The sequence below is a fragment of the Miniopterus schreibersii genome (assembly GCF_964146895.1).
Source record: "Miniopterus schreibersii genome assembly, chromosome: 1".
Lineage (NCBI taxonomy): Eukaryota > Metazoa > Chordata > Mammalia > Chiroptera > Miniopteridae > Miniopterus > Miniopterus schreibersii.
In genome coordinates this window covers 90297819-90369907 of record NC_138101.1, presented here as the reverse complement: position 1 = coordinate 90369907, position 72089 = coordinate 90297819, and the positions used below count along the sequence as shown (strand labels likewise).

The window sequence follows — 72089 nt, the reverse complement described above, 5'->3', positions numbered from 1 at the left end:
CACACAGCTCCTGTCCACTCTGCCTTCCTTCTGCTAGAGCCCAAGGTGAGTGGCTCCACATGAGACTTTGTGAGTTGGCCCTTGAAGAGGGTGCCTGCATTTCCGGACATCTCTCCCTGGCAGGCAGAAACCCTGCTGCTTTTCACAGTCACATGTCATGTGGGCACCTTTCTCAGTTCTGGTGCTTTGAGCTGGGGAGCCCAGCTTGGGGTTTAGACCCCAGAATTCTCAGTGGGAACCCCCCCAGCTGAGATATTTCTCTGGACCTTCAGCTGCTGCCTGTGGGAGCCCAGCCGGCCCTCTTGTGCCTCCGCACTTCCTACCAGTCTCTGTGCGGTCTCCACTTTTCCTCCTTGGTTATGAGGGTGCTCTCCATCTAGTCTTCAGTTGCAGTTGATTTTTCAGGAAGGTTTTTATATACATTAGTTGTAATTCCAGTTTGGTCCTGGGAGAGTGTCAGTGTAGCTTCCACTCAATCTGCTGCCATCTTTGAAATCCCTCCCCGAAATCTTTTACCTGGGCTGGAAATCAAGGCTGCTTCCCTGTGTCAAAGTGACCTACAGCCTCCCATCATCTAGGCAAGAATGAGTGTTCCATTCTTATTGATACTCAAACAGCTAAGTTTTCAACAGCAAATGATTTTAGAGAACAAGTTTTCTTAGCCTTGGTGTCAGTTACCAAAAGCAGTTTTTACAAATCCGCATTAGCATGACAAGATATGAAAGTAAAGTTTTGACTGAGGCACTAAAGACAATATATGTGAAATTCTAAGATAATTGCCAGAGCAGGAAACAAATCTCAAAGGTAATAATATCTTAGCCCTTTGGTGACTCTTCAAAATCTCCCATTCAATAACAGATTTAGGGTTGCCAGGGGGGAGGGGGTTGGAGGACTGGGTGAAAAAGGTAAAGGGCTTGAGAAGTACAGATTGGTAGTTACAAAATAGTCATGGGGATGTAGAGGACAGCGTAGGTAATATAGTCAATAATATTGTAATAACTATGTATGGTGCCAGTTGGGTACTGGAAATATTAGGGGGAAAACTTTATGAAGTATATGATTGTGTAACCACTATGCTGTACACCTGAAACTAATACAAAATAATAGTGAATGCAAGTTGTAATTGAAAAAACAAACAAAAACACACCATTCAGCTCTGGCTGGGTAGTACAGATGGTTAGAGAGTCGTCCTGATACGCCAAGGTTGCAGGTTCAATCCCCATTCAGGGCATATACAAGAATCAACTAATGAATACAAAAATAAGTGGAACAACAAATATTGATGTTTCTCCCTGTCTCTCCCAAATCAATAAATAAAAAAAATTTTTAAAACCCTCACTCAAAATAGGGTCATGAAGGGCCAGCAGAAGTGGAATTTAGTAAAGGATCTGTGAAGAATGTTCTTAAGGAAAGCAATACTGAGTCCCACTTAACCACTCATCCAAGATCTTCTGTAATCTCACTAAAGAGGGCATGTCAAGAGGACCATGAGGGCAACTTGGTTGGTGTTCTCTGGTATTTGGAGTGTCTGACTTTCACCTGAAATATTCAAAATTGAGAGGCTGAAGGTATTGGCTTGAAGCAGCAGTTCAGAGAGAGAGAGTAGAGGAGATGGAGAAAGAATACTCAAGACTTACATGCTCTGGGACCCCCAGCTGCACTTCCACTACTCATTGGACTAAAGTATGCACCAGTGTTTCCTAAGGACCAGATGAGAGCCATTTGTGTGAGAAAGCTGTATTGGAGATGTTTAACTCCTGCTCAAGAGGAGCACCTGGAGAGGCCAAGGGACTACTCTCCCCTTCCCTCCAACAGGAGAATCTGTATAAAGTGACCTTCAGGGAACAAGAAACCAAGGGTGGAAGTGGCAGTCAGACCAAATTTCATTGCCCAGGTGAGATGTTGCACTTTCAGGCTTCTGAGAGTGTCAGAAAGCACCCAAGGGGGGAGTGTAAATTTTAGTTATTGGCCAGGCCCAGAGAAAACCCTCTTGAGATATTACCAGTTGTGCATAACTTGCTATCCTCAGACTTTCTCCATATCCTTTTAACATGAATTGGAGGGGGATCCATGGGGATAGAATGAAGATTCCTTTCCCCCTTTCTGGGAGAACAAAGCCTGCTTGCATCAGACCCTAACTGGAGAAGTGGGGGGGAGGCCTATCTTTGAATGAAGCTTGAAGTGTTGATCATTGACATTCACATTACAATTTCTGAATTAAAATTGTATTTTGTAGTTTCAACCAATCAAAGGATTTTTATTATGTAAGAGCCATCAGGAAATTTATGGGACCACTCAAATTTTCATCCAGGCCCAGGGGCAGATCTCCCAGTGAACACATATGGAAGGTGCAGTGGCCAGCAAAGGTTGGCCTCCTGCTTCCCCATCCCATGTCTGGCTTGTTTCTACATGCTGGTCTGATGGGAGCCACGAGCACTGTTTCTGGCATCCACCAACTTGGCACATGCTTTTGCCCTTTGAATAAACATACTCCAAGGGTTGCCCTTAGGGACATAGGGAATTAGTAGAAGACCTACATGGGAATGGCAACTTGAAACTGGAAAATACAGGGGTACTTGGCATTTGGAAGCCAACTGAAGTAGATTTCAAAACAGCTGGAAATCAACATTGAAGCCTTTTGCCTTGGCCTCTGGGCCTCCATTTTAGTGTGAAAAGACAGGCAGACTTTTGCTGAATACAAAATAGAGCCTCATTGACTGACTATTGAAAATGCAGGAGGTTAAAGGGTCTGCTTTAAGAAGAAAAAAAAGTTAAAAAATATGAATAGTAAAATGACAACATACACATACCTATCAACAATTGAATCTAAAAAACAAAATAAATGAACCAGCAGATCAGAAACAAACTCATAGATAGAACATTTTGACAGTTGCCAGATGGGAGGGAGGTTGGGGAGATGAGTGAAAAAGGTGAAGGGATTCAGAAGAACAAATTGGTAGTTACAGAATAGTCACTGGGATGTAAAGTACAGCATAGGGAATACAGTCAATAATATTGTAATAACTGTGTGTGGTGTCAGATGAGTACGAGATTCATTGGGATGATCACTTAGTAAGTTATATAATTTCTAATCACTGGGTTGTACACCTGAAACTAATATAATATTGTATGTCAACTGGAATTGAAAAATTAAAATTATTTAAAGTAAAAAAATTAATAAATAAAATTAACTACCCTTAAAAAACAAATAAGCAAAAAATAAAACAAAACAAAAACAAAAACAAAACACAAAAAACGAGGGGGACATTTTGATCTGATAATCTGCCCAGTGCCTATTCCCTGGGAAATCTCTGCCTATTAGCAGCAATGGGCCTCTGAAGCCATGTTGATGGCTCCCCTCCCAATGCCTCCCAGATCATAAGTGATGGGGTGGAGGGAAGGGGAGACCAGGCTGGGCCAATAATATTTTCTCTAAATAGAATTTGGGATTCAGTCAATGGGGTTGATTCAATCTGTGTGTGTGGAGAGAGGTAGCGCTATTCTGGCTCATGGATTTAGGAGCCAGGAAAACTGTTTTCCAGAGAAAAATAGAGCGGAAGTGTAGATAGAGGCAGATTTGAAGATAGAGAAAACTTCAGCTGAGACCCTCATGGCTTTTGCAATCCTGGCTCCTGCCTTCCTGAGGACTGACTTATTTTTGCCCTTGGATTCTGTAAGACACCACTCTATCTTTATAATTAACATGTGAACTCTATAATTGGGGTGAAGAGGTTACTTTCCAGTTTCTTCAAAGCACTGTGCCATATATTTTAAAGATTACATTTTTAACTTACTTAAAAAAATGTATTTAGTTGCTGTTTCTTTTGATTCACCTGCCACTATCAAGCTGGATGCACTGGGATACTCTGACATTTCCTAGCATTCCCTCTGATTGGCCCTCTGTAGTGGGACTGGATCTCTTCCCTTATAAATCTGCTAAAGGTGTAAGTTCAACTTCTCACCTCTTATTTTCTTTTTTTATTTATTGATTTTAGGGAGGAAGGGGGGGGAGAGAAAGAGAGAGAGATCAATTTGTTGTTCCATTTATTTTTGTATTCATTGGTTAATTCTTGTATGTGCCCTGACTGAACCCGAATTCAGTTTGGGGATCGAACCTGAAACCTTAGCATATGGGGCAATGCTCTAACCAACTGAGCTAGCCAGCCAGGTCCTTATTTTTCTTATCTATTTAAACATAATTAGATCTCAACACTAAGTTACTTGCTCAGAGTACTCCAGAACACATTTTCAGACTATTGTTTAGGAGTCCATGTATTACAAGTGTTCCCTAAAATATCTGGTAGGTAATGAGGTCACTGTCCTTTAAAGAGCTTTACCTTATTCTCAGGGAAAAAGAGGGAGAAGAGGATTTGTCCTAATCTTTGTATCAGGCTTCTTGTCCTTACCTCTTTACAAGTTCATGTTTACCTAAACATTACTTTCCTTTCTTAGGTTTGGTTTTTGCCAAACTCCATTTTATTTTATTTTATTTTATTTTATTTTATTTTATTTTATTTTATTTTATATTTTACTCCTATTAAATTTATAGGGCTGTTGGGGGAAGTGCTTCATTTCAAATAGCATATTTCAGAACCTCATGGGAATGACAAGAACAAATAGAATAGTAAGACAGCCAGAGAGAGTGAAGTGAGTGGGGTCCCCAGGTAAAATATGTTGACTTGGGGCTTGGCTGATGTGGTCTGGAGCTCAGATTACTTAACTGTGGGTCATTGATAATCATCTCAACTCCCTACTCCCTCCTGCTTTCAATTTTAAGTCTGAGTCACATGTTGAAGCTCTGTCACATTCCTTTCTTATAATTCCCTGCATTAGCTTAATTTTCCAATTTATATCTTCTGAATTTCTACTTTTTTTGATTAAAGCTTTATTTATTTTGTATTTTGTATTCTAAATTCTTCCCATCAGAAAGGATCTGTTTACAGTGAAGTGCATTCTACCCTATGTGTTGGATAAATGGTGGTTACTCAGGAAAGAGTATGGGGGCACCTCAGTCATAAAGTTCTTGAAGAGAGCTGAAGGGGGCTGATACCAATACATAGTTTTTGATGGCACTCAGCTGTTGCATATATTACTGTATGTTCTTCTATTGTGGAGGAATTAGTTCCATGGATATCCTCAAAAGTTTGCCTGTGGGGAGCCGTTGTGGCCCCAGGCACGAAGGAGCTGCCTGGGTGAGCTGCAGATGTGCTCCCCTGCTCCCAGGGAGATGTGGGTGAGCTGCTGTGGCCCCAGGCACAGAGGACCTGCCTGGGTGAGCTGCAGAAGTGCTCTCCTGCTCCCTGACCCAGACCTTGAGGCACCAAGGTGATACTAATTTAGTTTGCGGCCTTAAATTCTAGAAAGGCTTATTAGGAAGCTGGCCCTGGCCTGAAGGGTTAAGGGACAGTCAAGCTACATACTGAGCCAAGGACTCAATCCTTCCCAACAAGTTCCCATTAGAAGCCGAGACAAAGATAGTTACCAAGGTCTGAGCTCCTGCAGGAGGCAGGATGTTTACCTGAAGGTGTGTTTGTGCAGCCTGGAGAGAACTACTTTGTATCAGGCAAGGGGAAGGAATGCGGGGAGGGGTGCTATTCAGCAAAAACAACAGCGCTGGTATAAATTGAGCTTGGAAATAAACTCAGGGGTGCAGCCGTCACGAGCTGCAGTCCTCCCGATCCCATCTTTTTTGTGTCTGTCTTTTCTCCATCCTCACCCCTACTCTCGGGACCGTTCGACTCTGCCGGCGAGCTCCGGCATTTGCCTTTACCATTCTCTGCACCTTACTCATTTTCTGTTGTTTTTTTAAAAAATTATAAATAATACATGGTTCATGTGGAACACAGAAAGGTAACAAAGCCACACATAGTCTTACCAGGCCAAACTAGAAATGAGGGAACCAAGGCAATAAAGTCACTCATAATTTACACAGAAAGGTAATAAAGTCACACATAATCTTACTTTTTAAAAAATATGCTTTTATTGATTTCAGAAAGAGCAAGGGAGAGGGAGAGAGAGAAACAGCAATGATGAGTCATTGATTAGCTGCCTCCTGCACACCCCTACTGGGGATGAAGCCGGAAACCGGGGCATATGCCCTGACCAGGAATCAACCCACGATCTCCTGGCGGATGCTCAACTGCTGAGCCACACCTGCCGGGCATACTCTTACATTTTATGCCTGGGTCTTTTTGCATATGACAGTTTCCTTCTGTATCTTATGCAGCATTTAAAAAATGTCCACAAGGCTTCTCAAAATCCAAGTGATGTTAAAGATGAGATGTTATTCCCCAAGATCAAATGCAAGTCAAAGAATCACTGTAGGGTAAGGAAGCTCACATCTGACAAAGGAACCTGGGTGTTGAGGGTTCTGTGCAGGTAGGCTGCTGGTCCCTTTAACCACAGCCTTTCTGCAGCCACCTAGGAATCAACCGAGTGGAGGCGGCGCTTTCAGTGATTGAAAGTAGGGGATGGAGCTACAGAGCTGTCACCAATCAGGGCTCCGCTTTGTTTTCTCTTACTGATCTATGGGACAGCTGGTCGGGCTAGGCCGCCTTCGATTTGGAGGCGCCTACCCTTAAAGCAATCTACGCTCAGCGGGAGGTGAAGCCTCGCCTGACCCGCCCCCTCCGCCGTGGCCCCGCCCCCCGCCGAGGGCGTGGTTGAGTCCGTTACTCCAGGAGCTGGAGGTGGGGGCGCCTCCTGCGGGGGTCGTGCGTTTAGCGCCCGCGGCTCTGTTTGTTCTCCGCAGCGGCCGCTGTTGCTGTCTCCCTCCTCCCTCCGAGCCCGGGGTGCACGGGCCAGAGCGAGCGAGCCTCCCGCTGCCACCGCGGCGCAGAGCAGGTAACGGGGCGCGGGGGCTGCAGTGCCGCTTGGAGACCGGCGCGGTGCGGGCGCGGGGATCTGCTCCCGGTGCCGCTGCTTCAGCCCGCGGCGGCTGGCGAGTCACCCGGAGCCACCCGCCCGCCTCGAGGCGCCTCGGCCCGAAGCCCGCGGGGGCGGGGGCACCTTGGGCAGAGGTGGGGGCGGTGGTACCGTGGGCAGAGGTGGGGGGGCGGGGGTGGGGGCGGGCGCGGGGGCACCTTGGGCAGAGGTGGGGCGGGCGGAGGATGGGGCGGGTGGGAGCGGGGCCTGGGCAGCTGCGGGGGGACCCCTTGGGGACCTCGCTGGACTCGGGGCGAGGCGGCGGGGACCCTCGGAGGGGCGCAGGACGTGCTGGTGGAGGGAAAACTGCGGAGCTAAGTCAGAGTCAGGCACCCCAGGGAAAAGCACCCACTGATAGTAGCATTAAGCTACTCAATTTTTAAAAAGGTGGGTTTTTTTAGTTTTTTTTTTTTTTTTAATTGAGAAAGGTGTTTCTACTTGGGTAGTATTAATTACACATTTTTTGGAGACAAGCGCTTTGCAACGAGATTTACACATTAACGTTGCTTACTTATTAGCTTTTAATCTAATAACGTGAACTTTTTTCTCAAGTGACAAGTAGACAGAAGCAGGGTGACACCTTTGCGCTGAAGTGGGGCGCGGGGCTGTCGCCAGCAGGGGGAGGAATGTGATGAGGAATGCCTGCGCAGGTTTGAAAGGATGGTGGGAGTGGGACCTTGTTTCTGTCACTCTCATGGGTGAGAGTGGAATTACTCTTTTTTTGTTTTTCTAATTTTTAAACAGCTTTCAAATTTGTTTTAAAAAGGGCCTCTTGAAAGACAGTCTCTGGATTTTTGGGATGCGCCTACTACTCATGCAGTAACGCTTTGCAGACAAGTCCAAGGCAAGTAACTATATGATTTAATTTTCTCATAAAGAAGCACTTTGAATCGCTGTTACCTTTTTTGACATGTTTAATATAACCTTTTTTATTAACCATTTGTTCACAAAAGAAATGGTGAAGGTCACCAAGTTTTAGCAGTAATGACACAGTGAGGACTCTGGGAGCAGTGTTCCCCCCTTCCAGGTGCATTCTCTTCTGCAAACTAGTATTTCCATTTATGTAGGTATTGATTGATTGATTGATTTCACCAGGGGGAAGGGAGAGGGAGAGAGAGAAACATTAATGATTAGAGTCATTGGTTGGCTGCGGCCTGCACAGGGCCTACTGGGAATCAAACCTGCAGCAACCCCAGCATGTGCTCTGACTGGGAATCCATCTGTGATCTGGTTCATGGGTGGAGGCTCAGCCACTGAGCAACACTGGCCGGGCTCGGTTTAGGTGTTTTAATTGAGAAGCTCAAAGCTTGTCAATTTTAGTGTCCTGCTATCCTCTAGGAGGTGGGTGATATTTATCGTGCTCATTTTACAGCTACATAAACTCCACACCCTAGAGATGAAAGGCATTCAGCCCCAGGTTATTTGTCTCTTACTCGATTTTGTACCTGTAATGGATTTAATCCAGGACCCAGCAAGGTCCCTACCAGTAAGCAAGCTTCTGCATACCCATTTGATCACAAGTACATGAGTCAGAGATGGAGATGGTTATTTCCCAATAAAGAAATATTGTCTGTTAGGTGGTTTTTGTTTTTTTTTCCCTTCGAGGTTGCTAAGATAGTCTGAATCACACCAAAAAGGTGTTTTTCCACAGGGGCAAAACGAAACAGTGTCGCTGAAAAATCTCTATTTTAAATTTTGGGAGGTGTTCCAAATTAGAGAACCTTATTTATGTTTGCATCAGTGGACTTCAGTGTTTTCTAATTTGTGGACAGAAAGAGGCAAGATGCCCACCTGACTAGCTCAGGGAAGGCTTGCATGGTGGTGGCCTTGAAATCTTAGAGACTTAAAGTAACCACAAAGGATGGCCTGAAATTAAAACTTCTTTTTAACTAAAAGCAGTTTATTGTGGGTAGTCATGTCCTAAGGCAGTATTTTTCCCTAACAAAGGTTAATCTTCACCTTAACTATGTCTGTCTGTCTTTTGGCATCTAAGATCACATACCTGATTTACATGCCTTTGCAAAAACAAAGTAATTATCCTCTTTCCAGACCCCTCAAAGCACTGGCACCACTCTGGGGAGACCACAGATCCCCTCATTATCATTGTTACCATGTTAATTGCTGGCTGTTAACTAGTCTGCAAGCACCTAAGTAAAAGTAGTGTGCGTCTATCATTTTACTTTTTATCCAATCTCCTCCCCACTGGGCTTTCTCCTGCCTCCCTAATCTATCACTAATAGATTTCATGTAACCCACTATGTCTCCTCTTTTAATTGTAATGTGCAATTTAATTGTAAGGTGCAAAAAACTGCCATTCTTGGGAGCATTATCTCAATTTGTTGAGATTCTGCTTCCCGGCACTTGTCCACAGTTTGGCTCAAACTCACAAAAATTCTTCACAGGTTTGAATGTTTCTTACGTTGACAAATTTGAATGGAGATAATATTCATAAGGCAAATAAAAATGAAGTGTAATGTATTTTGGTCACAGCTTATGACTTTGTTTTGGAAAAATTTTACTATAAAATTGGGAGAAAGGTTGAAAATGTAAAAATCATTTCTCCCTTAATGAGAATAAGTCAAGGAAGGGAGTGTAGGTGTTAATGGAGACCAGGGTTAGGTGGTTATTTGGGAGGAACCTTTTGAATGATGTCAAGGCTTGGGGAACTAAAGAGAATTATTACGTTATGTTAAATTTATTAGCCTTCAAGAACATGGAAATATCTAATGACTTAACTGAATGAAATTGTTCTAATTGTGAAATAATTACCTTGTTTCATGGTAAATGCATCTGCTGCATGTAACATGTATGCTTTGACATAACTTATGAGGCATCCCAGCCCTGTCATCCAGCTCTGATTCTGTTGATTTGTTTTTGCATTAATGCCTTTACTTAATTTTTCCTGTCCTGTCAAATTAAAATTTCTAGCACCCAAGGAAAAAATTCCATATAGAAACCTTTATCCTCTGTTAATTTGTATGGAAAATGAGTTCTGTCTTCTGATAGTCACAGCTCTCTTGAAGTGTAGGAAACTGGAAGGAGATTTAGGCTGTTTATAAAATAATTGCTTGTGTTCAAAATGTAGGATCTCTGCCCGTTTTTGACTTCCACTAGATGGTGTATTGGGTGCTGCTTTTTGGCGATTTCAGTCACACTTTTTTCATTATGCATTTCACTAACAAAGGTACAAAGGTACTACAACTGTTTCTGTTGTAATTGGGATACAGAGAGAATTGCAATCAAAGATATAGTAAACTTTATTAAATGAGATTATTTGGATGGAAGGAAACAACATCTTAAAGTGAAGGAAATTGTCGGTAATTTTAGGAATAATTTCTGCTAAAAAGCTCTCTGGTTCTTGTGGTCAGGAACCCAGACCAGAATGTAGATTTATGGGTTCTTAACATGCATGTAAATTTTTTTTCTTTTTCTTAAATGCTCATTTATATCTTTCTAATCTTTTAGGAGAGCATAATTATTACCCTGCTTCACTTATGAACCCTGCTGATGGTAGGAGCTGTTTCTCAAGCTTGTTTATTCCAATGTTAGGTTGATGAGGTTGTTAGAAAAGGGAGATGAGCAAACATAGCTGTTGCTTTGATAAAAAGCATTACCCATTTTAGGTATAGAAATGTCAGTGTTAGTGGAGAGTAAGGACTAGGATGTTTGCATTTTGCCAGATGTTTTGCACAAACCACTGGACTATTTATTTATTTATTTATTTATTTTTATTGATTTCAGAGAGAGGAAGGGAGAAGGAGAGATAGAAATATCAATGATGCGAGAGTCATTGATTAGCTTCCTGCTACACTCCCCCTACTGGGGGTCGAACCCCTAACCCGGGGAATGTGTCCTGACTGGGAATTGAACCGGAATCTCCAGGTTCATGGTTTGATGCTCATCCAGTGAGCCACACTGATGGCTATTTTATTTTTAATTTATCTTTATTGTTGAAAGTATTACAGATGTCCCCTTTTCCTCCCCCTTAACCCTCCACTCCTCTCCCACCCCCTCCTCAGGCCTTCACCATACAATTGTCTGTGTCCATGGGTTATGCGTATATGCTTATAAGTTCTTTGGGTAATCTCTTCCAAACCGCCCCCCCCTTGCCTCTGAAATACGTCAGTCTGTTGCATGCTTCAGTGTCTCTAGGTCTGTATTTGTTTTGTTTTGTTTTGTTTTTTTAAATCTATCTTTATTGATTTCAGAGAGAGGAGAGGAGAGGGAGAGAGAGATAGAAACATCAATGATGAGAGAGTCATTGATCGGCTGCAGCCCACAACCCGGGCATGTGCCCTGACCAGGAATCAAACCCCGATTGCCTGGATCCTAGGTTGATGCTCAACCGCTGAGCCACGCCCCCCGGTCGGGCTCTAGGTCTGTTTTGTTCGTCAGTATATTTTGTTCATTAGATTCCACATATAAGAGTGATCATGTGGTACTTGTCTTTCTCTGGCTTATTTCACTTAGAATAAGAGTCTCCAGGTGCGTCCATGCTGCCTCAAAGGGTAAGAGATGCTTCTTTTTTATAGCTGCGTAGTACTCCATTGTGTAAATATACCACAGTTTTTTTGTTTTTTTGTTTTTTAAATATGTTTTTATTGCTTTCAGAGAGAGGAAGTGAGAGGGAGAGAGAGATAGAAATATTAATGATGAGAGAGTCATTGGTCGACTGCCTCCTGCATGCCCTTTACTGGGGATTGAGCCTGAAGCCTGGGCATGTGCCCTGACCGGGAATTGAACCAGGGACCTCTTGGTTCACGGGTTGATGCGTGGGTTTCTCTTTTTATGAATTGGCATTTGCATGTTCTTTGCCTCTTGTTTTAGATTTTCTTATCCCCCTCTCTGTTCTTCTGCCCTGATTTACAGGAGTTGTTGTGGGGGTTTTGGGGTATATTTTACATGTTAACCTCATTGAGTTTTAAATGGTGCAAATATCTTCTCTTCATTTTTTGCCTGTTTGTCAAGTTTTCTCTTTGAAATCCTTTAAGGAACAGAATCTTTAATTTAAAAAAAAAAAAAGACCTTTATTGTTGAAAGTATTTCAGATGTCCCCTTTTCCCCTCCCATTGATCTCCTCCACCCCACATCCACCCCACCCCTGGGCCTTCCCTGTACTAATGTCTATGTCCATAGGTTATACATATCAGCATGTAAGTCCTTTGATTAATCTCTCCCCTCCCACTCCTCCCCCCACCTTCCCTCTGAGATCCCTCAGTCTGTTCTGTGTTTCTATGTCTCTGGATCTATTTTGTTCATTAATTTATTTTGTTCATCATATTCCACATATGAGTGAGATCATGTGGTATTTGTCTTTCTCTGACTGGCATAATACTTTCACTTAGCATAGTACTCTACAGCTCCACCCATGCTGTCCCACGGGGTAAGTGTGGGGAGTGGGCTGTAAGCTGGCAAAGCCCTTATAGTCCCAGAGGCGCAGCCAAAGGCTAAGGAAGCCTCATTCCCCCGGAATAGGAAACACCGAGTAATGCACACCAAGGTGTGAGCAAACAGGTTTGTCCTCACCTGGGAGCAACCTGGGGAACAGTAGCTGGGGCCAGGCAGAACAAGAACAGTGATATCCTGCGCTAAGAATGATTTAGAGATAATCAAGTGCTGTATAAAATAAAGCTGCAAAGCCTGTTTAGTGTGGCTTGTATGCCATCAGCATGTGGTGAACCTCCTGATCCCACTTTCTGTATCCGTTGTCTTTTTTTCAATCCCCCACCATTCCCACACTCAGCCTCGCGGGAAGGAGTCGCATGGGGCGTGACAGGTAAGAGATCCTTCTTGTTTACAGCTGCACAGTATTCCATGGTATAAATGTCCCACAGCTTTTTTATCCCCTCATTTACTGATGGGCACTTGGGCTGTTTCCAGATCTTAGCTGTTGCAAATTGTGCTACCGTGAGCATAGGGGTGCATAAGTTTGGTGTTTCGGGTTTCTTAGGCTATATTCCTAGAAGTGGGATCACTGGGGCAAATGGCAGGTCAATTTTTAATTTTTTGAGGAAACTCCATACTGTTTTCCATAGTGGCTGCCCCAGTCTGCATTCCCACCAGCAGTGGGCTAGGGTGCCGTTTTCTCCACACCCTCGTCAGCACTTGTCTTGTTCCTGTTCTCAGAGGAAATGCTTTTTGTTTCTGCCCATTGGATATGATGTTGGCTGTAGGTTTGTCATATATGGCCTTTATTATGTTGAGGTATGATCCCTCTATTCTCACTTTGCTGAAGTTTTTATTAAAAACATGTTGGATTTTGTTGAATGCTTTTTCTGCATCTGTTGATATGATCATGTGATTTTTGTCTTTCAATTTGTTTATATGATGTATCACGCTTATTGATTTGCGAATATTGTACCAGCCTTGCATCCCTGGAATAAATCCCATGTGGTCATGGTTTATGATCTTTCTAATATATTGCTGTGTCTGATTTGCTAATATTTTGTTGAGGATTTTAGCATTTACGTTAATCGAGGATAGTGGCCTGTAATTCTTTCTTTGTAGTGTCTTTATCTGTTTTTGGAATTAGGCTAATGCTGGCCTTGTTAAAAGAGCTTTGAAGTATTCCTTCCTTTTGGATTTTTTGGAATAGTTTGAGGAGGGTAGGTGTTAGTTCTTTTTTGAATGTTTGGTAAAACTCCCCTGTGAAGCTATCCGGACCAGAGCTTACGTGTGCTGGGAGTTTTTTGAGTACTGCTTGAACTTCATCAGCAGTTATTGGCCTATTTAGGTTTTCTGACTCTTCCTGATTGAGTTTTGCAAGGTTGTATGCTTCTAGGAATTTGTCCATTTTATCCAGGTTCTCCAGCTTGGTGGTGTATAGTTGTTCATAGTATTTTATTAACAACCCTTTGTATTTCTGTTGGGGCAGTTGTTACTTCAACTCTTTTGTTTTTGTTTATTTGGGTCCTCTCTCTGTTTCTTGATGAGTCTGGCTAAAGGTTCATCAGTCTTTTTTATTGGTTCAGAGAACCACCTCTTGGTGTCATTGATCTTTTGTATTGTTTTTTTAGTCTCTATGTTATTTATTTCTGCTCTGATCTTTATTATTTCCTTCCTTCTACTTACTCCGGGCTTTTCTTTTTCTAAGTCTTTAAGTTGTAGGGTTAGAGAAGCTATTAGAAGTTTTTCTTGTTTTTTGAGGTAGCCTGTAGTACTGTGAACTTCCCTCTCAGGACTGTTTTCATTATATCCCATAGATTTGGTGTCATTCTGTGTTTTGATTTTGTTACAGTTAGATCTACCTTTTTTTTTTTTTTACCTTCCTGGTTTTGTTTAGGAAGTATTTCTTTGTTCTTAGCTAACAAAGATATGTTTCTGTAATTTGTCTCGTTTTAATTCTGCAATGGTTTTTGTTTTTATTTTCATTTTTATTACTACAGCTTGTTTATAGCTCTTGGTATCTGGAAGTGTGGTCTTTTTAAAACATATTTAAGCTGGTAGTTTCCAACGCTGGCTTTACACTAGAATTCAGCTAGTTAGCTTTTAAAAATCATTTGCCCCATGTACTGTAGGTTGACTGAATAGTAATTCTAGTGAGTAGAACCCAGCAATTGTATTTTTAAAAACCTCCTTTTGTGATACTGATATCCACATTGAAACTGTACATCAAAGATATTTATGTTTTACCAATAGAGTCTAAAATTTTTCTCCATTGTCTTGTGCCTTAGATTAATTCCTTAGTATCTCAGTTTTTGTTTCTACTGTGACATATTTTTGTTGTATTCTCCCCCATCTAGTATAGGAGAATCCTATTGATATATATGTCCATGAACAGCTATAAATTAATCAGCTAGTCTTTCTATATTTAATATTTTTTGGCCTTGCCGAATCCTTACTGTATTTTAATGGCTAGTTTTTATTTTAGATGTTTTATGAAGATGATTATTTCATTTTAAATCATGACTATTTGTCTTTTTTCTTCCAATTCTTTGTCTTTTGTATTTCCTTGCCTTATTTCATTTGTCTAGACTTGTAGTGATAGTTGAAGAGTTGCATAGATAGTGGCCTCTTGATCACTTTAATACCTTAAAGGGAATTCACCTTGCCCTGGTCAGTGTGACTCAGTGGTTAGAGCATCCTCCAGAGCACCAAAGGGTTTTGGGTTAAAGTCCTGGCCAGAGCACATACCCAGGGTGCAGGTTCCATCCCTGCTCAGGACGGGTACGGGAGCCAACCAATCAATGTTTTTCACATTTACGTTTCTCTCTCCTTCTCCCTTTCTCTCTCTCTCTACAAGAAATGAAAAAATATCCTCAGGTGAGGATTAAAAATAAACAAAAAACAAAACTTCAACCGTTTTCCAGTGTATTTTATTTAAATTGTTTGATCCACTGTTACATAGTAGTTTGGTTATTTTTTTTAAATGTTTCCATTAATTTTTAGAGAGAGAAGAAGGGAGAGGGATAGAGAGATAGAAACATCCATGAGAGCGACATTGATCAGCTGCCTCCTGCACGCCCCCTGTGGATCATGCAGGATGGACCCTGAAACCTGGGCTTATGCCCTGATGGGAATCAAAGGGTCCTTTTGGTTCATGGGTCAACACTCAGTCACTGAGCCACACCGGCTGAGTTTTGTTTGGTTATTTTTTAGGGTAAATTCCTATAAGTTAATTGGTTGGTTCAAATGGTATAATCACATTTAGAATTTAAGGTGTATGTCATGTGCTTTCTTTTTTAAAGTAAAAAATTTTGTTCAATTTGATAATGGATATTTATTTTCATTTTGAAATTTCTTATCTATTAGAAATATATATACCCAAACTCAGAAAAAGAGATTAGATAAGTGGTTACCAGAGGCAGGGAAGAGGGGTAAAGGGAAGGTCAGAAGGTACAAGATTCCAGTTAAAGGATACACAAGTCCTGGGGATGTAATGTATATAGCATGATGACTACAGCTCACTCCATAAATTTTTGTTTGTTTTTTAATTTATCTTTATTGTTGAAAGTATTACAAGTGTCCCATTCCCCCCCCCCCCCAGTTCACCCCCTCCACTTCGCTCCCACCCCCTCCCCAGGTCTTCACCCTGTTATTAACTGTGTCCATGGGTTATGCACACATGCATATAACTCCTTTGGTTAATCTCTTCCCACCCTCCACCCTCCTTCCCTCTTTCCTCTGAAATATGATCGTCTGTTGTATGCGTCAATGTCTCTGGATCTATTTAGTTAGTCAGATTCTCTTGTTCATTAGCTGCTTCTTAAAGAAGACTCTTCAACATTTCCTGTAGTGCTGGTTTGGTGGTGATGAACTCCTGTAGCTTTTTCTTATCTGTGAAGCACTTTATCTGACCTTCAGTTGTAAATGATAGCTTGGGTGGGTAGAGCAATCTTGGTTGAAGGTCCTTGCTTTTTATCACTTTGAATATTTCTTGCCAGTCCCTTCTGGCCTGCAAGGTTTCTGTTGAGAAATCAGCTGACCATCATGTGGGTGCTCCCTTATAGGTAACTAACTGCTTTTCTCTTACTGCTTTTAAGATTTTCTCTTTGCCTGTAACCTTTGGCACTTTAATTATGATGTGTCTCGGTGTCACCTCTTTGGGTTCATCTTGTTTGGGACTCTGTACTTCTTTCATTTCTAACTGGCCTTTTTTTTTTCTTTTTTTCTTTTTTATTGATTTCATTGAAAGGAAGGGAGAGAGAGAAACATCAATGATGAAAGAGAATCATTGATCGGCTCCCTTCTGCACACACTCTACTGGGGATCAAGCCCACAACCTGGGCGTGGGCCCTGACTGGGAATCAAATTGTGACCTCCAGGGTCATGGCTCGACACTCAATCACTGAGCCACACTGGTTGGGCTCATTGATGTTCTCACTAAGTTCCTTGAAGTTCTCACTAAGTTTTTTAAAGGTCTCATTTAGTTCCTTGAGCATCGTTATAACCATTGTTTTGAACTCTGTACCCAGGAGATAGCCTGCTTACGTTTCATTTAGCTCTTTTTCTAGAGATTTCTTCTGTTCTTTCATTTGGGACATGTTTCTTTGTCTTCACATTTTAGCTGATTCACTGTGTTTGTTTCTATGTATTAGGTAGAGCTGAAAGGTGTTCTGGAATTGGTAGAGTAGCCTTGTGTCCTTTAGGTGCCCTGTAGGGCCCAGTGCCTCAGCCTCCCCAGTCACCTGAGCTGGGCACTCTAGGTATGCCCCTGTGTGTGCTTTGTACACTGTCCTGTTGTAGTTGAGTCTTGATTACTGTTGCCATCAGTGGGAGGGATTGACCCCCACGCCAATTGGCTGTGAGGACCAGCTGTGACTACAGTGGAAGAGCTGCTATGCAGGAGATACCTCTTTGGAGCAGGACTTACTTCAGTGGGCCTTTGGTGTTCACCGAGTCTGCCCCTTGAGTGTGCTGCTCCTGGATGTGGTAGGGTTGTAATCTGGTCTGAAGCTGACTACTGGGTGCACTATCTTTGGGGCCACCTGGGAGGTGCAAAGTCAGCTACCTCCTGTGCTCTGCCTGGGACCACCTGGCTCAAGCTACAGAACGATCTGCAGAGTGATCTGCAGGTGCTGGTACTTGTGCTGGGCTTGGAGGTCCCTAGGAGAGGCCAAGCTATGAACCAAGGCCTGCTGCCCCTAGTGCTGGGCCTAGGACCACTTAGCAAGAGGTATGGGGCAGGCTGAGGCCATCTGCTGTTTGTTTGAGATATTTTAGGAAAGTCTGAAGCCTGAGCTAGGACAGGCTATTCCTATGGAAAAACCACTGCAAATTGGGTTGGGTTGCAAATTGGATAGGGTGGGGTCTCTGGGAATCACCAGCCAGGGGTGGTGAACAGTGTGGGCTAGGTTGATGGAGTCTCAGATATGGCGACTGCCTGAAGGCACTGTGGAGGGGAGGTGTCAGCAAAGGAACAGTGACCTCTGCCAGCACTTTTGTCTGGGAGAAAGCTGCCCCCCAATTCTTACTGAGGTCAGACAATTTAGTTCCCCTCTGTATGTCCCTGGTGCCTTTCAAGCTACTGTCCCAGTGCTGGAGCTCAGAGGGAGTGAATCTGAGTAAGTCTGTGTGGGCCCTTTAAGAGGAACTGCCTGGGACTCCAGCAGCCTTGGTCTCACTTAGCCCCAATCCCTGATGGTTTTTACAGTCAGAATTTGGGGACTTCTCTTGCTGGCACTGGAATCCTGGGCTGAGGGGTCTGGAGTGGGACTGGAACACCTTGCTCCTCATGGGGGGACCTCCACAGCCAAGGTATCCCTCCTGATTAAAAAATATGCCACACGTGGGTGTCAGACCACCCCTCCTACCAGTCTCAGTGTGGCTGCTGCTTTAATTCTCTAATTGTAGGACTTCCATTCAGCCAGATTTCAGATGGTTCTGAATGATGGTTCTGTGGTTTAGTTGTAATTAGGATGTGGTTGTGGGAGGAGGCGAGTCCAGTGTTTCCCTACACCCCCGTCTTGGCCTTCCATCATCCTGTGATCTCCAGAACTTGCTTATACTGTAACATTGAAACTCTATACCTAATAAACAACTCCCATTTTTCCCACCCCTTAGCCCTTGGCAACCCACCATTCTACTTTCTGTTTATATGAGTTTGATTACTTTAGATACCTCATCTAAGTAGAATCACACAGTAGTTTTCTTTTTGTGCCTGGCTAATTTCATGTAGCATCATGTCTAGGTTTATCCATTCTGTAGCATGTCACAGGATTTCCTTTTTTATTTTTATTTTTATTTATTTATTTATTTATTTATTTTTTAAATATATCTTTATTGATTTCAGAGAGAGGAAAGGAGAGGGAGAGAGAGAGATAGAAACATCAATGATGAGAGAGAGTCATTGATCGGCTGCAGCCCACAACCGGGGCATGTGCCCTGACCGGGAATCGAAGCCTGATTGCCTGGATCTTAGGTGGACACTCAACTGCTGAGCCATGCCCAGCCGTGCTTTACTATCTATTTTGAATAATAGCCTTGCTGGATAGAGTATTCTTGGTTTCAGATCCTTGTTTGCATTACCTTGAATACTTGATGATACGGAGTTCAGAATACTGATTATAATGATGCTCCACAGCATGAAAAAAGATACAGAAACTATGAAGGAAATTAAGAACGACATAGTAGAAATAAAAAATAAAAAAAACATTGGAAGTAATGAACAGCAGATTAGGGGAAGCTGAGGATCAGATCAGCAAATTAGATGACAGGGTGGAAAAAAATCACTCAATTAGAGAACCCAAAGAAAACACAATTAAAAAACAGGAGTATAGTTTAAGAGAGCTGTGGAACAACATGAAACGTAACAATATTTGCATCATAGTGGTGCCAGAAGAGGTTGAACGTAAGCAAAGGTTAGAGAACCTGTTTGAAGAAATAATGGCAGAATATTTCTCTAACCAATAAAAGAAAAAGTCACACAAGTTTAGGAGGCACAGAGAGTCCCAAGCAAGAAGAACCCAAAGGGGCCCACACCCAAACACATCATAATTAAAATGCCAAAAATCCCAGGTTAAAGGAGAATCTTAGTGGCAGCAAGAGAAAACAAGCTGTAACCTACAAAGGAGCTCCCATAAGGCTGTCAGCTGCTTTCTCATCATAAACTCTACAGGCCAGCAGGTTATTTCTTTTTAAAGGGGTATATTAAAGCCAGCTATCCAGCCAGATACCATTAAATATGTGATGCACATACACCTCACTGAACTCACCAGAGAGACGAAGGGCATTTTTTCTACTGATACTTATTTAATATACTAACTGAACACCTAAAAGGAAGTGAAAAGGAAGGAAAGGAAAAGAAAAAACCCTCCTCTAACACTGGAAGCCTATCTTAGAAATGGCCTCATGAAATGCCCCGAGATTTGGGACTGTAATCACAGTGGACCTTTGGGGCTGACACTGACCTGTCCAATAAACATTAATGCCCTGATGGTCTGGCAAACGAACACCCTTATTATTTTTTCAGAGCATCATATCAAATAAATTAAAATTCTCATGTCAATTGACTCACTTGGCAGAAAGAAACCTACATGCTATGAGAAGACAGAAGATGGGAAAAGAGTTCAGAAGGCTTGGAAAGAGACAGGTGGAAGAGGCACTGGACAGTTCACTAAAATGTGAATATCAACATCATCGAATGCCCTGCTTCCTAACAAATCCGGATTATAATTTTCTGAAGTTGGGAATGAGAGTTGTTCCACATCAAATCAGGTATAGTAATTCTTAGCATTTTTGTTTACATACGCCTTTGAGAATAAGATGATGATGATGCAGTCATCCCTGGGAAAATGTGCATGTTACTTACACGCAAAATCCTCTTCTGTAGGAACCACTAGTTATAATACTCAGGCTGGACCCCTATTAGTCTCAATACCCATGTTCTATGTAATCCTGATTACTTGACTGCAGGAGAATCTTCTATGTAACCTAGTTTCATTCTATAGCTTAAACCCCTCTCCACTGTTCCTGTCCTGTTTGCTTCAGAAAAGACTATTACAGACCTGCTGGTATAAATTTTTCACTTATGCTTACAAAGGGCTATGAAATTTTATCATGATTATTCCTGAAGTTGAAACTTTTATAATCTTTTCTTACAGATTGTGGCATAGAGTGCTACTTACTTTCCAATAATCAGTTTTGTCTTCTGTCTTACTTAGTCAGTTATATGATTATATATTTTGAGCCTCTCTCGCAGCTAGGTGTGGCCATGTGACTAGTCTTTAAGGCAGTAATATATAAGCATTGTGCTATGTGGATATTCTGGAAAAAAATGTCCCTTATCATTTTGCCCTGCTGTCTGGAATGAAGACAGGAATAGCTGGAGATCAATAGCCATCCTGAGCCATGAGTTTGTGGTGTGATGGGCAACACTGTGTGTTGACCCTTCTACTAGAAATAAATTTTATGACAATAGGTACCTTGTTTATCTTGGTCAAAGCAACATCCCCAGAACCTAACAATGCATGTAGGCTGTGGTAAAGGCTCAGGTATTGAATGGTATTGAATGAGTGAGTGAATGAGTTCACACCAGAGCATGTTAAACAATGATCATAAAATCCTCACCGGAGATATTCAGCCATCAGGAGCAAAACCAAGATCTCTGATTCTGTCACAAAATCAAACTCTGCCCTAACTCAAATCATATCACTCCTATTAGCTTCCTTTTGCTCTCCCTGATTTGCTACTGTTATAGAAGTAGAGGATTTTTTTCTTACTGCTCTGCAGTGTTTTCTTCAAACAAAATCTTTTAAAATCTACTTTCTTGATAATTCTTTCTATTAATTTTTGGCTTCGCAAGTTTAAAATTCTTTAGTATTCAAGGTCATGCATTTCTTTTTGTGTGGATCTGTTGATAAATGCAGGCGCTACTTTGTCACATAATCTTAGGCATCCATCAAGTGTACAAGAGTCATCCAGAATGGTATCTAATGACATTCCTAGGACATTAGACAATAATATTATCACCATGAAATTCGTTCACTAGGTCCTAAGGATTTAACTCCATGTTGTTTACTGAAACTGAACTTCATCGAGCCCTTTCCCACTCCACTGTGGTCTCCACATTTTAATATGTCACTAGTTCTTGTCACTAAACCTTACTTACATCTTTTAAACTATTAAATATTAATAGTCTCTGCTTCCCTGATTTTTGAGCTGATCTTTCCCTCCTGCTGTCCTTTTAATAAAGGGGAACACTCCCTCTGCTCCTTTTTATTTTTTTTGGCACATATGTGATTAAAGGGCTTGTAAATGTTCACACTTTTTTCAATTACATGTCATTGTTGTCTTAAATTTTTCTCTACTCTTCTCCAAAAGTTGGTGCTATTCCTGTTAATTATTTGGGGAAATAATTAGATTTCTCTTGTACTTCTATGACATCTGTTTATAGTAGAGCTCCTTGGTTTTGCTCAAAGTTCTTTTGAACCCACCCACCTTTGAGGAAAGATATTATTTGGGTACTGTTGGGTACTTTCAGCTTTTCTAAAGTGCACACTTCTGGACACCTCACCCTCTCCTTCTCAGGGGCTTTCCCTGTAGGAGCCTATTAAAATACAGACAGAGGTCATCCGACGAGCTCTTCCTAAGTCTCCCCTCTACCAGCAATGTCACTGTGGCTGCACAGGTCTGCTCCCTCCTGGCCTCTCCGTCCTTCCAGAGCTCATGCGTCCCTGCTCTGGGTGCATCCCTCCTGCTCACGGGGGCCTTGCTCCCTTCATTCTCCCGGCTCCTCTAACTTCTGTTTTTTTCTGCATTGGCTCTTATCCTTTAACATATAAATATACATGTATTTTTCATCTAAGAATAAACATATCCTAGCAGTGTGTTTCCCTCTCACTACTGCCACATCTCTCTTCTCAGCCAAATGCTCAGGAAGAGAAGCCCTCAGTTGCTGTCTTCACTTCCTCGCTTCCTGTTCACTGCTTCACCCCGATGCCATGGCCAATACATTTGTAGCTTTCCTGCCCTCCTGACAACATTGGACTTGGTTAGGCAATTATGTATGGAAGCTGAGACCGGGCCAGGCCTGTGCCCTTGGTAAGGGGGTGGAGTGGGTGCAGGGCAGGGAGGGGGCATCCTGAACCACTGCCTTCCCTGTAAGGTGGGGGCCTGGATGGAACTCTGGGCGGAATGGGTCCCTCGTAACCAGGTGACCTCGGAATGTGCTCTGGTTGGCTGGTGCCAACCAGGTGAACTGCCTTCAGTTGAGAAGCAGCTGTGGAAGGAGGAGGAGCTTCGGCTGTGCTCTCTTCTTGCGGTGGCTGTGATTCTCAGCAGTTGTCTGATCTCCACACCTTTGGACTAAGTCAGGCTGCTCGCCGTCCTCACAGACTAGTCAGCTCAGTGGAGGCGGTCACAGCTGACAGCAGGGGGGCAGCAGCAGGGGCACAGCCAGGCCTTGAGCCCTGCCCAGGGCCTGGCAGCCCAGTGGCCCCTGTGCTGTACAGGGCTTTGGCACTGTTGGGAGTTGGGGGGTGGGACTGTTGAGTGAAGGCAGTGACAGCAGCAAGGAGTGAAGGGTCCTCATGGGGAACAAACTGTCCTGCTGCTGCCTGAAGCCCAATGCCAGCCCCAAGCTGGGCCAGCACGCTGGGGGGCGGCCTCGGGAATATGAGACTCCTGTGTATGGGGGGGGCTCCAGGAACTCAGTGGCAGAACCACCAGCCACGGCTGCCATGGAACTTGACAACTTGCATTCCCTGTTCTGTGATTGCCACCCTATCCTGCGCCTCAGTGACGTGGAAAAGCCCGATGGTAAGGAGGTGGCGGGTGTTCACTGCTCTCAGGAGTACCTCTGTCCTGTGCTGACCCCAGGGTCCCCTAGCAGGGAGCCACCCCCTCAGGCTCCTTGCCTGGAGGCCGCTTTTCTGGAGCTGGCTCTTCCTGGCGTCCCCACCCCTTATTCCCTTCCCGTCCTGTCTGGCCAGTTTCCATGTTCACTACCCAAACCCCCCAGTTCGTACTCCAACCCAGGCTGAGCCACTCCAGTCCTTGGCCCTTCCTGTTTATGGCTCTGTTTAATTTCTCATGGGCCTCTGTGAAGACTTTTGGGTATATTTTCTCCTTTTTGTCAGTGAAAACTTGAATCCCCCAACTTCAGAGTATCCATCCCATCTCCCTCTCCTTACTTATCCATAAGGTACTTAAATGAAGGAACCAGGTAGGGGCTGGGGATACCCTGGCTCCCACCTGTTAAGATAGTTGATACTCAGGACAGTTCACCTGCAAAGATGTTAGAGTTTATTATTTCAATTCAAAATAGACAACTGACATGGACTCTATGTGGTGTTTTTAAGTAGGCTGTGTTCAGTTGCCTGCCTAGAAGCTGCTTTATTCCTCCCCACTGTAATTTGAATACAGAGGGAAATGGTGGGAGAGGGACTTGAAATTACTGAATGATGTGTAATGTGCTTCCAGTGCTACAGAGAGTACTATTTTGTTTGTTTTTTTACACAAAGGAGAAACCTCTGAGTCTGATTACTTTAATTTATTTACTTTGACACAAATATATCTTCAGAACGTTCGTCTCCATGGCGCCCTCTAGGTCCTCTCCCCTCCTGCAGGGAGATTCCTGTCTAACTGTAGGAATGTTGAGGTAAAACTTCTGAAGACCAGGTGCCTAAAGGGGGGTGAGGGGGGAGAGGGAGGAGAGAGGGAGGGAGAAGAAGTACTTGCTGGAAAATAAGCCTGATGACAGTGTAGCTAATGGAGACTGTGGTTTTGAAGTAGAAAACGTTCACAAAGATGTTAAAACCCCATTGGTCCATTTGTTTGATGTAAATGCCAGAGATTATTTCATAGAGCAAATGTACTATAGCTCTTATTCTATTTAAACTTTAGTTGAGCTTTTAATTTCTTTAAATATTAGAATAATTAGCCGTGTGAATTCACCCAGATGGTGCACATGGCTTTGTAACTGAAAAGTACTCGCTTTTCAGAATATTCAAATATTGTGAAATAAATGAACAAATTATGTGAATCAATTAAGTGTACCTTTAAGCACAAGGCAAGTAAGTACCTGTGAAAACTTCTGCTCGCTCTGCTTGGCGCTGCCAGGTAAGCCTCTGAGTGATTTTATAAACCAGTTAGTGTATGGGTAGTGTTGGATGAGAGGCTAAAGAGGACCTTGATTTAATTCTTTTAAGGTGTACAACTCCCTTCCATGTATATCTCCTTTGGCCCTTCTAACTGCAAATAAGGCCCGTGTGTACTCTCCCTCCATTGCTGCCGAGGAAACCGAGACTTAGACTGTGAAGTGACTGTGGCACAGCTGCTGAGCAGAAGAGGCTGACGTGCAGGTGGAAATGTGCCAAATTCAGTTTCTGTGGTGCTTACAAACTCTTTAGATTGCAGCTTATATTTCATATTTCTTCATAAAGTGAGCCCATTTTAACTTCCTCCAGTAGTGATTACTCCTGCTTGAAATCACTGTATACAACTCAGAAGCAACGGCTGCTCCCCCTGTGTCTATAAACTCATCACAGTGGGTAAGAGTCAAAGTAGAAGTCACGGGGGAGCAGGAATTTCCCCGGGTGCGAGTTGCTGTGTTTTAGGGAGTGTGTTCCGACGGCCTCGGATGGAAGCCAACAGAGCTCTGGACACAGAGGGACCTTGTGAGAAGCTGGTGAGAGGGCAGGTCAAGGACCAGGGAGTGAGCACAAGCCTGCAGTGAGTAATGTAAACCAGAGAAGCTGGAAATACAGGGTTCAAAGTATAGAATTGCCTTTTATGTTTAATGTGATAGATTTTCTATTTCAAATTGTTTTTAATTTTGGAGACACATTCAATAACTTGATATGAGAAAGCTCAGTTTCAGCAATTGCCTGTTATTAAGTTTCCATAGAAACAAGGTGAAAATAGCAAATGTAAAGTCCAAGAACACTGAAAATTTGCTTTTAATGTCTGTATTTCAGGCAATTTTATATCAACTATCCTGGAAATAGGAAATACCTACTTAGATGTAAAACATTCTGGCTTTTCTGTGATGGAGAATTGAACCATGTGCCTCTTACACAGAATCACGCTTGAATGATGCTCTGCCTTGTTCTTCTGGAACAGAAGGTGGTTTCTTGAAGTCATTTCCAGGGGATATTCTTAAGAGCCTAGTACAGATTTCAGACAGACTTAAAAGAATTTGTGTAGCACCTTGCCTTTATCTAACAGTATATCGACTATAACCGACGGTTGCCTCAGTAACAGAAAAAAGACACTAAGGTCCTGTCATCCAGTGTTGTTATTACTCATCAACTGCTCACACAGCCTTTCGTGTCCTGACTTCATGAGCTTTGCTAATTTGCTGGCTCAAGGTGCTCTCTCAGGGGACCCTTCCTCCCGCTGCCCCTGAGGGGTGCGTAGGAAGGAACTGGCAATACTATGAGGAAAAACCTCTGGGCAGCAGATCTTCACTCTTTCCAGGAGCTATTTTAAACCCTCTTTTTTTGGTGACAATATTAATAAGCATTTGATGTAAAAGATTGGAAAATATAGAAAAGTCACTCGCTTATGTTGAGAACACCCAGAACGTTTATTAATATTTCGGTGTTTATTCTTCCTGAACCTTTCCTATGCATATAAACATAACATTTGATTCTACAAAAATGAGGTCATTGTTTGTGTGCTGCTTTATAGCTCTTTGTTATAAAGAGAAGTAATGACATAAAGCCCCTGGACCTGTGCCTGACCCCTGGAGGGCGCTCCAAGGGGTATTTCTATGCAACTGCGCGCAGCTCTGCTGCAGGCCTTTTCATAACTGTCCCTGTACCTTCAGATGGTTGGAGCATCACTCAGGTGCCCAGTCTTTAGGATGGGCCATTGTCCAAAGTGAAACCATACACACTCCCATTATAATGCTTTATTCTGGGGACCCAGATAAAAACAGATGCATTGTACTGACCTGTAGACTTCAGATGGTATACTTTCTTATATCTTGATTAGGATGTCATTTTGCAGTTAAGGTATTTTAACAGTAAATGTTCTTATCCCAAATTAAAGTCACCGTTGGTTTTTCACTGGACAGCAGAACTTCTCTTTTAGGTTTTTTGGGGATTACGTGTCTCTAATTCTGAGTAACTACTACTCTAAGATCTGAAAGAAGTGCTGATCTTAGATGATAAATCAGAAGATTGCATTAGGTAAAATGTTAGGAGTTATAAGAGAATTGGGAGAAACTTAATTGACTTGGGGTACACTGAAATAGTTAGATATTTACTGGGCACCATTCCAGATGCAGGACAAACAGTGATATTCAAGGCCAGGCTCCCACCCTAGCAAAGGTTTCTACATTCTAGAGGATCCTAGGGGCGGACAGCACATGGACAGTCAAGAAAGTCCAGGGTTAAAGACGGCTGCTCCCTTTAGTGACACTGAGCCGGTCTGAAAATGAGGGAGCCCTGTGAACACACTCCAGGCAGGTTCCTCAGGTGGGGGTGCGCAGAGTGCAGGCCACGAACAGCAGGCACGGGGGGGGGGGGGGGGGGGGGGGGGGGGGGGGGGGGGACTGCGGAGACTGACGGGCGCCGGGAGGAGGAAGGCAGTGCGTTCAGACCTGCATGCCGGTGGGCCTTGACAAAAAATACGAATTTTAGTCTAGTAATGGGAAACCACTGGAGGATTATATGTAGGGAAATGATGCTAATTGTATAAAGAGAGAGAGGAACAGCGAGGGAGAGAGAGAGAAGCTCCCGTGTGAGAAGGGCGGATGCAGGGGTGTCAGACGGCGGGCAGAGTAGCGCAGGGGAGTCAACCGTGGATTGAACAGAAACTGTAAGGGCCTAAAATGGGCCGAGTTAAGGAAATTAAGTCTAAATGTAGTAACACGATAGGAATGACAAGTCACAGAAAAATAAACTAGTACGTCCCCACAGTTGACTACTATGGAGCTATAAAAACTAAAATATCTCTTTCCTGCTATGTGGTGACCTCCAGGATAAGTTACACGGAAAAGGAAGGAGAGGACATCCAGTGATGTACATGACAAACCAGGGGAAATATGTTTTTGCTTATTTTAAAAAAATGCTGAAATTCCTGCTAATTGTGTGACTTTGGTTCCTTTCCTTTAAAGGGGCAGCCAAGGCTCACATTTACTTAAGATGACATGGGGGTGCTGGTTAATGAGCGGGCACTTCATACACTTCCTTTGAAGTGATGCTAAATGTTCATATTTTGCTTTTGAGTTAATTTCTGAAAGCTTTTTTGTCATTTCTTGGTGCTCTATATATAGTACATAAATTCCTCTTGCATTTCATTTCACCCTTACAGTGTTTTGAGTTCAGTAATATAGGAATTATATCTGTTTTACATGTGAGAAGACAGGCTCTAAGTGGTATAAATTCAGTTTTCCGAGGTTTGAACATCAGGCTTGATGGAGCAGGAATGTGAATTTCAGATGGATGGACACAGGGATGGGACTGATAGAGTGACATGTCATGTGATCAGCTTTGGGGATACTACCTTTTTTCACACACCCTTTTTCTCTAGTGTATTAGAGTAATTAAACTTCAGGGTTAAAACAGTAACATTCCATAATTTGAGATGAAATTGAGGTAAATTGTTACTCAGGAATGTTCCTAAAAGTCGAAGACACTGCGCAAAGTACCTTTAAAAATACATAGTGGAAGAACGGTGAACTTCACTGTGGGAACTGTCACGTCTCAGTCACAGTCACTGACACGTGTTGAGGACTCAAACAAGGCAGCCCTGAGGTCCAAGGCGAGGCCGCTGCAGAGGGGGTTTGGAAGCCAGAGCTGGGATGGGCGGAGGCTTCCTAGGAAGCAAGGCTCAAGGAGCAGCAGCCTGGGGGCCCCAGGGGCCCACCCTGTGCCCTTGGGTGGGGCAGCCAGCTCCAGGCCAGGGGGAAGGAGCCACCTGCCTGGGGGGAAAGTGCAGAAAATCATTAGTGTATAATCCACTTGTTAGAGTCTAAATTTCATGTTATGGGTCAGGAAACTAATACAATGTATAGTAAATACAATGTGTAGTATAGGGGATAGAGCAGTCAGTACATGCAGGAACCTTAAGTGAACAGGTGTCCAGCAGTTGGCCTAGAAACTTCTGACATTTCTATTTCATTGGAATAAATTGAAATCAATGTCTTTCTGAAAAATGCTGCTTAAAACCACACTATAAAATAGTGATGCAGTATTTGTCATTAGCAAAAAGTGGAAGTTATATATATATATAAAATTGTTGGAGGCTATAAACAGTAAATATTTTATGAAAGGCTCATGCAAATTAATAACCTTAGGGTTCTCGTGGGCACAATACATACAGTACCTGTAAACAAAAGGCGACTCACCAAAGTGGAAATAACACTCTTAACTGTGGTCAAACTATATAATCAAAGAAATGCAAATTAGAGACACTGTGAGGTTCCTCATTCACATAACTAGGATTTGTTTAAGTATTAAAGCTGGAGTAGAAGCTAAAACTGGTATGTTTGGAGGCATTATACTCTAGTGTGCCCTCACCTGTTTTAGAAAGCAACTTAGTTGTATGCATTGAGCCATAAAAACGACCTAACCTTTTGGTCTAGTCATTTCATTTTAAAGAGCTTTTCTAAGGAGATTCAAAAGTTTAAAACCACTGACTTGTATGACCAGAGTTCACAGAGTAAAAACCAAGGTACTCCTTGATTCAGGAATTAAATGAGCTTCTCAGAACTCGTGTCAGTTCTGCTCCTGTGGATTTCTCCTGAAAAGGCTTCCTCCTCATGCTGGTAAAGTCAACGCCCAGAGCTCCAGAGGCCCTAAGGATCCTAGAGATCAGCTCTGCCTTTCTCTGAGGTTCCTGGGAGGTGCCAGACCAGCTGGGATTGCTCGGCCAGCCCTGGGGCATGTGCCTGCCCTAGAACTGGGTGTAGGGTAGGGGAAGCTCCAGCTTTTTGTTTGTTACTTGAGCTAATTTTGTTTTTTTCTGCATATTGTCATTTCTTTCATTCCAGCCTTCTTGATTTTTATATTTAGAGTCATAGCAGCACATCTTGTTTTGGGGTGTGTGTGTGTGTGTGTGTATGTGTAAGCCTGCAGCTTCCTTGACTGAAGTACATACTTTTCTTGGGCTTTCCAGTGAAATTACTAATTTAGCTATATCATGGCATAGGCATCTATACAAACATGGCTACTTATGCAAATGTGTTATTTTTTATTCAAATTCAGTATATTTGCATTATTTTTGGTAGGAAATAGTCTTGCATTCTCTCAGCAGCTGGAGGTTACAGGCTGCTCTGATAGTCTCTGCCTCTCACTTTGTGCACAACTGAGTTGGTTTATTTTTCCAAATAGCTCACATTGTCTCATTTTTCAAATATGTGGGGAAAATCCTTTAAAATAATTGTATGAGTTTTTTACAAAAAAATGTTGAATAGAATAGTGTCTTCAAAAGCAATTTAATAAACTTGAAATTCAGGGAAGGAGCTTCCTTGAAGCACAAGGCAATTGGTTCAGTTATTTAATTTCTGTGCTGGCGGGACTGTCAAAGCCGACGGCTCAGATGTCTGCTAACCAGCCAGTCCCCAATGACGTTTGGGCAACATTCTAACTGTTACTCGGAGGGGAAAGTTTTCTAGGTAAATACAATTTGGACATGACGTTAGACTTTATTCATTACTATAGTTTTAACATATCAGTGAACATTTTGATTCTCCAAGAACCAGGGGTATAATCTATTTATATTTGACCTCCAAATGCCCTTTTAAAAACAGGCGCATTATTATGTGATGTGGGGAATGTCGCCTGAACCATTATTCCATCAGGACCTTGGTCCACTTTCTTACAAGTTTGGTTAAATGGTTTGAGATGGACATTGCTAAGGCCTATCATAGGGTTTGTTTTTTTAAATGACAACTTTATAATCGCATATAGAGGGAAACTTTGTGTTATTAAAATTCAAGTACGTGTTTGGTATTCTTGCTTAAGTAGAAGATTATCCCACCTCGGTGCAAGGTGCGCTGCAGGGGACCTACTTTATGTGGTCTCAGCAGATTTCATGTTTGCAAGCAGCCCTATGATCAGGCCGAGAAAGAATTCTTATTGAAGACCCAAATTAATCATGGCGCATGGAAGGAAGAAGTGAGAGTTTAGCTTTGGAAATTGAGGGCAGAACTAAAAAATCACTTTGTCAAAAGTATAAAAAGTCACTGTCATGAAACTATTCCTGTAGATTAGAGCACTGAGCTCTTATGCTGTCCTTTAAAATGCGCCACGATGAACAGCCCCAAGTAAGCCTCAGCTAACTAAGTTCACTATCTGAATGGAGTTAGAATCAGCCTACGTGTGTAAAGAACATTTTCCAAAAGCAGCTCACTTGATTTGGGCCTATTTGATGTATTAGCTTGCATCTGACGCTAATTGGCCACAGTGTAACTTGCTTCTTGAGACTGTTTCTGGAATGCGCTAGTAATATCAGCATAAAAGAGAGTGACTATATTTCTAATTGATAAGTGCAAGGGGGAAAGCACATATATGATACCCCAATTTAAATTAGATTACTTATGTGCAAGTTTAAAAAAAGTCTAAGATATAGCCTGGGTTGATTCCTAATATCTAGAAAGATCTTGCAATTTTTAATAACCCTGGTAGAATTTTTATGTTGTTGCCTTCACTAAAATTGTTTTGTTACCATTACTTAAAAACTTTTCTGCCCGGCCAGGCATTGCTCAGCAGTCTAACAGGGATCCAGGCAATCAGGGTTCGATTCCCGGTCAGGGCACCTGCCCGGGTTGCAGGCTCGATCAATGACTCTCTCTCATCATTGACGTTTCTCTCTCTCTCTCCTTTCCTTCCTCTGAGATCAATAAAGATATATTTAAAAAAAAAAAGAAAAGAAAAAAAAACCTCTTTCAACTTCGTTTAAGTGATTAAAATGGATGTATAGCTATTTTTTTAATTTTGTATTTTTCTACTCAACTAAATCAGTATGCTTATTTCTCTTCTTCCTATACAGAGTGGTATTTACAGTTAATCCCTTCCTACCATCCCAGGGCAAGGACAATTTTCCTAAAGAAATATCAAATGCATGGTAAGTCAAGATAGAATTTAGGTCACAGATAGGTTTTTATTTGAACAAATCAAAAAAATCAGTTGTTTGTGTATGAGGATTGAATTTGTGATTTTGGCTTTATTTTACATAGCGCTCAACCAAATGCTCCATCCTCCCCACATCTAGAACTTTCCAGCTCCTCCCAGCTCCCTCATGCTGGTGCAGGGCTGCCCGGGGGCATCAGAGCAGACAGGCCTGCGGGGCCCCAGAAGCTCAGCATCAGCAGGGAAACTAGTGTCAGCTTCCTGTGCCCTGTTTGTTTTAGGAATAGAGAACTGTAGGATTTTATCACCCTGCTTGCCTGCTTATTTTCCTTAATGTTATGTTAAATCGTGTTTTCTTGCTTAAAAAGGCTCACTGACCAAGCTTTCAGTTGATTAGACAGCAGAGGCACAAGAAGGGAAGGCTCCAGTGTATCTGAATTAACGCAGCACAGTAACAGTGGGGCTTTTTAACATGCCTTTTCATGGTACGTGTGCATTTTGACTTTCTGGAGCTGATCGTTTTTGGTAGGATTGCTGTATTTCGGTTTCTTCTGGGACCATGGGCTGCTCTCATGTAGAAAGGGGGAGACAGTAAAGGAAAAGCTGCCTTCAGTCCTAGGAAGGTGCCTGTGATGCCCACCCCACCTTCGAGGAGGCAGCGGGGGGAACAAAGTGCAGCCCAGGACCCTCTTTGGAGCTTTTAGTTTTCTTCTTTTCTTTGTGAGAGCAAAACAATTTTGTGTTGCAGGTGTTTAGTTAGGTTAGCCACACTCATTTTACAATTTAAACTAGATGGGATCCTTTGCAAGATATTCTAGTTGGTTACCAGTCAGTGGTGCAGGATGCTTCCAGGGGCCTGGCCAGAAACTGGTTCTTAGAAGCCATCAACTGCTAGATGCTGGTGACTCACGTAAAGTGGGTGTAAATGCAGAATTAGGAACCAGGGCTGAGCAGTGGCTCAGAGATGCAGCAGTTAAACTTGTTCATTAGCTGATTCTCACCCGGCCTAATTAGCTTTGCCTTTTCTTCAGTACATGGAGTGGCTTTGATTTGTACCTAATATAGAATCTCTCTTAGGTAAAACAGTAAAACATAGGATAAAGTTTTACTTTATGGGACTCCTCTTGCCAAGTGATTTAAATTATCAATTGTCCAGAAGTGATAAAGGAAATGGAGTGAAATCTGTCTTATTTTGCGTGTTGGTATCTGTCAGGGAATCATAACTTTGTTTCCCTGAGGCGTTTGTATCTGCATTGATCACTTATTCATTTTATTCTTAGTGCAAGGAAAGAGGAGGAACAGCTTTTCACACCATGTAAGTAAACACTTGAAAAGTTAAGTAAGAAATTAATAATATGAATTAAATTGTGTACCATGATTTTTAAAAGTATATAATGGACCCAGTGTCATCGGCATGTCCCTTTTTTGGTAGATTTTCTAAATCACTTCTGTTATCTTAATTATCAAACTTACATATTCAGGAAAATTTTTGGCTTAGTAATCCCCATTTTTTAAGGGGTTCTGACCTTTAAGTTAAATTTCAATAATATGGTTGTGATAGAAAGATCTGCCTTCAATTTTTGCCTTAACGTTTAATCTTGTTTTTTACAAAATAAACAACAATATACTAGCTAAGCCAATTTTTAACACCATCTATTGACTTATTGTCATAGCAGCTGAAAACTTAGCTTTCTCAAATCCAGCATGGCCTTCTTCCCCCCCCCATCCTCTCAACATGTAACATGGTTTTTATTAAATCAGAATCAATGTTTACACTATTATATTATGTAAATACTTTTTACTGCTGAGCCATATAGTTCTGTGGCTGTGCCTCTTTCTTGTATACCCTTCATTCTTTTTTCAAATACAGGGTGTCCCAAAAGATGTGTATGCACATTGAATGATTATAAAGTCAGTGTTTATTAACATATAGTTCAGTTTCAGAATTTGAAAGAATCTACAGAAGTGAATCATTTTTTGGTCAGTTCCTGTTTTCAAACTGATGACCGTTCTGGTCCAGGCACAGATGATAAGGGAAAGCAGTGGAATCGCAAACAGCAAGAATTATTTGGTTCTGTATTTTGCTCCCTCAATTTGTTGACTGTTGCTGGTTCTGTACTGTAAACTTTATCTTTTATGAATCCCTATGAAAGAAGGTCTAGTGGGTTGTTAGGATAAGTTTTCTCTGCTCAAAGCTTAGTCTGTCTCCCCCCATTATTTCAAATCAGTTAAACCTGGAAAGGAGTGAAAATCTAGTGTTTTAGCAGCTGTTACAGTGTGTATACAGTTTTGGGACCCCTATGTGACTGAAACTTGAGCACTTCTCCAGGACAATCCCAACCCCTTCTTCCTAGTCACCATGACCTCACACAGCCAGATGCAGCAAGTAGGCTGGTCTCCCTGCTTTCAAAATAAATTTTTTTCTTCCTAACAATCTAGTAATTTGGCAGAGAAAGATGGCTATCAGACAGAAATACTATATTTACGCTACATTAACATAATACCTAGTAAGTTTTCACTTTTGTGAGTGTGGAATTAATTTTTTGATTATATTCACTTCTTGTTTTCTAACAAATATTTTTTCCCAAAATTCTGTAACATTTGTCACAGGCCTGTCAAAAATATTTTCCATTTCCTAAACAGAGTTCCATGTTTTATTGGAAGCAATCCCCCCCCCCCCCCCTTGTTATCCTAGTCTAGTATAGACTTGCTTTCCCTAGGCCTGCTCTGTGCTTGTTTTGTGGCATATTTCTTTAAAGTCACCTGGGAGCTCACATAACTGTTCTCTTGTGTGGGGTCCCCTATGTCTTAGATCAGTGATTTTCAACCTTTTCCATCTCACTGCACACATAAACTAATTACTAAAATTCTGTGGGCCCAACCAGCGTGCCTCAGTGGTTGAGCATCGACCTATGACCCCAGAGATCAGGGTTTGATTCCCAGTCAGGGCACATGCCCGGGTTTCGGGCTCGATCCCCAGTGGGGGGCGTGCAGCAGGCAGCTGATCAGTGACTCTCTCATCATGGATGTTTCTCTCTCTCTCTCTTTCTCTCTCCCTTCCTCTGTCGGAAATCAATAAAGATATATTTTAAAAAATAAAATGAATGAATAAAATAAAATTCTGTGCCACACCAAAAAATATATTTTTTGCCAATCTGACAAAAAAAAAAAAGTTATAATTTTGATTAAGACACACTGGACATCTCTTGTTGTGTTGGCTGTTGTCATTTTTTATTTGACAATCTAAGGGAAAAAAGATTAGTGCCTCTGCCTGAATAGTCAGGTATTGCATGCTTTAAAAATTCATGTGGCACCACAGTGTCCTGCGCTTACACTGGTTGAAAATCGCTGGCCTAGGTGGTATGTTTTCCCCTGTCTTGTTATACTCCCTCGTTTTACTGGAGCACTTTTTCCTGGGAAAGGGATACATGGGCAGAAACTTTTTAGAGATCTAGCCTCTGAAATGCCTCCTGTTTAATAAAATATAGAATTCTGGGTTGAAATTAATTTTTGCAGTACTAGAGGCATTTCTACTGTTTTCTCACCACAGTTGCTCTTAAGTCTGTTGACATGGGATGATACATTATATATTATTAATTTTAGAGATTTCCCCATCCCTTTCTTCCCTGGAAACTTTCAGAACCTTCTCTGTTCCTGGGATTCTGGAATTTATAATATGTTTTTGTTTGTAAGTTTCCATTTTATTGTGGCCATCAAGGCGACAGGTCTGATCTGCTTTCAGAGAATTGTTTTTGATTCTTTCATATATCCTCTATTCCTTTTTTCTAGTATTCCCATTACTAAGAAGTTGGAACTCTCAAGCCAGGATTCCTGCACGATTCTCTAATTTTCCCCCCTTTCCCCCCATTTTTTCTTTTTCTACCTTCTGGAGATTTCCTTGCCTTTATGCCCCAGCCCTTTTATAATTCTCTGTTTTGTCCATCTTGTCTTTAGTGTACAGTGTCTCTTACATCCTGTCTTTCTTTTCTGAAGGATTTCATTCTTTTACCAAGACCATTTTTTGCCTTTTTGAGGTTAAGAATTACTTTTTTATATTTTCACTTGCTCTTGAATTTTATCAATCCCATTAATTTTCTTTTCTTTTTATGCAATAGTTTATTTTACATAGGACAACTCATTTGCTGATACCATAGGTTCTAAGTTGCTCTATTAAAGTAATCACTAAAAAAAGTGATGTTCTTAGCATGTAGATTTTAGGAAATGTTTTCAACTTTTGTTTATGAGTTCAGATGTTTTTTAATTAAATTAATTGGGAGGACGTTGGTTAATCGGATCACATAGGTTTCAAGTGTACATGTCTGTGATACATGATCGGTATATTGCACTGTGTGCCCAGCCCCCAAAGCCAAGTCATCTTCCCTCAGCATATATCTGGGCCCCTTACCCTTTACTACCCCCACACCCCTTCCCTCTGGCAACCACCATACGTTGTCTGTGTCTGTGAGTTTTCGTTTTATATCCCACACATGAGTGAAATCATGGGGCTCTTCGCTTTCTCTGACTCCTTGTTTAGCTGAGCATCATGATACCCATGTTGTCGCAGTGGCAGTGCTTCCCTCTGCTTGTGGCCGAGAGCTGTTCCGCTGTATGTGGGCCCCGCAGCTGCTTCATCCAGACCTTTCCTGGAGGGCACTTTGTTTCCTCCCGTGCCTTGGCCACTGGGGATAATGCTGCAATGAACAAAGGGGTGCATATATTTCTGCAAATGAATGTTTTCAAATTTCTCAGGTATATAACCAGAAGGGGGGTTGCTGGGTCATATGGTAGCTCTATTCTTAATTTTTGAGGACACTCCCTACTGTTTTCCATGATGGCTGTACCAGTTTATGTTTCCACCAGCAGCGAACGAGGGTTCCTTTGTCTCCACAGCCTCTCCCATACTTGCTGTTACCTGTCTTGTTCATAGTCACCATCTGTTTTGCTCTGTCCTACTTGTTGGTGTCCCTCAGATGTGTGGTGGCCCCTGACCGCCTGTTGCTATCTAACTGGAAGCACTAGGAGTGAGCAGAAGTTTTGCAGCTGACAGGGCCGCACTGCAAGAATTTGGGGGCGGATTCTGAGCCTGCCTTGGGTTCTGTAAGACACACTGGCTTCCTGACCGCTCTTCCCGCCACTCTCTATGGGCACCAAGGCTGTGCTTCCTCCCCTTTGTTCTTATACTCTGTATGGCTTTTTTTATGCCTTTAATTCTCAGGACATGTCTCTGAAAGGAAGGGGAGTGGAAATAGATTTGTGGTGAGTTTACAAATCTCAAATGTATAGGTTCTAACTTAAACTTAGAACCTATATTTAAAGTGTAAATCAAAGTTTAAAGTTTTAATCCAATACAATTAATAATATTAATTCAGAAAATATTTTTGGGTATCCCTATAATTAGCATACTACACTTTTCTACCAAAGTCTTGGTTAAGAATTCTATTCAAACCATGCATTTTGCCGTATTGTCCCATTTATGTGCAACATAGATGGAGCAGCTTTCATTAATGCATAAAGTGCTAGAAATTTTCAAGTTAATTAAAAGTCATCAGTTCTTAATATCCAAAATGTGTCTTGTGAAAAAGTAGAGAGAAAACAGTAAACTTCAGCTTTATTTTTTAATGGATTAAGATGAGACAGTGGCACAATGGGCGGGGGCAGGATTTCAACAGGTACTTGACTTGATAGTAAGGTTGGGGTTGTCACTCCTTAGACTTCAAGGCTGGTTATTTGTCTAGTCTTTGCTATTGAACTTTAAGTCTACTAAGTAACCCCTTCCTTCTCTGGCAAAGATTGTAAAAGTCCATCTGTCCTGCCATTTGTGCCGAGTGAAGGAAGATACAGCAGGATTTTTGTCTCTGTCCATTCTAGTGACCAACCAGGGGTTCAGATACCTGTGAACACTAAGTTTCCCATAGTATTTTGGTGCCTTTTTTTTTCTTTTTTTTTTTTGTATTTGCATTTTTTATCTTTATGTTTGTCACTGTAGTTCTTTGAGGTTGTAAGCCATCAATAGTAAGGTTTTAACCATGAAGAACAATTGTTTTAAATTTTCAAGCAAGATGAGGGGAAAGTAACCTGGCAGCCAGGATACCCAGGCTTTGCCAGGAGGCTTAATGCTGCCCCCTCTGGGGGATACTAGATACTCGATCCTGGGAAGTCTGAATAGTTGGGAGGAGGCCTGGACTGATGGCAGAGTGTTCAGTGTTCCTTTGGTTGGATGAGGCCAGTAGACTGTAAGTTGTTGATTTACTAAATGAACCCCATGGAGCTTTGAGCCCATGCCTAATTAAAAATTTTCAATGTTTTAGCACGAATATTTTCAAATACAAACAATATACATTTATAGTAGAAAAAAATTTTAGCTGGAGGAAAATGTGAGCAAATATCACCTAAAGTTTTACTAACTAGTCTATATTTTGGTACATTTTCTCCCTCTTCTTTTTATCCCCCTGTAGATAGGTTTTTGGTCATAATTGACTTTTTAAAGGTGTTTTATACGCCATATTACACTTGTATAGCAGTGCTCTTAAAAGATGACCTTCCACTTAGAATAAAAGTATTCAAATGAGTTTTCACATTTTATGCTGTATTTGTCTTTTTGAGATCCGAAAAGTAAATTACAGATTAACTACATAGCTTAAGAAACATCAGAGTTTTAGGTATAGTTAAAATATTTCTACTTTGAGCCCGGCCTGGTGTGGCTCAGGGGTAGAATGTCAACCTAGGATCCAGGCTATCATGATTCGATTCCTGATCAGGGCACATGAAATCAATAGAGATATATTTAAAATATATATATATATATTTTATATATATTTGTAGCTTGAAAAAATTTATTCCTCCAAAGAGTGATTCTTTTCAAATTATGCCCTCTGGAACTTTTGGCTAATGAGGAATAAGTGGCTTTGAAGTAAGACATCTGAAACTGGCAAAATTGTGCTTTAGATAATATAAAGATATTTCTGATTATTGGCTAGTGGCAGTTTTTAAATCCTCTGTATTTTAAAAGATATCAGCTAGATGTTCTCCCTGTCCTGTCTTTGTGTATTTGTGGGATATCCTGATGGGAAAGTGTGACCGCATGCTGAAAGCTGCTTTATAATAATATGAGAAAGGAAGGCTCATCTGAATTAGTTTATAAAAATACAGCAACACTGATACAGTAGACAGTTAGGCAGAGATGAACAGAGTCGGAGCGACAGGCCAGGTTTGTCACCAGGGTAGAACGCTTTTGTTCCTGGCGATGGGGACCTCGCCCCAGGGTGACCTTTCCTGCCCTAGCATATCACAGGTCAGGCTGTTTACACCCCCTCACCTTTCATGTTTGATATTTTAACAAAGAAAAAACACTTTTCTAAGTTTAACTTACTGTGATGTTTTCTTCTATTCCCCTTCCCCTTCAGGTATTTCCAGATCACCTTAGAGAAAAATATAGCTCATGCTCAACAATATTTTTAGACAACAGCACAATTTGCCAGCCCGAGACGAGAATCAGTGTGCAATGGTGAGTAAAATAGGCTGCCCGGGCTCAGTGACAGACACCTTATGCTACAGGCGTCCTACCCATATGGGATCTCATTTGATTGTACTTTTGCATGATCAGGTTAAGAAACTGGTATCAATTATTATTGATTTCAATTTCCATTTTAATCTGAGAACATGGAAGACGGGAAAGCCAGTGAGCAAATATAAATTTCCCCCCAAAAGTATTCATCTTTACCTGAGGAAATACTGTGGCTGAGATATTGTTGAACAAAATGCAAGGCGAGGTGCTTCTCATTGACTCTTTCTAGAGAAAAGTGTTTCTTTATGAGATAAAGGCCTAAAACCACATGTGCTACTCTGCAAGCTGCTCTTGGCAGGAGGACCAGCTCGGCCCCCACTGGCCCAGGGCATCTGCCTTTACACTTAGTTGGATTTGGTCATATTTCCCCTGTTCTGTTTTTCCTGCACTATTTCTGTATTAGAATTCACTTCTCCTCCCAGGAAAAATGCACCAAACCAGGGTTAAGGAACAACTTCTCAAGGCTTATTTCTTCATGGATAAAATGTGTTCAACTGAGGTTTTAACTTTATACATGTATTAAATTTAGTTATAAATGTATATATAGATATATAAATACACTTCCAAGATACTGTATTGATCCATATATAAGAAAATCATAGCAGAAAAAAGTTAGATAAGTGAAGTTTTGGAAACGCAGCCACAGTCAGGTCTATACTTAAGCAAACGTAACAGTGTCATGATGCTGCTGAAAATTATTCAGTAAGTTCTGTGAGCCCTACATAGTTTACAATTGCAGATGCACTTTAAAACATGCTAAGATGAAACTTTAAAGCTATATAAGAGCGAATTAAAATTAAAATAGGACATAGAGCTTCCTGAACCATTGGGGTTTTCCAAGGAGCATTATCAGCGTCTCCCTGGGATATGAGAGCTGATTTTCCAGAACAGTTTGGGAAATGCTACCTGAAAATATTAGTAGCCTCATTCCTAATTTTTCAGTCCTAAAAATATAATTTGTTCATAAACTTAATTTTGTTTCTCTTGTACCAGCTTTTTTACTAATTAAATTCTCAGTAACTTCTCCTTTATTAAAAACTGGGAGTTCACAATCATAATACTGTAACTTTCTTCTCTCACTTATAACAGTAGTTGAGATCAAATTGTGTTTCATCAAAAATTGAGCCCCAAACCTCTCTAAAGTCCTGAGCTTTGGCACCTATCACATAATCATTTAATCTTTTTGTGCAGCCAGGACACTAAATCCAGGAGTAAGAAAACGACTCCACTCTGGCTGCATTCCATAGGTTCTTTTGAATTCAAGGTTCTGATGTTACAGTATATAATTCAAAAGTAGTTGTAAAGACTAACCTTGCTCAGACAAGTAGGTGTTATGCCTTTTTTCACCAAATTAGTCTAATTTTTGGAAGTACAGTTGGCTTTAATTTGCTCTCATCAGGTTTTGAAAATGATCAGTACATTTACTATTTGTAAAATAAAGGTTTACTGAGAAAATTATTAGGAATGGCTTTGAAAAGATGTTTATTATGGGGCAGTAGCGCATTGTTCCCAATGGGGTGGGTGAGCCTTATTAGAATCACGGATGCAGCTTTTTTCAAAATGTGTGTCTCTAAACACATGCAGCCCCTGTCCCCTCCCCCAGCACACTCCCTCTCACAAGCCTTTGATGAGCTGAGGAAGGATGGGAGGCATCATAATATGGAGAAAAGCATCCAGGGTGATCGTGATTTCAACCCTAATTCATGTGTTCACATTGCAATCACCTGAGAAGCTTTCCAAACAACCCAGAGTCATACCCAGTGCCCGTTAAGTCAGAGCATCTCAGGGCGGAGCCAGGCGGTTTTTAAAGCTCCTCTGAGGATCCCAATTACAGCCAAGCTTGGGCAGCACACTGCCTGGTGAGAGGGCAGGAGGGAGAGGCCTGCTGCTCACCATTGCCGGGACCTTGAGCAAGTCAGTTTTCACCTTGGTTACCTTACCTGTAAAGTGGGTTGTTGAATTAAATGTCATCACAACTTCCTTGGTTCTTTTCAGCTTACATGCTTCAAATTCTCTGATTTTAAAATCAATTTGAAGATGAAACTGAAGCCCTATAGAAGTACCCATTAGATACTAACAATGTTACAGGCCTTTTTACAAGTGCTCATATTCTATAGACCTAGTTATAAAATTCAATTTTGCTTTCCCTCAGTTATTTTGAGTTTCATTTTAGAAACTGAGAGCAAAGAGGAAAAGCATATAACTTAATCTACGGTACTCCTTTGTTTCATATTACACGGAATCTGCGAATACCTTAGGAATACAGTACCTTACACAGTACCCGAGGACGTACATCTGCTCATTAAAATTGCACTTAAACTAATTTGGAAATAAATGTTATTAATATTATCCTGTATACTGCTATGCTGCGTTGTTGGCACTGCTTGTTTTAGGAGAATTAGAACTGTTGATTTTGTGGGTTCTTATATATGCCATTAAATTTTCTAACAATTGTGTAAAAGTGATCTTAAATGATTTGGTTTGGTATAGAGAATTTAATTTACCTTTAGGCAAATGATGGAAGATGGGTGGGTGGAAAAACTACTGTATGGCTTAAATTTAAGCATGTGTACAAACAGCAGATCTATCTTGTACAGGATCAAAGATTCTATGAGCAAAGGGCAAATTACAGCAGAGATGTGTAATAACTTCCATACTGAAATAACCAACCAAAACATGTCTTCTAACAGCATATTCCCTAGCATTTTGGTTTTCCTAATTTTGCTCAAAGCCAGAGAACTGCAACAAGGCAAAAAGTGGCCATGAGAAAGAAACTGTTCTGAATGAGGATTTCATGGCCACTGGGCAGCTGGGAAGGTCCTTCCCCACCACAATCCCTTTTAAGACATGTCTTCAGACCTAACATGGACTCAGTTCTTCCATTTTTTTCTCTCCACAGCCTGGTATTAGCAATATATTACCACATCAAGAAAAGGTGAGTTTTAAAACCTGTCTTGTTATTCTAGCTATTAAACTGATTAAGATATAAACTTTAGTGTTAGGTAATATATATGGACATTATTGGAGTAAGCTGTAGAGTGCTTTTATTACATTATTAAAGTGAATCATTTTTGTCTTAGGACTCAACCCTTAAGCTATTGATCCCAAAGGATATTTGTGTATGTGGGCTATACTGATATTTACTGTATTAGAAATTAGAAATTAAAATTGAGAATTTAGAAATGAGTCCCTTGTATGTTGAACCATGGTTTTTCGTAGCACTGTTGAAATTCTGAGCTAGATAATTGTTTGCTGTGGGGGCTGCCTTGTGCGTTGTAGGATGTTTGGCAGCATCCCTGCCTGTCCTCACTAGATGCCAGCAGCACACTCTTCCCGCGCCTCACGGTGACAACAGGGCATGTCTCCAGCCAGGGCGGGATGCTTCCTGGGGACAAAACACCCCTGATTGGGAACCGTAGTATGAACATAATATTTTCTAAAGGAGAGTTACTTTGCACAGCAAAAACATTGAATGGAAATTGTGTCATTTATTTACATTTTTGCAAGTCTCTTTATGTCTGGTAATAGACAACAGCTGATCTCATGTATACCCTGTCTTCAGTCATTTGTGATTACTTCAGTTATCTTGATAATTTGTTTTGAAGAAACAATGTGAAGACCATGCCTCATGTAAATGTATGGCTAGGAAAGGGAGTATTTTTAAAGCCTTCCGATAATTGTGGATATTCTTTGATACTGTACCCAAAGTCCACAAGTGCTGGTTTCTTAAATTAGTTACAATGGAATTTTATTTTGTTATTTAGTTTTAAATACATCTTTATTGATTTCAGAGAGAGGAAAGGAGAGGGAGAGAGAGAGATAGAAACATCAATGATTAGAGAGTCATTGATCGGCTGTAGCCCGCAACCCGGGCATGTGCCCTGACCGGGAATCGAACCCTGATCGCCTGGATCCCAGGTCGACGCTCAACCACTGAGCCACGCCTGGCCGGGCACAATGGAATTTTAAACCATATCTATGAACTTCTAGTAAGGTCTCTATTAAATTAATATCCATTCAGATATCTTGTATGCTGAATGAATCTTTTTATTGTAAATAATTTCATGATAATATTATGCATTGGTCATTTGGAAAGTATTGGTTCACATTACTTTATACAGTATTAAAATTCACTGTTGTTAGTTAGCATCATATCACCACCAGTCTTCCCTGAAAGTCCCTTAAGTATTGAAAAGCTGTCAGACTCACACAAAAAAGGTACAAGTTTTCCCCAGTCTTGATTTTTAGCTTGATAGCTTGAATTGCGTCACTGGTAGCAAATGTACAAGTTGTTTTCCTTGAAGTGACATGCTTACTTTTCAGTTTTGAGAGACTGACAGTTAAACTATCAAATAAAGATGTTATTTAATGAAAAAAGTCAGTTGTTCAGCTCACAACTAAGTCACAAGTGTTTTTCCTCAACAACCACATTTCGGTATGCAGAAGTGCTTAATGCATACTTCCCCCTTACTCAGATATAAATAAGAATCAGCGTTTAATAACACCATCCTTACTGCTTTGTCAAGGATGTTCTCCAGTGAAGCAGAATTTGTTTTTCAACCAGTGGCCGTGAGGAATAGAGTGACTCCTAGCACAGGGCGGTACCCCGGCCTTGACGCAGGCTCAGAAGCCAGTTTTACTGACTTTTCTTTTATACAGTCATTGCAATGTCAGTATAGACGCAGGCAATGCCTTAGGATTTCTATAAAAACAGTTTTGGCCTCATGTGTCTCCTGAAACTGGTCTAGGGGAACCCCAAAGGCCTGCAAAACACATTTGGGGAACCACTGTGTGGAAAATTAAACTTAAAAATAATGAAGACTGGTTTTCCTGGCCAGTGCAGCTCAGTTGGAGCATCGCCCCAAGGGGGCAGGTTCCATTCCCAGGCAGGGCCCATGCCCAGGGTTGTGGGTTCAGTTCCATCAGGCCACGTTCCTGGGTTTCAGGTTCGATCCCCAGTTCGGCGTGTGCAGGAGGCAGCCTTTCGATGTGAGTTTTTCCCTCTCTCTCCCCCTTCCTCTCTAAAACCAGTAACTGGTCATTTTTAAAATAAAAAGGCAAGTTTTTAACTCAAACTGTTTAAAAAAGAAGAAACACACAATAATAATATAATATAGGAAACTAACAAGAGAAGCGAAACTGAGAAACATGAGTCTCGTATTCACATGAATGGCCCGCTCCTGCTCCGTGACGCGCTCCTGTGTGGCCCAGGGCGAGGCGGCAGATGGAGTCTGTCGGGGTGACCAGCGTCGCCTGTCGGAGGGTCAGCGCCTAGAGAGGCAGCTCTGGCTGCTCACTGTATAGAAGATTTTACAGAATTTGATGTGCTGGGTAAAAAGAGGCCAGAAACTTCTTACGGAATCTAAGAAGAATTAGTAGGACTCTGTAGAAGGTTAAGCTTCTCCCTCCACCTCTCTCTCTATTCCCAGCAGATGTGTTACTAAAATATTAGCAATTCCTGGATTGGTTTTTAAAATCACCTTCTTACTTTATAGAGATGGAGACAGATCCAAGGACATTTTTGATGAGAGGCTGCACCCGCTGACAGTAAGTATCAGTTGTACTGAGGCTGTATTCTTTCTCATACAATTGTGTTTATTCATGATGATTTGCTTTGAAATTAATCACTAGAAGAAAATTACTCTCTCCAGCTTGAAGTCAAAATTATCTTCCTTTGGTTTTCTTCCTCATCTCATGTTCTACCTAATTATTTTACAAAGGGAATGTTGTATAGGAAATAGGTCAGTAAGAACTGAGCTTCAGCTTTGTACAGGTGGTGAGCTAAGGTGAGTAAACACGCCCCCTCTAGAAACGTGTATCCTTTTAAAAGATAGTTTTCAGTAACATCAAACAATATGAATATTTGTAAATAAACCTAACAGATATGTAAAGATCTCTGTGAAGAAAATTAAACAACTATTTAAATTTTGAATTAATTAGAATGGCAAAAAAATTTCCAGTTCCCATCTTCTGATGCCCTAGAGCAGTATGTGACTGCTGACTGCTGTTTAGCACGGCACAGCCTTAGGGCCCTGTGGGTACAGGAAACTGGAAACACATTTTCAGAGTTGGTTGCAGAGAAGTAGGACATGAGGGTGAAAAGTCCTTTGAGCCTAAAGATAGCTTACATTTACATAGAATTCTGTATGGGGAAGGTGAAAAGGAACATATAACTTTTCTGAGGTTGTGCCTGCATTTATCTTAAATGAGTGTCAGTATTGAATATTGTTTTTTAAGGTCCCATTGTTTATATTTAAAAGACTAAAAGACATGTCACCCAATCAAAATTATTTTCAGGGGCACGTGGGCACAGGTAGGAGACGGCTCTCAGGAAAGCACTTTTTGTTTTTCTTCAGTGGATAGTGACATTGCATTTTTCCTCCTTTCAGCAGGAAGCGGTTCCAGAGGAAAACTTCGATCATAATCCTGATCCTGAAACTATTTACGGATTCATTCGGCCTTTTTTCAATGACCTAAATCTAACAGCTGAATTTTCAATAACAACTTTGGTAAGATAGTTCTTTCAGAACTTTATTAAGGGAAACCTATCAAAGGAGGTGAAATACACACATTTGAGCTTAATAATCATTATGATTTCAAATGCCCTTGCTTTTCTCATCCCAAAACACTTGCTATTAAAGGCAGCAGGAGAGGTTTCCTCTTTCTCCCTCCACACCTCAGGAGACATGCGCACATGCACTGCACACATGTGCACACCTACAAGGTGTGCTGATGGGGCAGGATGTTGGCAATAACAGAACGTTGTGGGCCCCAGGTAGTGACCGGTTCAGTGTAGGTCTAAGCTGAGTCCCAGGCTGTATTCCCCAGGCAGTTCTAATGTGTGTCCTGATTGGGAACTAAAGCCCTAAATTCTCTGTTCCTTGGATGATGGGTGTTCACCCATCCTTGCTGTCCTCTCGTGCCTGCCTGTGAAGTTGACCAGGATTGGCGTGCAGTGGTGTCTGACAAGGCTTTGCTAGTTGCCTGCTAAGCTACAGCTGTGTGAGGACCTTTGTGTCATTCATACAGAATTCCTATGGTCAGATTTTATCATCTGGAATAAGTGGTCCTATTCTAGTGAGAAGTAATGGGATTGTACTAATTCCTGCTCCAGCAAACCTAAAGGGGAAAGTCTACTGCTTGGTCTGGAGGGAAAGATTCCTTAGGTCAGTGCCTCCTCCTTCAGTATTCAGTTCAAACCTTGGAGAGGCAGCGTGTGCTTCTGAATAGAGACCCCTGAATGGGCAATGGGTCAGATGCAGGACTTTTCATGGAGCCACCAGCCACTTGGAGTGCTTAGCACATGCTGGAGAAAGGCAGGAGTGGGGCTCCCATGAGGGGAGCAAGTGATACAGGAGGGAGAGCATCTGGGTTGGAGGAGGCGGGTCTTTTGTAGACAAGTTAAGCTCGATGCACCTACAAGACAGCAGAGTGGAGGTCTCTAGAAATCACTCGAATGCATGGAATTAGAGCATGGATCTGAGCTAGAGGTAGGGAATTAGGATTAGCTGTTCAAATGCAGAGAAAGCATGTGAATAAAAAGTGTACAGAAGATAGAACAGTGACATGAATAGGTATTCAGTGGATATTTATGGAATGAACAACTTCTTGGCAGCATTTAGCATTTTCACCACACTCTCTCTCTTGAACCTCACTTATCTTGACTTCTTTTTGTTATTTTCTCCTTTGGCCACAACTCTAAGCCATTCCTGGGCCCTTCTCCCTTTAGTGTGATAGTCCTTACAGATCTAAGTGCTGAGGATGGAGAGACCTCACTGAACTGGAAAGATGAGGAGCTCTGTCCTTACAGGCAGAGGGGACAAGTGCAAGATTCTGAGATGGGAATGTGTTTTTTGTGATTGAGGAACAGTGAGGTATGGCCATTGTGCTGCGCGAGTGGAATGAAGGAAAGAATGTGGGACATGAGGCCATAGAAGGACAAGTCGTATATTACAGGGTTTTGTACTGGCAGGCCATGGGAAGAAGTTCCATTTTTATTTGGTTGATGGGAATCCTTTGTCAGATATTGAGCAGGGGAGAGAAGTGCTCTTAGTTAGAGGCCGTCCTGGCTACTTTTGGGGAGAAGAGACTGTAGCTGGGAGTCCGAGTGGAGACCAAGAAGTCAGGAGCAAATAACAGTGACACAGGTGAGAAGTGACAAATAGAAGAGATAGCAGCCTGATTTCCAATGACAGGTGGAGATGACAGGAATTGCTTACTGATTGGAGCAGGGTAACTCAATTGGAAGTTTTTGGCCAAGCACCTAGACCAGGACAGTGCCCTATATGATGTTAGGGAGTGCTTGGGGAGGGGGGATGAAGAGCTCCGGTTTGTATGCCTGAAGGCACCCATGGCCTTAGCAATAATGCTTTCAGTAGAGTGTCAGTGCCAGGGGCAGACTAAAGTGGGTTAAGGAGAGAATGGGAGATGAGAAGCCTCATCAGGGCATTTCCTGTGAACAATGTGAGGAAGCAGTCTTGGGGTTGCAGGGGGTGGGAGGGGAACAACATAAACACATTCACATTGAGGGCAGTCTCCTGAGGACAGAGGATTTGTCAGAGAGAGGCAATTGTGGGAGTTGTTCTTCAAAAGTGGGATGGGAATGACGTCTCTGATAGAAGAGTTTCAGTGAGAAGAGAAATCTCAATTCCACCGACATAGGGGGCAAGTGTTAAAAATGAATGAATAGTGCCACATAGCACATCTGCCAGTGAAGGTGATGGGAAGTTGCGAGATTGCCAACGTTGTGTAAGTGCCTCTAATTATTCCCATAAAGTAGAAAGTTGAACATTGTAAATAAGTTCATTCTCAAAATACCTGACAGCCCTGAGTTTTGGTAGATTGTTGGAAACTTTCACTAAGAACACATAATGTTCAATAACCATTTGTTTTTTTAAATACAGTTGAGTTTCAATACCTTTGGTAAATCTGAGCTGTCAATCTGATAACCTCAGACAGTAAATATACTCTTTAAAGGGGGAGTTTCTTCTTTTTGTCAGAGGGCACACATGCTCTTCTGCAAAGCATCCTTTGGGGTAACAAGGCACCGCTTGCCTCTATAGCCTTTATTTAGCTGTTAACTTCACCCAGTTCTTTGTGGAATAGACATCGAATATGTGAAAGAAATCATGAAACCTCGCCAGCTACCTGGCAGGTTTAGAGGAGGACCAGGGAGAGAGACTGGCAGCTGTGTTACCACCTGAAACCAATAGAATTGACTAAGCTTCTGGTTGTGTCAGAAAGAGATGAATTTCATGAAATGATAATGGAGATGTGAAGCTTGGGGGATGTAACAGGACTGTTCTTTGTGTGCGTGTGTGTTTCTTTCAAGGACACTAAGTCCAGGAATACTTGACAGCTGCTCGGACCTGCCTCAAGCGCTCCTGTCTGTCCTGCCTGTCCTGCTGCACCCACAGCAGCCACTGGGGGGCTCTCTTGATGACCAGGTTTTATCTTCTGCTTGTGCCACAAAAGGAGTAGTCACTGTGTAAAGAAGATACAAATGTGCTCAGTATTTCCAGGGATTTACATACTCAAGTGCTCTGTAAAATCGCCCCATAACTACCAGCCAGGCATGAAGCAGTGCACATGGCAGGCACTCAAGCATCTGCGCGGGGCCTGGGTGTGCTGCCCTTTACAAGTGGGATGGTAATAACATTCCTTCAGGAAGCCCTTTGCCAAGGTGTCCATTCATTCCTGTCACCAAAAAATGGGCTGGGGAAAAATGGGCAAAGTCGGCAACAAAAGTATTTGATTTGCAGCTGTGACTTGGCCTCTGGCTTTGGCTGGCTAAGCAGCCTCTGTAGAACCTAAGAGTAAAAGTCGTCTCAAAAACAGATGAAATCTGTCATTCCTAACAGTTCTTACCGCAGCACTTAAACTGAACTAGAATCAAAGACCAGTGTTCTACTTTTGCAGATTTACTTAGAAAGACTTACAGTTTATGCTGAGATCGACATTTGCCCCACGAACTGGAGAAGAATTGTTCTGGGAGCCATTCTTCTTGCTGCCAAGTATCTGCGCGACTGGGTTGTACGGAATTATCGCTTCTGCCGAATCCAGCAGGGCATCACACTCAAGGACATGTGAGTTTGCAAGGTTTTGGTGACCTTTCTCACCATTTTCCAATACCTCATTTGCCCCCATAAAGTTTACATATTAAGAAATATTTTTAAAGGTTCCATTGTGCAGAGAACTGAATGAGGCATACAAGTACATTCATTTTTCTATCCACATTTCCTATAACAATTCATATTCCTCACTAATCAGTAGGCCTTCATGTGCTATTGTTTTAATAATCTTCGTGATAATTTGAAATGTAATTTTCTGATGTTTATTTGTAAATATTTTACAAGCTCACATCCTAAAACAACAGTGCTATTAATATCTTCATGGCTTTCTGAAAGCAGTCTACCAGTTCCAGTCTTTTTCTTCCCCTCTTTTTCATTTTTACTTATTTATTCTTTTTTTCCAGTTAGAGTTTACATTCAATATTATTTTGTATTAGTCTCAGGTGTACAGCATCACGGTTAGAAAATCATACGCTTTGCAAAGGGAAATGATGTGGTATTTGTATTCCTCTGACTGACTTATTCCACTTTGCATAATCCCCTCTAGGTCCATCCATGCTCTCACAAATGGTAAGATTTCACTCTATGGAAAGATTTCTTTTCATGGCTGAGGAATATGCCATTGCTTTTTCATCCACTCATCTATTCATGGCCGCTTGAGTTGCTTCCATAGCTTGAGGATTGTAAATAATACTGCAGTGAACACAGAGGGCATAGATTGTTTTGAATTCGTGTTTTGGGTTTCTTCAAATACATACCCAGAAGTGGAATCACTGAGTCATAAAGCAGTTCCCTTTGTAATTTCTTGAAGAAACTCCATAATGTTTTCCACAATGACGGCACCAATCTGCATTCCCACCAAAAGTGTGCAGTGTTCCCTTTTCCCCACATCCTCCTCAACACTTGCTGTTTGTTGATTTATTGATGATGGACATTCTGACAGGTGTGGGGAGAAATCTCATTGTGGTTTAATTTGCGTCTCTCTGACGATTAGTGATGTTGAGCATCTTTTTATATGTCTGTTGTCCATCAGTGTGTCCTCTTCAGAGAAGTGTCTGTTCAGGTTCCCTGTCCATTTTTATTTGGATTGTTTTTATTTTTCCTGTTGAGTTATATATGTTTTTTATAAATTGTGAATAATAACCCCCTTACCAGATATATCATTGTCAAATATGCTTTCCCATCAGTAGGTGGTCTTTTTATTTTGTTGATGTTTTCTTTTGCTGTGTTAAAACTTTTTCGTTTGATGTAGTCCCATTTGCTTATTTTTTCTTTTGTTTCACTTGCTTAGGTAATCTATTAGCAAAATAATATTACTAAGAGAAATGTTCCAGGTTTTACTTCCTGTTTTCTTCTAGGAGATTTATGGTTTTGAATCTTAAATTTAAGTTAATAATTCATTTTGAGTTTATTCTTGTATATGGTGTAAGGAGGTGGTCTACTTTCATTTTTTGGAAGTATCTGTCTAATTTACCCAACACCATTTATTGAGTTGACTGACTTTACTCCATTGACTGATCTCTCCTCCATTGTCAAGTATTAATTTACCATATAGGTGTGGGTTTCTTTCTGGGCTTTCCATTCTGTTCCATCCATCTATAGGTTTGTTTTTATGCCATTACCATGCTGTTTTGATTACTATACGCTTGTAGTATAGTTTGAAATCAGGTTGCATGATACCTCCAACCTTGTTTGTTTTTCTCTCAATTGCTCTGAATATTCAGGGTCTTTTGTTGTTCCATATAAAATTTTGGCTTATTTGTTCTACTTCTGTAAAATACATCTTTGGTATCTTGATAGGAATTTAATTGAATCTCTAGATTGCTTTGTGTAGTACAGACATTTTAAAGATGTTAATTCTTTCTATCCATGAGCATGGTATATGCTTCCATTTATTTGTATCTTCTTCACCTTCTTTCTTGAATGTCTTGTAATTTTCCAAGTACAGAGGTCTTTTTACCTCCTTGGTTACATTTATTCTTAGGTATTTTTTGTTGCAATTATATGTGCGATTGTTTTGTAGTTTGCCTTTTTGATAGTTCATTATTGGCATATAAAAGTGCAACTGATTTCTGGATATTTATCTTGTATCTTGCTACTTTACTGAATTCATTTGTCAGTTCTGGTAGGTTTTTTGGTGTAATCTTTAGACTTTTCTATACATAGTAACATGTCATTAGGAAATTATGACAGTTACTTATTCCATTCCAATTCTGTGGCCTTTTACTTTTTCTTACTGTCTGATGGCTCTGGCTAGGACTTCCAGCACTATGTTGAATAAGAGTGGTGAAGGTGGACATCCCTGTCCTGGTTCTGATCTTAAGGGAAACTATTGCAGTTTTTCTTCATTGAGTGTGATGTTAGCTGTGTGTTTGTTATATGTGGCCTTTATTATGTTGTGTGATACGTTCCATCTGTTCTTACTTTGCTGAGAGTTGTTATCATAAATGGGTTATGGAATTCATGAAATTTTTTTCTGCATCTCTTGATATGACCATATAGTTTTACCTTTCGTTTTGTTCATATTTATGTGTATCATGTAAATTGATTTGCAGATATTGGACGGACTTTGTATCCTAGGAATAAAGTTCACTTAATCATGGTGTATGATCTTTTTAATGTATTGCTGAATTCAGTTTGCTAGTATTTTGTTCAAGATTTCTGTATCTATGTTCATCAGGGATAGTGTAGTATAATTTTCTTTCTTTTTGTGTATTTATCTGGTTTTGGAATTAGGATAATGTTGGCCTCATAAAATAAGCTTGGGAGTCTTCCATCGTCTTGAATTTTTTGAAATAGTTTGAGAAGGATTGGTGTCAGTTCTTCTTTGAATATCTGGTAAAATTTACCTGTGACATCATGTCCAGAACTTTTGTTTGTTGGAAGTTTTGTTTTTTATTTTAATTATTACAGCTTCTATTTCATTAGCTGTAATCAGTCTATTCAGATTTTCTATTTCTTTTTTGTACAGCTTTAGAAGAGTGTATATTTCTAGGAATTTATCTATCTCTTCTAGATTATCTAATTTGTTGGAATATACTTGTTCATAATCTTTTCTTATAATCCTTTGTATTTCTTTGGTGTCAGTTCCTACTCTTTCATTCCTGCTTTTATTTATTTGAGTCCTTTCTCTCTTGATGAATCTGGCTAAAGGTTTATCATCTTGCTTATTTTTCAAAGAAAACCAGATCTTGGTTTATTGATCTTTTCTATGATTTTTAAAATTTTTATTTTGTTTATTTCCACTATGGCCTTATTATTTTCTTTCTTCTACTCACTTTGGGCATTGTTTGTTATTCTTTTTGTAATTCTTTTAGGCATAATGTTAGTTTACTAAAATTTTTCTTATTTCTTGAGGAATACTGGTATATGAATTTCCATCTTAGAACTGCTTTTGGTGTATTTAATATATTTTGGGTTGTTGTGTTTTCATTTTCATTTGTCTCAAGGTACCTTCAGTTTCTTTTTTGATCTAATTGTTAACCCATTGATAGTTTAGTTAAATCCTACTTAATTTTTTTAAATCTTCACTTGAGGATATGTATTTATTGATTCTTAGAGAGAGAGAGGAACCTTGATCAGCTGCCTCCCATACGTGCCCACACCAGGGATCGAATCTACAACCTAGATATGTGTCCTCATAGAGAATCGAACCCTCAAACGTTTGGTGTATGGGACTATGCTCCAACCAAATGAGCAACCCAGCAGGGCAGTTAGATGTTATTCAGTCTCCATGTGTTTGTGTGTTTTTCAGTTTATTTTGTAATTAACTTTTAGTATTATACACTAAAAATTAATCAGAGAAGATGCTTGATGTGATTTCAGTTTCCATAAGTTTATTGAAACTTGTTTTGTGTCCTAACATGCAGTTTATTTTAGAAAATATTCTCTGTGCACTTGAAGTATATTCTGGTTCTTTGAGGATAATTTCTCTGAAAATATCCATTGAATCCATATGGTCTAGTGTGTCATTTAGGATGGGTGTTTCCTTGTTGATTTTCTTTCTGAAAGGCCTATCTATTTATGTCAATTGGGATGTTAAAATCTCCTCCTGTAACTGAATTACTGTGGATTCTGTAGCTGCTTTATATATTTAGGTGCTCCTATATTTGTGCATAAATGTTTACAAGGGTTATATCCTCTTGTTGGATTGATCCCTTTATCACTATGTAGTGTCCTTTTTGTCTCTTATTATAACCTCTTTTTAAAAGTCTATTTTGTTAGATATACGTATTGGTACCCCAGCTTTTTTTCCCATTTGCATGAAATATCTTTTACCATCCGTTTACTTTCAGTCTCCATGTTTCTTTCATCTTAGTTGGGTCTCATGTAGACAGAATATATATGTCTTATATTCTTATTCAGTCAGCTGCCTTTTGTCTTTTCATTTGAGCATTCAAGTAATTGACATTTAAAGTGATGATTCATCGGTATGTATTTAATACTATTTCATTCCTTCTAACTATGTGTATGTTTTTCCTTTTATATTCTTAAAGAAGATCCTTTACTTTTCCTGTAGTTCTGTTTTGGTATTAATGAACTGCTTTAGCTTTTTCTTGTCTAGGAAGCTCTTTCTTTTTCAATTTTAAATGATAGTCTTGGTGGGCAGAGTAGTCTTGCTTGTAGATCCTCTCTTTTCATCACTTTGAATATGTCCTGCCTGTGCCTCTGGCCTGAAATGTTTCTGTTGAGAAATCAGTTACAATTCTCATTTACTAGATATTAGCATGGCCTGTGCACAAGGATGACATGCAAATTTGTGCAGCGTTCCATAATTTTAGTCAGTGAAGCATGCAACAGACTGATGTGTATCAGAGGGAAAGGGGGAGTTTGGAAGAGATTAAGCAAAGAACTTATAGGCATATATGCACAATACATGGACACAGAAAATAGTGCAGTAAAAGTTTGGGGACGGGGTGGGTGTAGAGTGGAAGGGGTCTAAGGGGAGGGAAGAGACATCTATAATACTTTAAACAATAAGGATAAAATTAAAAGATAAAAAGTAAGGCTTTAACAGTGTAAAAAAAAAAAAAATCAGTTGCATTCTTTTGGGAGCTAGCATTTAGGTAACTAACTGCTTTTCTCTTGCTGCTTTGAAAGTTCTCTCTTTGTCTTTAATCTTTGCCACTTTAATTGTGATTTATCTTAGTGTGAGCCTCTTTGGGCTCATCTTGTTTGGGACTCTCTGCACTTCCTGGACTTCTGTGTCTTTTTCCTTCACCAGGTTAGGGAAATTTATAGTCATTATTTCTTCAAATAAGATCTTAATTACATGCTCACATGGTCGCTCTTTTTTCATTCTGGGATCCCTATGATGCTGATACTGTTATACTGCATGTTGTCCCAGATGTCCCTTAAACTATCCTCATTTTTTACAATTTTGTTTTCTTTTTGCTGTTCTGTTTATTTTCTTCTGCCTGGTTTCCAAATCACTAATTGAGTCCTCTACTTCATGTAAACTAATGTTTATTCTTTAAAGTGTACTCTTCATTTCAGATATTCTTCCTTTTGACTGGTTCTTTTGTTTGTTTGTTTGTTTGTTTGTTATCGTCACCTGAGGATATTCTTCCATTGCTTTTCAGAGAGAGTAGAATAGAGGAAGGGAGGGAGAAAGGTGGAGAGAGAGAGGATCATCAATGTGAGAGAGACACATCGACTGGGTGCCTCTTGCATGCACACATACTGGGGACAGAGTGTGAACCAGCAACCCAGGTATGTGCCTTTGACCGGGAATCAAACCCATGACCCTTCGGTGCTCACGGTGATGCTCTAAACACTGAGCAACACTGACCAGGGCCTGAGTAGTTCTATTTTATGATTTCTAGGTTCTTTTTCATGCTGTTGAAGTTCTCACCAAGTTTCATGAGCATCCTTATAACCATTGTTTTGAACTCTGTATCAGGTAGATTGCTTGATTTCATTTTATTTATTTTTCTGGAGATTCCTTCTGTTCTTTCATTTGAGGCATGTTTCTTTGTCTCCCCATTTTGACTACCTGTCTGTGTTTGTTTCTGTGTATTAAGTCATTCTGCTATGTCTCTCTGCCTTGGTAGGGTGGCCTTATCTAGTAGGTATCTTGTGGCACCCATGGCACACTCTGGAATCACATTAACTGGTGCTCCAGGAATGTTTCTTGTGTGAGATAGGTAAGCCCTTCTGTTGTAGTTTAGTCATCATTGCTGTTGGCCCATCTATGTATCGGATTGATCCTCATGCTGATTGACTGTGAGGATTGACCTTGACCACAGTGTATGAGCTGCTGTGCAGGAGCTTCCACATGAAGCAAAATTCACCTCAGCAGGGTCTTTGCTTCCTGAGGTCTCCCTTTGAATGTGCTGCTTATGGAGCTAATTGCTTCCTGTTCTGATGCTTTCTCAATCTTGCCACTGGGTATATTGGCTTTGAGGCCTTTTGGGATTGACTCAGTGCAGGTCAGTGTCAGACTCTACCTGTGACTGGCCCTAGGCAATCATCTTGGAGCTATAAAGTGAGTCACAGTTTGCTGCTGCTCTTGCTTTGACTGGGAGTGCTTGGGAAGGGCCAAGCTGCTCATCAAGGCCACCTCCCACCAGCAGTGAGCTTTGGTGTAGGTCAGCCAAAGTCCCAAGGCACTTCACAATCCACCTTTACCTGCCTCCACTTTGGAGGGTGCCTGTTAAGCTCAGTCACTAAAAGAGCCTCTGGCAGTACCAAGTTACTTGAGTTAGGGTCTCAGTAAGTCATCAGGGAGGGGCAAATGGTGTTCATCAGACTGATACAAATTCAAACTTGGTGCCAGTGCTGAGTCTCAGGCCACTCAGAAAAAAATTCCCAGGGTACATCAAGGCCAGTTGACATATGCTAGGTGCACATAGACATTTTTGGTGGAACGGTGTCTCAGAGAGTCATGTAGGGTCAACCAACAGAGTTTATCAGGCCCAAACAGACCAAGATTTGGTGGTTTGAAGGGATGGTTCTGCAACAGTTGAACATGAGAGGGAAAATTCGCCCCTGACTTGAAGCTACGCAATTCAGTCTGTCCTTGATTCAGCCAGGACCTCTTGGAGATCCACAGCACAACACGGCAGGGCTGTTAGAATTCTAGAAGGTGGAGCTAGTGGATCTCTTATGAGGCTGGGGTGGCACTTGTTAAGCTCTAAGGAATGGGGATGGGAGGAAAAGGCCCCTGAACCAAAGCCATAGAACTCAGTCTCTGACACACCCTGAATCTGCCCAGACCCCTACACCCTGGACCCAGGTAGCTGAATTTTCTGTTGGATATGAGCTCTGCAGAATGAGAGGACAGAGAGTCGGAGGGTGGGGTTATGCATTCTCTCAGGCTGATGTAATAAGAAAAGAGTCCTCAAGGAAGAAAGGTGATGTCTGTGGGCAGTGGGGGAGAGGGACTCAGCACAGAGATCCTGGCAGTTGTCCCTTAGCTCTTTCCCCAGAGCCACACATCCCAGTTTCTTTTCACTAGTGTGCACTGAGACACCGTGTTTTGTTTGTGCTTAGGGTAAGTGACCATAAACAAGATTTTGTGTGCTGGCTCTTTAAGAGGGTGCCTGGGTTTCTATGGGACTCCTGTCTCTCCCTGGAAGACAGATCCCTGATGATTTTCATAGCCAGATGTTATGTGGGCTCCTTTTCCTGGCTCTGGTGCTCTGGGCTGGGGAGCTGGGCGTGGGTCTGAGACCCTGTGCTTTAAGAGGAGACCTTTGTAGCTGAGATAGCCCTCTGGGTGCTTGGCCAGTGCACGTGGGAGCCGGGCCCAGCCCTTTTCAATCTCTGCCCTTCCTACCAGAAGCCTCTCCATGTGGCTTCTTCATAAATCCTTGGTTATGAGACTTCTGTTCAGCTAGTCTTCTATTGGTTATTCAACTTGATGGCTCTATACTTTAGTTGTAGTTCCATTTTTGTCCTGGGAGGAGTGAGGGTAACTTTTACCTACTCTACCACCATTTTGGATCCCACTCAACATTTTTCTGTTGTCCCCAGCCCGTGTTTAAGGGGCATACATCTGGCCTTTGAAGTAAATTTTTGGCCACTGTTATGGCCTTACCGCCACTAGACTATTGAGCTGGTTCTAGCTTAAACCTGAGTCACACATGGTATATTTGCTTTTACTGGTCTTTTTCTCCTTTTATCTAAAGTTCTGTTGTTAAAGAAACCAGGATAGAAGATTAGCCACATATACAGGTTTCAGATACCTGTGCTCTCTCCTGCTCTTTAATGAGCATTTCACATGTTTAAAAATAGATCTGATGATTTAGGAAGGTCCTACCTCTCAGGCAGTTAGAGAAACATCACTGGCCTCTCCCAGTGCCCCCCCCCATTTGAGAATTTTCAGGGGCACTCAGCAACCACAGCAGTGCTTTGTGGGAGGCCATAGGTTACCCATGAGGGTGCTCCTCAGAGCTGGCATGCAGAGATGGGAGTGGAATCCCAAACATCACAAGGAGTTTTGATCGGGCCACCAGAGCTGCTGTGAAGGGCCCTGAAGACGGTAGGCAAGATGAGCCCAAAAGGTATTTCCAGCAGGCAGAGTGCCTGCTTGACAGTGAAAATGTCTTTGTGTAAAGGGGGTCCAATATCTGGTGATGAAAAAAGATTTGACTTTGGGGTGGTCTGCACACAATGCTATATACAGATGATATATCAGAGAATTGTACGCTTGAAATGTATGCAATTTGATTAACCAGTATGACCTCAATGAATTTCATAACAATTTTGAAAAATGTGTTTGTGGGTGGCATTTAAGAAAATGTGAAAGGACCCATCTAGATTATATTTAACATCATAGGAAATTGAGATGATGGTGGGCAGTAGCCAGAATTTGTTTCTGTTACCTTTGCTTGTTACTCTAGAAAAGACCCTTTCAGAATGACCAAAATGCATATTGAAAACTAAAGTGAGAATAGTTGTGATGAAGAGAAGGGGCCAGGGATTATCACTAGCTTTCAACGTGGCTTTTGGTAGAAAAGCAGACTTTGATAATCATGTAAACTGAGTAGTCAGAGTGGCCTTGCTGGTAGTGATCTTAGCAAAGGGTATGACAGTAAATAATAAATTTGAAACCAATGCAATTACTTTTTGGGGGGAAGTTGCAGAAGCTAAAGTGACTTTGACACCACTGTCATCAGTCTTCCATCTGGCCCCTCAGGGAAGGATAATTTGTGCTCATGAACACTAGCTCCACCATGGTGGTTGCTGAAGTTTCCTAAAAACCTGCGACTCAGCTGGTGCGGCTCTGGTTCTAGTTATAACATCAGAGAACGTGCAGGGGAAATGTGTGAGGTGTCATCGATGTGAGCTTCTGGGGAAATGGCTGCAGTGTCTAGGTACAGACCAGTTGTAGAGAATGCTTTTTGAGTATGAACAGAGAAACCCCAGGAGCTATGTTTATAACAGACTGCTTTTGTTTATGATCTTTGGTAATTGGAAGACACTATAACCTTGTTTCATGTACATTGGTATCATCCACTTGGTGTTGTCTCCTATTGGTAGTGATCTCCTTGGAGTCTAAATTGAAAAATTGGTGTCTATCAGCTTTTTCTTAAAACTTTCCAACATCTATGTGTCTTTTTAGACTATGATTTTCCAGGGACATCTGTAATATTTTAAACAAAAATAAAATTTAAAAGTAAAAAAAAAAAAGTAAAAAAAAATATATATGATTTTCCTTCAAAAAATAAGTTGAACTGAGCAGCTGCTACTCAGACAATTTGCTGTGCCTCTAACTAGCCTGCACTTCAGCCATGTAGCCATTGGAAAACTAAAAAAACAACAAACAAAAAACCAGACGTTGCATGATCTGTAGGCATCACGCTTTGCTTCATGATTAATCCCTGTTAACAGGCATGGTGACCTTAGGAAGGTGCTATACGTCACAACTAACGTGCAGTTGTGATGAAAATGTAAATGGGACAGTAAAGTGCATCTATTCCTGTAGTAAGTCTTGTTTATCTAATTATCAGAATATTACCTGGTTTACATTTCTATACACTTATGTCCATTTGAACAGGAAATTAATTTTGGAAATAGGTTGAGTTAGGTTTGAAGTGTAACAAGTGAGAAAAACCTGATTTCTGCTCATATTCTGACTGTTCTCCATACCGGAGAACATCAAGCTTTTGCTGACCTATCCAATGGATAAAATATTAAAGCTTTAAAACTAGGAAAGCAAATATGTTTGAAAAGCTTCTCTTATGTTTGTTGAGGTATTTATCATTTTATTAATGACTATCAAGGGATGACTGTGAAGTAGTACAATTTACTGTAATTTTATATTTATTTAACTTCTTGGCAAGTGACAGCACTATGGTCACATAGCAAAGGGACTGCTCCCAAATTTCCTTTCCTGCTTTATTGAACGCACCTCACCTGGGAACGTTCCCCTGCTGTTCTGGGAAGGGGCAGGGCAGGCTGAACATTTCGGGATCTCATCCCCAGCATGGGGAACACTGTTGGAGTTTGACTCTAGTGCTCTCTCAGAAGCCATATCATAAGGTGGGCTTAGTCCAGCCAAGACATCTATCTGTAATCTTCTGCCTTCCAAAGTTTTAAAAGTGCATCCAGTTCTGTGATAGTGACAGTTTCTCTCCCCAGTGAGGTTCAGGTGAACAGAAACTTGCATATGCCCTTTGACGTTAGCCCCGTGCACTGGGGGCGGGGAGGGTTCCCCTTTCCCCCTGAGTGTGGCATCTTTATTTATGTATTTACTAGAGGTGAATCCTTGTTGCCTCAAGAGTTGACCCTCTAAGATAATAGTGGCAGCCCTCAGTGGCTCCGTTTGCTGCCATGGCCATGTGCCCACTCCTGTGTTGGCACATCTCTCCTTTCATGAGCCCCTTCCTGGCACAGGCCTGGTGAGAAAGCCCGCAGGGTCTCAGAGCTGAGAAACAGCCCCCGCAGCTCCTGCCGCCTGCACCGCAGCGGGGCCTGTGCGCGGGGAGGAGCGGGAGCCTCCAGCTGCGCTGCCGGGACTCTGGGGAACGAGCCCGGGCCAGCAGCACAGGGCTCAGGGGGACGTCCCCTCCTCCCCCTTGTCCCAACCTCAAGGTGCTGGGGTGCGGAAGGGCCCCGAGTCCCTGTGCCCTGGGTGCTGTCTGAGCGTTAGCGCAGCGGGGCCTCTGCTGTCTCATAACTAAGTCAGAGCAGCCTCGGGCTGAGACGGGGCCTGCGGGCGGCCCGGGACTGACCCGCCCCGTGTGGGTTTTGTGTTTTCCTTCTTCCTCAGAAATGAGCTGGAGACGCAGTATTTATTTCTACTCCGGTTTCGTCTGCACGTCTCTGCCAGTGTCTATGCCAAATATTATTTTGACCTTCGGTCCCTAGCAAGTGACCACAAATTGCCTAATGAATTTGCTTGTCTGCGAAAAGAAAGAGCACAGACCCTGGAGGTAAGGCTGCGGAGTCACAGAGTGGGGTTTCCACCAGACACCAGAACACCATCTGTGGGTAAATCAGATCATGTAGGAAAATGAAAAGCTTTTTGAACTACCAGGGTGAAGAAGGCTTATTAACTCTTTCACATATTTCCGGTATCTTTTATGGCTGACAGGAAGAATCCCACATTATAAGAAAATTATGTTTTCTGTGACTATGATTCAGAGTATTTTAAATCAAATTTAATCTTTGATGGTTTTTTTGAAACTGTGTTCTTTTTTGGGGAGGGGGAGAGAGAAACAGAAACAGAAACATGGATGTGAGAGAGACACACTGACTGGTTGCCTCCCACACCAGCCCCGACTGGGGCCGGGGATCAAGCCTGCACCCGAGCTGCGTTTCCTTGGCTGAAATTGAACCCGGGACCCTTTACTCCACAGGCCAACGCTGAGGCAAACCGGCCAGGGTGATACATTTAAAATATAAAGAGAAAAATTGTGAGCAGTGTTTAATTTGTAAATAATTTTAGCTGTCTATCATAGTTCTTGATGTCATTTCAGGTGTAAATAATTTACCGACATGAATCTTTCTTCACAGCTATAATATACAAGTTGTTACATAAAATACTGAGACTCATAACACAAACTATATGTATGAGCCAGTGTCTGCTCTTAAGGAGACGATTGTGAAAGTTACAGACACCATTTAACCCCCACAGCCCTCAGTGTGAGGAGGAGACTTTTGCAGTTTAGGTTTAGTAAAAATCACCCTGCAGAGAGAACCAGGCTGCATCCCCAGGCGGAGGGCAGGAGGGAGCCGCCCGTCCGAAAGCCAGGGCGACTCTCATTACCCGGGACCCGGTTTCTGTCAGGTCCTGACTTGCTCTGACCTGCTTGGTGGTGGAAACACTGCAGAGGCTTCTTGTAAACACCAATGACAGTGACACTGTGCTCTCTAGGGATGGACGGCACGAGATGCTGCTTCTGGCAAAGACCACAGAAGATGCGGAAAGAGAAGCTGGGACAGAGGGACAGCGGCGCAGAAGCAGAGGAGAGGGCGCCGAGAAGGTAGGTTTCCCTTCGCCTCTGATCTCGGCTGTTAGAGGAGCTTCTGCTGGTTTTGATTTTTGAAAGTACACTATACAGGACGACGATGGATCAGTTTCCCCAAAGATCTGTGTTATACGAAGCTGAAAGTTAGGGAAATTTTTACTATAGATCTGTCATTATTATATTTTGACTATAATATAAAAAGTATTGCACTATTATTTGATGCAACTACTTTTGAATTTTTCTCACACCGTAAACTATACTTCCAATCCTTATCGAAAAATAAATTATATAAATGATTTTTTCTTACAATCAGAATTTCTTGGGAAAAGTTCTCAATTGTTACCACCAGTTAATTTTGGAGTAAGTGCTTTTAATTTTCAATAATATATAATATTTTATGATTTAGAGTCTCAATCTGTTTTTTTGTTTTTGTTTTTGTTTTTTTATAAAATATATTTGCATTGATTTCAGAAAGAGGAAAAAGAGGGAGAGAGAAATAGAAACATCAATGATGAGAGAGTCATTGATCGGCTGCCTCCTGCAGGCCCCTTACTTGGGATCGTGGCTGCAACACAGGCATGTGCCCTGAAGGAGAAGGAACCCCGATCTCATGGATCCTAGGTCAGTGCTCAACCGCTGAGCCACCCCGGCCATGCTAGAGTCTAAATCTGTTTAAGAGAAAAATAGCTTGTAATTCCAGTGCCACGCTATTAACTTACTGGTATACACACACACACACACACACACACACAATATATCTATGGATGTTCATGTATTCCAATAAATAAATAAGCTCATGTTGTTATGCCTCAGAGGCTGTTTTGTGGATTCCTTTTTTTAATTGTCACCTGAGGATATTTTTTCCATTCTTTTTGAGAGAGCGTGGAAGGGGATAGAGAGAGAGGAAGAAACATTGATGTTGGAGAGACACATTGATCGGTTGCCTCCCACACACACCCCGACAGGGCCAGGGATTGAGCCTCACCCAAGGAACGTGCCCTTGGCTGGAATCGAACCCGGAACCCTTCAGTCCTTGAGCCAGTGCTCTGACCACTGAACCAAACTGGCTAGGGCTGTTCTTCTTTTAAGTTGTTACACCTAATCTAAGCCCTTTAACATAGACATACAAATTTTAGAATCGGCTTGTCAATTTCTAACAGGAAATCTTCCCAACAGTTTCATTGGAAATGTGTTGACTCAGTAGATTAGTTTGGAATCAGTTGATCTCTTGAGAATACTGAGTTTTCCAACTCATGAACCAAATATGTCTCTCCATTTATTTAGGTATCCTTAACTTTTCTTATCGATGTTATGCGTTTGTAGTGTACAAGTCTTGCACATCTTTTTGATGCAATCATCCCTAGGTATTTCATAATTTTCACTATTATTATTTGTATTTTTTCCAAATTAGATGTTATAGAAAAGCAATATTATATTCATCTTATATTCTGGGTTATTAGAAATATTTATTTAGTTCTAGTAGTCTTTTTTCAGATAACAATTGATATTCTACACAAGTGATGATATTGTCTGTAAACAGAGGTAGTTTTATTTTTTCTTTTCAAATTCTCATCTTTTTTGTATTTCTTTTCTTGCCTGATAGCATGGACTAGAACCTCCAGTATAGTGTAGAATAGAATCTGTGATAATAAACATTATCAAATACATCTTTGTCCCTCCTTTCTACAGACATATTAGGCTGCTTGATGCTGTCCCCCATCTCCCTGAGACTCTCTTCCTTTTGTAATTTTTTACTTTTTTTCTTTTAGATGGTCTCTGTTCCTCAACAAACATTAATTAATTTCTTCTTTTGAATTGTCTACTAGGCTGTTAATGTATCCATTGTATTACTGTCTCACACATTTAAAAATTTATTTAGGTCCTTTTTATATCTTTTATCTCTCTTCTTTGACTTGCAAATATGTGGGATATGAATATGTTATCTAAGTTAATGTTCTTTAATTCTAACATTTGTGTCATTTCTGGGTCATTTTTGATCAATTTACTCATTTTATGGGTCATACTTCCCTGCTTCTTGATATGCTTAGTAGTCTTTGATTGGCTGCCAGATACCATGAATTTTACTTTTTGGATGCAGAGTATTTTTATGTTCTTATAAATGTCTTTAGCTTTTTCCTTGGATGTAGATAATTTATTTAGAAACAGTTTGATTGTTATAGGTCTTGCTTTTTAAAACCTGTTAGATGGAGCCAGAAGCATGTTCAATCTGGGGCTCCTTATTCCCGGTCCTGAGGCAAGGCCCATTCACTGCTCTGCCCAGTGCACTGTGAGTGGCATTTCCCAGAGTGGCTGTTGAGAATGGACATGATAGGTGGGGGAGGGGCGCTGTTCTCCCTGATCCTCTCGGATGGTCCTGTCCGTGGCCTTGGGTAGTTTTTTTCACACGCATGCACTGATCCATTCTCTTGCTGAGTACACTGGGGATCCCTCTGAGGAGTTCTGGGGTTCTTGCTCTGTGCAATTACATCCTTTGTGGTGCATCGAAGATCAATATTAGTCCAGAGATTCACAGACAGAAGTCACATTTCATGTATTATATTGTGTTTACTCAGAAATCCTCCGGTTGAAGATGATTTAGAAATTCCCTCGGCTTCCCAGGACAGCTGTGGATTAAGAGACCCTTTCTCATCTGAAACTGGACTAGTTCCCCAAATATGTGCAGTGAAGTAAATTGTGTTACTACATGTTAAATATATGTATTCATCAAGTTTGACCGTAATTGGGATTTGTCCCTTACTTCCTGCTCTCCCAAATTTGTACTCAGAGTAACCTTACAAGTCACAAGACAGGAAATACTGTTCATTTCCAATGTACTCTCATATTATAAATATTTGTTTTGCATTTCTAAGTAGTAATTTGATGTTAACCAATATATTTTCTTCAATGTTTTAGAAACAACCCCTTTTAGAAAAGAATGAACTCTCACAAGAAACTGGCTTCAAAAGAGAAGAGATGGGAAAATATACATCTGATGACAGAGGACAAGATGGAAGACATTGTGAATGCAAGAACATGAAGAGTTGATGTGATTCTGTACAAACTGTTTTCCATGTATTTACATTATATTCTTTTGTAAAACTTTACTTACACTTGTTGTACTTGCTTTGTACTAGGCACTGCTCTAAGCATTTTTCTATTTCAGTTCAAGGTGATAAGCAGACATATATGCAAAAAACAAACAAAGGTTCTTGCCAAGTGTTTCTGTGGACAGGCCTGCCTGTACTGCAGTTGTAGGCAATTTTCCTGTACTTAAAATAATGCATTTTTTGCTACTGAAACTTGAAAAAGTTGTGTGTAAGATAATGGCTATTGTATATCACTATAGTTTTCTGCTGTGTTGCCAGCCAGAAAGAATAATAGACAGAAGCAGAGAAAAACAAAGGGAAGAAGGGAGAAGGGGGAGGGTCCAAGGAGAGAGGGAGGAAGGAGGAGGGTGTGGGAGGGAGGAGGGGGAGGGAGGGAGGAGGGGGTGGGAGGGAGGAGGGGGAGGGAGGGAGGAGGGGAGAAAAAATGGAAGGAAAAAAGAAGTAAATGAAGAAAGTTTCAAGGAGGAACATCAGGTCAGGACGTGGCTATGCCTGATCTCTACCAGCTTCCTTTTATTTATAATATTATAAAATATAGGGTATTTTGTCAAGTCAATTTAATTAATAATATTAATTAAAATTTCATGGCCTGAATGCAAAAAATGTAGACGTGTTTTAATTATCTGTGACGATGTAGTATCGGGAAGGACATGCTCACCCTCCCTGCGGCTGCCATCAGAGCATCCCCTCAGTCCCCTCTGTCCCACTGACCCTGTGTCAGGTGAGAGCCTGCCTGGGCCACTCCAGCCAATTACTGACTCCCCTCCACTGGCTCTTAACTTAACCTTAAAATCCATTTTGTAAACTGCTACCTATTGATACTTTTTTAAACTCTCTTCAAATTCTTTCTTTTCCTGACCTCAAAACTTAAAGATCCCCATGACTTTCAAATGAAGCTGAGACGTCTTAGGCCGCCATTCATCATGGTCATCGCCATCTAGAGTCCACACCAAATCTAACTTTCACTTTATTTCACACATTTCCTTGGAGGCAGCTCTGATCTAATCATTATACAGTCAGGCTCTTGAGCCAAACTGCTGGAGTCCAAGTCCTCTTTTACCATTTTCTAACCAGGTAAATGGCTTGGAAAATTACCTCTCCAAGCCAGTTTCCTCCTAAATAATTCCTATAAAGTGTTTGAAAGATCTCGCCTTACGAAGCACTCAATTTATTTCATTGTCCAATCAAAGGAGACTGCTGACCATTCCTCAAACACAAATTACCTTTCATAACTTCTGTGCCTCTTTTCCAGTTTTCTCAGCCTGGACTGACGTGCTCACCGACCATCTCTCCAGTCCTACAATTCTTTAAGCTCCACTGTGAATGAAACTCCAGAAAGTCTTTGGTAATAAACCTAATCGGAACACCCCTCTCCTCTGAGTCCCTATAGAACTTTGCATCATTCTTTTTTATTTTTTATATATTCAAAGCCTGCTGTTCTTTTCCTTATTTTGATTGATCCTAGAGAGAGGAAGGGAGGGAGGAAGAGAGAAACATCAATCAGTTGCCTCCAGTATTTGCCCCGATTAGGGATGGAACCCGCAACCCAGGTTTGTGCCCTGAGCAGGAATCAAACCCGCCGCCTTCTGATGTGCAGGACGACACTCCGACCCGCTGAGCCACACCAGCCAGGCCTGCTCTGTGTCATTCCTGACACACTCACCCTTCCCGTGGCCTGAGTCACCCGCAGTGCTGTGGCCTCTGTGGCCTCGGGGCGCCTGGTGCCGTGTGAATCGGGGTCAGTGTAGACTAAGGCGGGTTTGCTGAGTGAACTGCCTCAGGCTGCTCGGCCCTGAGGGGTGACAGCAGTGTCAGGCCTCGGGAGGCACGTCAGTGACTGGACATGCCTCACTCTTGTCAGCTTTGTCACTTAATAGGAAGAAGTTCCAGCAGACATTTTAAACACCTGTTACCTCAAATCCCCTTCTTTTGAAGAAGGAGAATATAAATAATTTCACATATTATGGAGGTGATAGAGGCTCAGAGCACTTGCTTCACAAGTGAAATGAAGTTGTCCCTGTGCAGCGAGGCTGTCATCCTCCACACAGCAGACGGCTTCAGAGGGACGCGGAGAGAATGGGACAGGAGGGGACACCGTGCGAATCTGCCCCAGGGGGGACGACCGCGCCCCGTGTCCTGTCTCCTTCGGCTCAATGTAATGCACAGGGACCCGCAGTGACCGACAGCCACCAGCTCTGTGCGGTGAGCGGTGCGGCTCATGCCCGCGGAGCGGGACAGACACACGGACAGCAAATCTCACCGCGCCGGTCACGTCATGTTTAAATTACGGAACCTTCACTCTGTGGGAGCCACATAAATCCATTTGTAAAGAATTAAGTACAAAGTCTTCTGTAATGAAAACAGAGCTGTACAACTAATGGAAATGACAATAAAGAACAACAAAGAACTCTGCTACGTCAGCATCAGGGAAAAGAGTCTGGAAGTCAGATAAAAGAACATGTGAAGGAACATTTTTAAAAATCCTGGTATATAAGTAGAAGTCTGGAGGTGCTGTGGGAAATTGAAACAGTGCTATTAGCTCTGAGTAACATTCTTTTTTTCTTTCATAAAATATTATTGAGGTTTAAATTGGTAAAATCAAATACCTTGTAGAATTCAAATATTCATTTTTTATTATTTGTTTTAATATGAATTTTTCACATTAAATATCATTTATATCTCAGAGTCACAGATTTTCAAGCACTTTTAACCACAGAAATGCTTTGAACAATGGTAAATTTAGCAATGTTACAATAGGAATTATATAAAAGCCCGTATTACAAGCCACCTTTCTTTTACTACATTACATGCGTTTGGGGTAGGGAAGTTCTGAAACATGAATTTCGTTTTACTTTTTTGGTTTCCAGGGAAGCGCTTAGTCTCTCAGTTGCATAACCCCTCACTACAGTAGATTATATAATCACATGATGTGAAAAAATCATGAGATTCTTTTACACATTTCCAGATTTCCAGTCAGGGTTTTGTCAATTCCCTTTTTAGTAAACATCAGAAAAGAAAATAATTTTTAATAATCTCAGAAATATCCATTGAGTAGTCTAGATATGCTCCTCCAACAATCACATTGCAAACGTATTTGGGAATTGCTTAATGCTACGCTTCTATGTTCTGTTTTGGATAAGCTGGCAGTCCATGTTTAATTATTAATAAAACATATCACGTAATAAGTGCATTGTTCTCATGACTATCATAGCACCATAATCAATACAGTTTGCTCATTTACACAAAATGAATTAATTTATTATTGCATTTCACAGAAAGTAAGATGATTAATATTTTTTGTTTTTTGTTTTTTAACCATAAATTTAATTTTATTTTTGTTTAAAATATTACAGATGTCCCTTTTTCTCCCCAGTGACCCGTCCCACCCCTCCCTTCCCCTCCCCGTCCCTCTCCCCTCCCCCCACCCGCCCTCCTGCATCCCTCTGACATTCGTCAGTCTCCTCTAAGCCTCCATGTCATTGAATCTATTCTCTTCATCAGTTTATTAAGTTCTTTAGATTCCACGTGTAAGCGAGATCAAGATTCATATTTAAACAAAATGAATTTTTATATAAGAACAAAAGGTCGTTGTCTATCCTCAATGTCAACCATTTTACAGGTACAGATCCTGCTTCAAAACCCTTTTCTAGTGAATTCCTAGTGAACAAGCAGAGGCAGCACATCCCCAGGCCCTGTAACAATTCCCTCATCGGCTGCGCGATGTGCGCAGGTCCTCAGCCAGCTCCGTCAGATGGTCCATGAATTGGGCCCCATCTGACTGGAGAATACGGCCTGTTACACAACAATTGTTTCTAAATGATGACTTTTAAAATCTATGAATTCACTCAAAACACATTACAAGATACCTATTCTGGAACTTTTTCTAATGTGAGAAATAGAAAACTGTTAATATATGTGTTTTTATCAAAGCAAACCATTAATTCAAATAAAAGATATTATTCCATTATGACTGGGACTAGAAAAACAACAGTACAATATGTACAAAAAACTATATGTCACAAATGCAGGTGAAAGTAGATCCTCTTACAAAGAATATTTACAGAGACTCTTTATAACGCTGCATATGAAACGCCCAGAACAGCCGCGCTGGCCGCACGCTCCGCGCCTCCGGGGTTCGCCCCGAGCGCCCGCTTCTCTGCCCCGCAGGGCCGGGCGGCGGCGCCGGGGCCACTCGCGCCTCCGGGGGCGGGGTTCAGGGTCAGCGCCCCGAGGGGGCGGCGCGGGGGAGGGAGGGGGCGACTGGGGGGTAAACTGGACTGTGCCCTTCCCCCGCAGCCCTGCTGACCGAGCGCCAGGCCGGGCGGAGTGCGGGCTCAGGGGCCAGGGGCGCAGAGGTCTTGAAATGGAATCGAGGGAACCGGGGACCCCAAAAACAGAAACGCAGGGCGACCGGAGAAGCGTTTGAAAAGCTCCTTCCAGACCCCCTGGTCCTGCTTCTGGAGCATCTGTGGGAGCAGAAGCCCCTGAGCCCTAGAACTCTGCAAAGCCTCGGAAGGACATGCACCTCCCCAGCAGGGCGCAGAGGTTCCCGTGGGTGGGGTGAGCTCATTGTTAAGCACAAATACACAAAAGCGCACAAAAACCGGGGGAAGCTCCTTCGGGGGTCGGGCCCTGGGCATCCACCTCCCCGGGAGCTGGTGGGGAGCGAGGGCACCGGGCAGCACAGCTCGCCCGGGGCTGCTTCGAGCTGACCAAGGAGCAGATGGATCCATGCTGAGCCCAGCTGGTGGCCGAGCTGTTGTTTTAAAGGTAGTTTCCTGTCACTCCTGCCCCATTGTTTGTCCCTTAGGAGCCAAATGACTAACTGTGAGCCCAGAGCACCTGCGGCATCACGCCTCTGCCCCGGCTCGCAGCCTGCACGTGAGTGGGCACCAGGGGCACAGCTGGCCATCCAGGCAGCACAGCTCTCCTTGGCGAAGAAATAAAAGTTAAAAAAAAAAAGAAAGAAAAGTAAAGAAACACATAGAACAAAAGTGAAGGAAAAGGAATCCAAATACAAGGCGAAATGAGCTTTGGGAGAATGTTTCCTTGTAACTGGGCACCAGCCACTGTAGTATTACCCAGGATAAAGGACATAAGAGACCAAGAAAAAGTGGGAACTTCTTTATTTGGAGCTACATTTGCCACCACCATGGTGTAAGAGTAGTAAGATATTGGATGAAGCCGGCTGACATGTTGGGGCAGTAGAAAAAAAAGATGAATTGGTATCACAAAATTTATACTGAAATTTATTCCGTATGCACATCCCCATGGTAAAGTAAGAATGAACATCAACTCTTAGTTCACATAATACACAAAAACTCATTCCAAATGCATCATAGATTTAAATGTAAAAGCTACAACTATAAAATTTCTGGAAAAAATATCAGATAAAGTCTTTGCCATTTAGTGTAAGAAAAGATTTCTTTAGAAATAGGCAAAATATTTTAACGGACACTTTACAAAAAAAAAAATCACGGGTGGTCAATAAGCACATGATAAGATGCTCAGCAAATAACTAGGTTAAACGTGGTGGTCCACCTACACGATGGGATACAGCTCTGCAATGAAAAGAAAATGAACAGCTGACACATGCGCACCGTGGATGAATCTAAAAATAATGTTCCTCTGTGAACTGAAATAGACATTAAAAGGTGTATATTACATGATTCCACTTATATAAAATTCCAGAAAATTAAAACATAGAGTGATAAGGGGCAGATCATCGCTTGTCTGCAGCCAGGGGCAGGTGAAGGGATGGGCTACAAAGGTGCATAAGGAATCTTTCTGCCATGTTGGATTTGGTCTTTTTCTTAATTGTGGTAATGATTTCACAAGTATATTATTGCTCAGAATTCACAGAATCATATACTTTCAGCCCGGCCGGGCGTGGCTCAGCAGCTGAGCATTGACCTAGGATCCAGGAGATCGAAGTTCGATTCCCGGTCAGGGCACATGCCCGGGGCTGGGGGCTCGATCCCCAGTTGGGGTGAGCAGGAGGCAGCCGATCAATGACTCTCATCATTGGTGTTTCTATCTTTTGCTCCCTCTCCCTTCTTCTCCCTGAAATCAATAAGGATATATTAAAAAAAATGAATAATATACTTTCAGTGGATTATATGTACAAATTGTAACAAGAATTAGATAAAACAAATATATAAAAGGGTTTTGAACAAAGATGTGCATTGTGCTACAATTTTAAATGGAAAAAATTAAAACATGGTTAATTTTCAATATGAGTTTAGTCCAGTTGCCTAAAACAGTTCCACTAAAACCAGAACTTGTTCCTCATGTTCAAAGAGGCATTATCATAACTAAAGTTTATTAGACTGCCAAACTATCTTGGCCCAAGAGATCAGACTGAGTCTTTATGTTTTTAGAATTTGGTTTTGTAAATATTTAGAACAATTACATCAACCTTCCTTTTTTTATTATTGACATTAACCATCTACTGATGTGTATTCCTTCTGTTACAAAGCGCATGTCCCGATACATGGCTTTTGGTTGATTCATTCTGAGCATTACAACCTGGTGGAGTCCACAGAGCTGGGACACAAGTACACCTGGGGCACAGTCACGCTCTGTTAGCCTCTAGCTATTTTACCTTCGACGGGCTACTTACTCTCGCTGTGAAATGAGGCACTAGGAATTCTTATTTCAGAGAGATGTTGTGGAGAATTATTGAGACATGCCAATGATGCTCAGTAATTGTTCTTCTAACTTTCAATTATTACCAACTACTGCTCCTGTTTAGCTATTTCATTTTACAGGTGAGAAAACTGAGATCTAGAAAAGTTAATAGGCTGATCCAAGGTCATAGATTGTTGAGTTTAAAGCCTGGTTTACAACTGTTTATTCTAATTACAGTTACTTTGCTATACAACATGTTGACAGACTAGCTGAATTCACCATTCCATCCATTTTTTAATCAGACTAATGAATTAAGACATATAATTAACTCACGGATAATTTTCATTCAGATCAAAAACACTCAGCCCCATAATTTAGAACAATGCCTTAATGCTTCTCCACAGGCCAGAAATACTCCACTGTTGAGTCTTGTGCAGAGCGATGTTCTTTACTCTATAGAAACATGAGAAGGTGAAAATCTCACTGACCCCCACTCTACACTCAGAAACCCTTCTTGCCCTGCAGTGAGAAAAGGGTTTCCAGGTAATCATTTGGGAAAGTTCACAGGACTCACCTTGTCGTTTTTTTAAAGCATCACAGATTTATACTGCATTTTGCCCAATGTCAGAGAACAATTATTTCATGTATTTCTTTTTGAAACACCTTTAGAGTTTGTTTTTGCATAAAGGAAAGAGGGGGTAATCCAGTTCATTACTTTGTTGTGGATAAAAAGGGAAGTGACTGTTTTATTTTTATTCTGATTATTTTTTAATTATTTTATTAGCATACCATTAGGTAATTTTAGTTGGAAACTTTCTACAAGGTATATTAAAATATTGGATGGGTTTTTCCAGTGCAAGCATTTCATACACTAGGGTTTTTAACATTCGGTCATGATCAAGGGGGTTGTTCAT

General features: G+C 41.5%; 1 protein-coding gene and 1 long non-coding RNA gene across 2 annotated transcripts; both read left to right on the top strand.

Annotated features, from left to right (window-relative positions):
• Positions 1-6682: 6682 nt before the first annotated feature.
• On the top strand, positions 6683-9377 carry LOC308557956. The gene is made up of 3 exons (XR_013998911.1): positions 6683-6843; positions 7691-7768; positions 9327-9377. It is a non-coding gene; the product is annotated as an uncharacterized lncRNA (long non-coding RNA).
• A 13515-nt stretch (positions 9378-22892) lies between these two features.
• On the top strand, positions 22893-64483 carry LOC308567720 (cyclin-Y-like protein 1; the record flags this gene model as incomplete). Its single annotated transcript, XM_081159565.1, has 8 exons — positions 22893-23121; positions 24921-25035; positions 44445-44496; positions 45339-45458; positions 48868-49034; positions 60238-60400; positions 61301-61453; positions 64352-64483. 8 exons carry the CDS (start codon positions 22893-22895, stop codon positions 64481-64483), a joined length of 1131 nt encoding a protein of 376 aa, XP_081015691.1.
• Positions 64484-72089: the final 7606 nt, after the last annotated feature.